The sequence below is a fragment of the Zeus faber genome (assembly GCF_960531495.2).
Source record: "Zeus faber genome assembly, chromosome: 9".
Classification (NCBI taxonomy): domain Eukaryota; kingdom Metazoa; phylum Chordata; class Actinopteri; order Zeiformes; family Zeidae; genus Zeus; species Zeus faber.
Window position 1 is genome coordinate 19,582,350 of NC_137197.1, and position 55,192 is coordinate 19,637,541.

General features: G+C 44.9%; 4 protein-coding genes across 5 annotated transcripts in view; all 4 read right to left on the reverse strand.

Moving 5' to 3' along the window:
- Positions 1-244: 244 nt before the first annotated feature.
- Positions 245-5,033, reverse strand: map6b (microtubule-associated protein 6b; the record flags this gene model as incomplete). The annotated part of the gene is made up of 3 exons (XM_080007503.1): positions 245-469; positions 2,312-2,528; positions 4,348-5,033. The coding sequence occupies 3 exons, from the start codon at positions 5,031-5,033 to the stop codon at positions 245-247; spliced, it is 1,128 nt and encodes a 375-aa protein (XP_079863629.1).
- A 1,478-nt stretch (positions 5,034-6,511) lies between these two features.
- On the reverse strand, positions 6,512-10,346 carry thap12b (THAP domain containing 12b). Its single transcript, XM_080007423.1, has 5 exons — positions 10,100-10,346; positions 9,429-9,549; positions 9,214-9,321; positions 9,031-9,067; positions 6,512-8,898 (listed from the first exon to the last, which is right to left on the reverse strand). Exons 1-5 carry the CDS (start codon positions 10,186-10,188, stop codon positions 6,986-6,988), a joined length of 2,268 nt encoding a protein of 755 aa, XP_079863549.1. The 5' UTR covers positions 10,189-10,346; the 3' UTR covers positions 6,512-6,985.
- Positions 10,347-12,069: 1,723 nt separating this feature from the next.
- On the reverse strand, positions 12,070-25,942 carry dyrk1ab (dual-specificity tyrosine-(Y)-phosphorylation regulated kinase 1A, b). Of its 2 annotated transcripts, XM_080006894.1 has the most exons (12): positions 25,210-25,942; positions 23,261-23,327; positions 21,344-21,540; positions 20,996-21,088; positions 20,665-20,853; positions 20,424-20,571; positions 20,044-20,330; positions 19,767-19,913; positions 19,314-19,454; positions 18,910-19,213; positions 17,673-17,797; positions 12,070-16,034 (listed from the first exon to the last, which is right to left on the reverse strand). In XM_080006894.1, exons 2-12 carry the CDS (start codon positions 23,268-23,270, stop codon positions 15,447-15,449), a joined length of 2,229 nt encoding a protein of 742 aa, XP_079863020.1. In that variant the 5' UTR covers positions 23,271-23,327; positions 25,210-25,942; the 3' UTR covers positions 12,070-15,446. The 2 variants fall into 2 exon arrangements, with proteins under 2 accessions (XP_079863020.1, XP_079863021.1); XM_080006895.1 differs by lacking the exon at positions 23,261-23,327.
- Positions 25,943-42,564: 16,622 nt separating this feature from the next.
- Positions 42,565-55,192, reverse strand: part of LOC307234817 (CD166 antigen homolog A-like) — a 29,751-nt gene continuing 17,123 nt past the window's right edge. The window contains exons 2-15 of the mRNA XM_080006680.1: positions 54,991-55,097; positions 54,314-54,530; positions 54,133-54,197; positions 53,250-53,337; positions 51,521-51,694; positions 50,544-50,668; positions 49,849-49,981; positions 49,041-49,156; positions 48,822-48,948; positions 48,557-48,678; positions 45,955-46,087; positions 45,358-45,387; positions 44,844-44,955; positions 42,565-44,557 (exon numbers count right to left, since the gene is read on the reverse strand). Coding sequence (XP_079862806.1) covers positions 44,455-44,557; positions 44,844-44,955; positions 45,358-45,387; positions 45,955-46,087; positions 48,557-48,678; positions 48,822-48,948; positions 49,041-49,156; positions 49,849-49,981; positions 50,544-50,668; positions 51,521-51,694; positions 53,250-53,337; positions 54,133-54,197; positions 54,314-54,530; positions 54,991-55,097 — 1,652 coding nt within the window. The 3' untranslated portion in view covers positions 42,565-44,454. The remainder of the gene's footprint in view (positions 44,558-44,843; positions 44,956-45,357; positions 45,388-45,954; positions 46,088-48,556; positions 48,679-48,821; positions 48,949-49,040; positions 49,157-49,848; positions 49,982-50,543; positions 50,669-51,520; positions 51,695-53,249; positions 53,338-54,132; positions 54,198-54,313; positions 54,531-54,990; positions 55,098-55,192) is intronic.

Here is a 55,192-nt window from a genome sequence, read left to right on the forward strand (position 1 = left end):
GCGCACATATGCACACACACACACACACACGCACACACACACAACCAGTTTGTGAGAAAATGCATAAGTTAATAAGAAAGGCTCTAAAGGCTCCTGCGTGTGGAGGAAACAAATGCTGCAAACCAACAGGTCGGGAGATATTAAACGGAGAGGGAGAATAAAACCGATGAAGAAGAAGAAGAAGGAGGGAACGAAAGGTGTGTGAGCCGCCAGGAGGCGGAGGCGGAGCTGGAGGTGGCTCTTCTCACTGGTTGGCCTCGGCCAGTCTGTTGCTGATCTCTTTGCTCTTCTTGGTGACGCTTCCCGCCGCCTTGGGCTCCACGCCGCTCACCGCCGCCGCCGCCGCCGCCGCCTTCTTCTTCCCCGCCTGGACGCCAGCAACCTGCTTCTCTTTGGATTTCTTCATCATTCTGCTCGTCGTCGTGGTCGCCGTCTTTTTGGGTTTGGAGCGGGGAGCCGGCTTGTCTGCCTGGGGGACAACAGAGGAGCGGGTAGAACGATTCGGCTGCGTCTCGGGAAGTGTAAATGCACAGTACGATGCAGCTCATTCAGTCATGCAGTACATACCCCTCTATCCTGTTATTTAGAAAGTAAAATGAACCCGCAAATGTCACTGTAAAGTGACGTTTGCTTTATGTGGTTAGTGCGATGAAAACCAAAAATAAGTAAAAGATAAAACCTGAAGTGCATCCGTGCCTTGTTTTTATAGTGGTGGTTGGTGCAGTTTTACACTTAAAAACATATTTCCTAAAAAAAAAAAAAAAAAAAAGCCCAACACTCCAGTTTTACAGTCTACACTGATAAGTGACATCATACAGCATAAATGAATAACTATGTTTATACTGCCCTATACTTTTTCTGATTATTTTGTTCGTGTTTAAGTTGATTGCATATAGCATCATTTTTCTATTTTTCAGATATTATTTTAAGTTTATTGTATATTGCCAATTTTTTTTTTTAAATCTTAATACATATCTATCTTATTATTATTTATTTATTGTTTTGATGTGTGCTGCTGTAACACCACAATCTATCTATCTATCATCCATCCATCCATCCATCACAGGTGCTAAACAAAGGTAAGGGTAAATATTTCATTGTCATTTTCCGTTATGTGTTCATGGCGTGGGGGCATTCTGATTTTTCTTTGTTTTTCTTCCCCACTCATCCTTCCATCCATTCAGATCGATGCATTCATCCACCCGTTGATCCACCGAGAGACCAATAAGCCTTGTCATCTTTAAATCATGAAGCCCAACAGAGGGAAGAAGCCATGTGGGAAGGTGAGGTGGACAAATGGTGAAGATGCGTCTGGCTTTTTGGGAGAAAGGACTGGAACTTAGTGACTCCTGGTTAAGATTTTTGTTAGTAGTTCAGTCTGTGTGTGTGTGTGTGTGTGTGTGTGTGTGCGTGCGTGCGTGCGTGTGTGTATGTATGCCACTCTAAGTCTTCATGCCTTCCAGAAAAAGTAGACAACACACCTGACTACAGCAGATTTAGAACAGAGCTGCTCTCAGTCTCTGAGAAGTCCTACGAGAGTGAGAGAGGGAGTGGCCATATGAACACAGCATGCCCACACACACATACACACACACACACACGCACACGCACACACGCACACACACACACACACACACACACACGCACACGCACACGCAAGCACGCACACGCACACACGCACACACACGCAAGCAAGCACAGACACACAGACACAGACAGACACAGACACACACACACACACACACACACACACACACACACACACACACACACACACACACACACACACACAATGAAGCTATTAGCGTTGGCATGCACGCGGAGAGAGGAGACACTAGGCTAAGAATATTTACAAGATGGGGCAAAAAAAGATCATTCAACCGCCATTTCAATTCTTGGTTCTTTCGGGATTCAAACTCTCGACTGACTTGTCACATGGGTTTCCGTAAAATCTTTCAAAGTAAATAGGTTTGCGTACTGCAAACAGTTGTTGAGGCTAGCAAATACCCATTACACATATTATACTTCGAGTGACCGGAGAGCCATGTAAACCACCAGTGTCTTCCTCCAATGGAAACTCCGCCTTGATTATTTAAATGGTAATAGCTATTGAAGTGGCGCAGTGACTCGCCAGCATGGGAAACCGCTCAAGTGGGAAAACTGAGCGTAAACAGCGATGGTTGATGAATCGATATCAAATCTATAAGCCTGAGGCCGACCTCGCGTCGTAACGGCGTGGAAGAGATGTCATGGTATCTGTATTTATTCATATCTTATGCACTATGCACCCGGGGGGAAGGTCCGCCCTCACCTTGGGGGGCTCCTTGCCGGGCTCGTTGTACAGGCTGCGTATCCTCCGGCGCTCCAGGAGCTTGTTGTCCGTGGGCAGCGGCTTGGCCTGCTCCCCCTTGAAGGTGGCGCTGTAGCTGGTTTCCAGGCTGCCCTCCTCCTCCACGGGGGGTTTGTACTTGGACGGGGCCTTGATGGCCTTAGTGGGCTTCACGTCTTTATACGCCTTGAACTCATTCCTGAGAACGAGGGGAAAGGGAAAATAATAATAGTAATAATAATAATAAAAATAATAATAATAATAATAATAATAATAATAATAATAATAATAATAATAATAATAATAATGATAATAATAATAATAATGATAATAATAATAATAATCAAATGGCAAACAAAACACACTTGAGTAAATGTTTGGTATCAAATAAGAGCAATTGCAAATTAAATTGCAATTGTTATTGTAAAGTGTCACTTTAGGTTTTGTCCCATAATAATAAACTTACGGTGAATCAATCCTTATTGTCAATAAGCAAGAATTTGAATTTGAACAATAATAATTGATTTGTATGGGTTTATGTCATTTGATGGTGACAGCACACTTACAGTAAAGAAACATTTAATGACATGAATAAAAGCAGGGAATCAACAAAAAAAAGTGTCTATTCAAGTTTGATTTCGTCGCTTAAGATAATTAATGGAAATTTCATCAAATACACCACCAGGCATAAATTCAACTTCAGTTAATTCTCAGTCCAACCAGACCCCTAAAGCAGCAGACACTCACTGATCATCCCTCTCATACTGTCACTCTACATGTTCCCTTTATGCTGCACTATATGCGTTTATATTGTATACTGACTTCTTTCGGGATTAATACAACTATTATTTGTCATCCATCCCATGAGTTTTATTTATGATCTTATGGTGGTGAGGATCCTCCTAAAATATAAGTAAAGGCCGGTGATTGACGTGAACAAGGCCTTGGCGTCCGGCCAAGCTTCTATTCCAGTTATTTTGGTGTTTGTGTTGTATTTTATCCAGTGGTCCTGTTGTCGACTGACGTGTTGTTCGATGTATTGCGCGCGTCCAGTGTTTGTGAGGAACCCGCCGACGGGGGAGGGGGTTTCGAATCAACCCCGGGTCGGTCGACTCAGCGCGTTCCTTTCTGAGTTCCGCTGCTGTGAACAACAGACGTGCGTTGTTCGAATCCCGTCCCCCAAATTCGACCTTTTGCTCCTATAGAGGTCACAGGACTACGGGGTCCGTTCGGAAATCAGAACCTTGATCTGATCGTTATAGAACCGCCGGGGAGGCCTGTTCCGCCGGCCGGCACGTGCCTATCAGCGCTCCGAGTTTTCTCCGACGTGCACCATTGATCTGGTGGTTCTGTCGGGGAACGTGAAGTGGGAGAAATCAATAACGGACTCGGGCCCATTTACGCATGACAACATAATTCTGTTTGCAAGATCACCAAGGACCCCGGCGACACAACAAATAGCTAATGAAGACAGTTGGGAGGAAATGGGTTTTTAATTGAATGATGATCGATCACCGCGACCAGTGAAGGCCAAGCGGTCCAGGCTGACTCGGCTGATTGACACCGTCCATAATTCTATTAGAAGAAAATGTGCAGTTCGTTCCTGCAACATAATTCTGTTTGGCCCATCATGTCTGCCGTTGTCTATACTATTCAATGTGGAAATCCATAAGACGGTCTGTGTCAGTGGATTACACTATTAAGTCCCAGAATCCCCTCTTCGGTTAATTCCTTCTTCCGATCGATTGATTTATTTTTGTCGCTCGGTCACTTGAGGTGATGGGGAAATGTTTTCATCATTGAATGCTTGTTTCTCAGGAAGTGGCATTTTAAAAACCCATCAAATGATTATTATTTTTTTTTTTTATTTAACAAAATAATCTTGCGGATTACCACTTTAAACAACCGCCATTATGTTCCCATATGCATTGAATGGCTGTTTGAGGAGATGAAATCAATATTTGCTGCAAGTGGCCTGTCAGACATGGAGGCCTGGAGCCCTCTCCATCAGCACTGACCTGTAGCTGCTTCCAGTGGACACCACCTCCTTGATCTGCCTGTTCAGAGCGTCCGCCGCCGCTCGGCCCTTCCTCTCCGCGCTGCCGTGCTCTGCGGGCGGCTGCTCCTCCGGCTCCTTCTCCCTGCTTTTCCTCTCCGCGGACCTCTCCTTCTTCACCGACTCCTTCTCTTGGACCTTCTCCTCGATCTCGCTCTTCTCCACGCCGCTCGGGGCCTCTGCGGCCTTGGGGATCCAGGGGTGGTCGCCCTTCTTGGGGATGGGCCAGGGCTTGTAGTCCTTCTGGTACTGGGTCTCCGTGTCGAACGGCGCCGCGGAGGGCTGGTACTCGTTCCTGGGCTTGTAGCTCTGTTCGGGCCGCACCTTCCACACCTTGAAGTCCTGGCGCGTCACGGACGCGGATCCCTCGTCTTTGGCCGGCGCCGCTGCGCCACGCGGCGGCGGCGGCCCGGGCGGTGCCTCCGCCTCCGGCTCTGGCTGATGCTGCGTTTCCATGGCGACGGGCCCGGCCCTCCTCTTCTGCTGCCGGGCCTGGGGCGGGTGGCGGTGATGGGGAGGAAGGTGCTGCGCGTCCGTCTCGACATCGGAGTACTTCGCGAAAACCAGCGGCACCGCGATGTCCGCCTTGTCCAGCTCGCTCCAGAAGCGGTTGATGCAGCACGCACGGGTGATGCACGGCCACGCCATGACGGACGGAGGGATGGATGGATGGATGGAGAGTGGGTGGGCGGGTGGGCGGGTGGGGGAAGAAACGTAACAATACGCTGCAGGGCTCGGGCGTGTGACCGAACGCCGCCTAAATCCCTAACGGAAGCTCCCTGAAAAACAAAAAAAACCTTTATCCGGAGACCTTGAAGACGCTCCTCCGCGCGGATCCCTCTGCGACCTGATCTCTGTTCAAGAACCTGACGATCAGATCATTCTCTCGGCTCCCGGGGGGGAGGGGTTCGCTCGGCACGGATCCTACCACCCGAGCTCAGCGGACTCGGGGTTCTGCTGGTGTGGAGCACATTGTCTGCTGCTGCTGCTGCTGCTGCTGCTGCTGCATCGGAGCGACCCCACCCACACGGAGCTGCTGGTTCCTCTGCACTGGGACCCGCTATCACCTGAGTGTGGCCGGGAAGGAGGGGACTAACTTAACCCCTTGCTCTCCGCCAGCTCCCACTGCGCCGGAGGAGCTGATGGAGGAGGGAAAAGCCCCAATTCCATGAAATACACCCAGTCAAACGAAATAGTTCCGCAGGGCTCGAGGATGGGGGATGATAATGAAGAGTTTATAAAGAAAGGAAAATATCCCTGTTTTCTTAGATACATGAAAGGAGGTTTTTGTTTTTTTGTCTTTTCTTCCTGATTTTTTTTTGTCTGTGATGTACACGAATGAATGAGACATGGGCAAATAAAAATTATAATATCATATGTTCAAATTTAAATTTTGGGCCAAACATGCAGGCAATATCCCTGTAAAATCCAGCAAAGAATGCAAAACTTTAAGGTAATTAACATTATGCACACTCATTCTTCATATTAGTATGTGTATTTGTATTAGATATATACTATACATATCAAATTTAGTCATTGTGTATACAGTGGCTCAGAGTTTCATGATCAAATCCTCCTTCAACTTAAATGTGTATGAACCATTAATAAAAACAAATACATATTTTATTTCTTGGAGGGGCGGAGTCCTCAGCCAAAGCATAGTCTCTCAAGGAGACCTTGCCCCAAAAACATTGGGAGACCCTGTTATACACTTAATGTTATACAGTGTAACCCAAATTGGGATCTTTGTCTTCAGTCACTTATAGTACGGCAATGTACAACATATTCCCTGAGTCTGTTATGCGCACTGTTCTCTGGAGTTGTCTCTGCTGCTTTGGGTTTTCTGATCTTATTGGAACAATAATGGAAGCTGCTGCTGTACCTGATGTGAAGGAGCTCCTTCCACTCTCATGGTGCATTTAGCCTTAAATACAAACGTGAGAGACTCAACATTGCAGCTGTTTGCTGAGCATCTGCTGTTTCATAAACCATTGACTTAAATAGTGGAAATCCCCTCAATATCGGCAACTCTAACAAACTATCAGACATTTTTTATTTTGCCATAATTATTTATTATCAAGAAATGTATGGAACAAACGATATTTATCTTACAAAATGGGGCTAGAAATTGCCTATAGTCATTATTACACACAGGCTAAAGTATCTACATAAACTCTTTTCCAAAGAGTGAATAAGAGCCAGGGGTTAATTTCAGTTTTATAGAAAGCGTACGCTGGTTTCACTTCAGCACAAACTGTGAAGCAAAACCATTTTAAATCTATGAAATGCCATTGATCTCTCTTCCCCATCAAATTTTGATGACAATTTTATTTCAGGATCAACCACAATAATGAACCAGCTTTTATTTTGTAGAGGGGGATAGCGGGGTTGATGGCTTTCCTTGCATGGCAGCTAACTGAAAAAAAGAAAAATGCCTCTTTAACATTCCATCAAAACCTCCCAGAGACTAAAGGTAATCGGATCAAACATTATGGAACAGTAAATGTTACACATGGTGGGGCTACATTACTGAGCTACACACATCTTCCATTTTCCCAATTCACCGAAAGCCGTCTGGAATCAAAAGTCTGAATTTACTCTCATGTCGCCGTCACCGGCGTCGTCGTGTCCTCAGCCGTAGGCTCTGCGTCAGCCTCGGCTTCGTTCTCGTCCTCGGCGTACAGTCTGCAGTATTTATCCACCATGACGTCCAGGTCGTGCTTCACATGGGCGTTCATATTGAGCACCGCCAGGCTCTGGCTCCGGTGCCGGACCGGCGTGCTGTCCAGGTAGGACCGCAGCCGCTCGCTCGCCGACTCGGACGTGTTGTCCTCGAACTTGAGCACGGGCAGCGTGGAGAGCACCTTGAGGAAGGAGTTCACGTTGGGGAAGAACTTGACGTCCGGAAGCTGGAGAGTCTCGTGGATGGTGGCGGGCAGACACACCTCTTTGCCTCGGTGCTTCCATTTGATTCTCCAGCAGTGCAGCTCTGCCGGGAGCGTGTCCGGATTGGGGAGGTCGTTGCAGTAGACCTCTGCGTGGTTCTCCTCGGAGGTGTTGAACTTCATTTGGCCCATCACGGCGGGGACCAGCGACAGGCACTTGAGAGCTTTCATGTTTGTGTCGGAGAACATGTCCTCCACCTCCTGGATGATGCCGTGCATGACAGGGATCGTCACGTACTCTTTGAAGTACGCCTCCACTTGGATTTCCCCCATGTCGGCCGCCCGCTGCTTCCGGAGGAAGAGCCTCGGCACCGCCACCGGAACGTGCATCGCAGACGCCAAGCTGACGGCCTCTTCGAACCAGAACTCGTGGTAAACGTCTATGTTATCGACGACCTCGTTCAGCGAATGCAGAACGGCAGTTAAGCTGTTGGCGGCAAAGAAGACATCGAGCGTCTCCCCTTGGAGATTTCTGCCAAAGGCTCTGGTATAAGTGAGGGCGTTCTTTAATATGACGAGGGTCACGATGATTTCAAAGTCAGCCAGAATCTCAGCGATGGAGTGCGCAGTCGCACTGACGCCGTCGGTAAACCTCCCCCCTTCATTATATCTCACGTTGTCCATGCAGAGCACGATGGACTCCAGCAGATCTACCATCAAATCAAAGACGTTGTGCTGCCCGGTCCAGCGCGTACAGCCGACTTCTTTCAGTGCGCTCTCCTTCTCCTCCTTCCCCTCGAAGTAAGCGGCGATGGCGCTCTCCAGCTCACTCCGGGTTGAGGCTTTTCGAAAGAAAACATCGATTTTCCTCAGGGTTTCCATGACGATCTGGACGTTGGGAAAGGGCAGGGTGTTGGCCAGGTGGACGTTCAGCGCGATGCTCGAGCAAGGCAGGTGGAGCGCCAGGGGATACTTCTCCATCAACATCACCGCCACCGCTTTCATTTTGGTGGTGGAGGTCCCGGTGGCCTTGTGCGCCTGTCCGCGGCAGTCTTCCATGCTGAGCCCCCAGCGGTCTGTCAGCTGGTCCTCCAGCTTCTCCACCAGGGCGACCTCCTCGGCATCAAACGGCAGGAAGTCCAAAAACTCTTCTCGCAGGATGTTGCGCTGATCCACGAAGCGCAGAAACAGAGGCAGGTGCTTCTCCGCGGAGAATTCGACCAGGTCGCCCGTGATGAGAGAGAAGAAACGGCTCTCCCTCACTTCCATGAGGATCTCCTCTCTCACGGTGCTCTCGCAGACATCCAGGAGCTGGGTCTGCTGCGCCGCCGACAGGAACTCTGCATTCACCGCCGTGCTCTCAAAGCGTTTCCTCAAGGCCTCGTCCCCTGCGTTCATGCGGTACTGCAGAAGGGCCTGGAGGTTGCTGCAGTCCAGTTCGTCCTCTGGCGCTTTGTCGCTCGGCTGCGGGATGTTCTGCTTTCCCAGTAAGACGACAACCTCGAACAAAGACCGCAGGTAATCACGAAACTCTCTCTCCTCCGCAGAGAGCTGAGGTTCGCCCTTCGTGCCGCTGTCTTCGACTGTCGTATCCTGTTTGGAAATCAGCTGTTGTATAGAAGATGCCACTGAAGGGAAGAGACAGAATACAAAACAAAATACATCAACCCATTTACCCGATCGATCATGTTCAGGGAGACGGGGACAAATTAAAAACATATCCAAGTTAAAAAAACAAAAAACACTTTCAGTTTACTTACATCTTCTTTCCTTTATCTTCCTTATATCCTCATCGGTCTGAAAAACAAGTGGTTGTTGCTTTGTTAGTTAGAATTATTAGTATTATTTTTGTTATATTATTATTAGAAAATGAATGGAAAAATGCACTTGCATTTATTTATTCATTTTCTAATCAAAAGCTAAGAACGGATGCAATTTCATACCAGCTCTTTAATCCGCTTGCGATGTCGAGTGTGAGGATTTTTCAGGTGGCTCGTCAAGTCAAAAATGGTGGGAATGGCTGTGTCTTTTAATACTGTCCTGTAAGGGCTCTAAAAAGGCAAAGGAAAATAAAATTAATTGTCCTGCACAAAACACTTATTTTTCAACGCTGCCCACTTATATGTTAGTGATCATTGCAATTGTGTTAACTACTTACTGTTTTGCACACCATTGCTGGGTCGAAGTGTTTGGCACACAACCTGTAGTGCTTGTTCAGCTGGTCTGATGTTTTGGCCTCTAGATCTGCTCTGCGACAGTTTTCCACCCAAATTCGGCATCTACCGAACACAACACATGACAACTGTACACCGCTGGCAGCGCTGCAGGAAGACTTGAATCTTGAAACCAGTAGCGACAATAAGTCAGAATCACCAATCGGCAACTCCATTTGGGCTGTCGCGAGACTTTAATATTAGAGTAATGAAACAATCCGCCCCTGCCCAGCCAAAGTGGATCAATGCAATTTAGGTGGCAAAGTGTAATTAAAATGTATAAATTCCACTCAAAATAAACAAACAATCGAACAGAACAGCAGCTCCGCGTTCATCAGAACAGGCTCCGGCTTTGCCCTGAGAGTGGAGGCTGTTAGCAGACCATAATAACACGCGCAGTGTGTGTGACGCTTTAGGGATTAACGCTGTGCCGTGGGATTGTGTCGTTGTGGTGACACGGCGGAAAATACGTTTGGGAAACACGCGGCACGATGCTGCACGACAATATGATGTACGCTGCACTGCCCCGTGGGTGACTGCACTGCCGGCGCTGCTGTGTTCATCCGGGGAGCCATCGGGTTGTGCGGAGGGTTCCCTCCCCGCCTGGGTGTCTTACCGCTCCGGGTCCTTGGGAAAGCGGAAGAACGCCAGGTCGGACTGCGTGCTCTTCCTGGTGCAGTTCGGAGCCGCGCAAAAATTGGGCATGGCGCAAACTCACTGGGGGATAGAGTTAGCTTGGCCGGCTAGCATTAGCGGTAGCATCAGATAAATATACTTTATCCGAGGCTTCGGCGCTTGTCTGGGGGGCGTCGGCGGTTCGTGTTCGCGCCAAGGGTCGCGGCGCCGCGTTCGCTGCTGGGGACGTTTTTAAACGGCTCCACGGTTCGTTCGGGAGCGGATTCAAAACAGCGGCGCTTCCGCTGGCGCGGGACCTCCGGGGCGGGACTTCCGGCGGACGGGGCAGCGGGAGGGAGCCGGCGCACCACCGCCGCCTGTCGGTCAGGGTGAGATCACACCTCCACCGAGGGGGGGGGGGGGCGGCGCGCTCACAGTGTTTGTTTGTTTGTTTTGTTTGTTTGTTTGTTTGTTTACGAATGACTCATCGAATGACGATCGAAACGGTGACCGAACTGTATAGTCGAAGCGACTTTCCTGAACGTCACTTTTCTTTACGGTTTTAAACATCCAGCCGCATTCTCTCCAGCGTCTCCGCTCCCAGCGCAATCCGAATGCACAAGAGAGCGCTGTTTTGCACATGAGGGTCTTTTATTATTCCCCGCGGTTCAAACCATTAACTCGTCGCCTTCTCTGCATATTTCTGTCCCGTGGGTCGTCACGATTGGATGTGACGCGATCACCTTCCACAGTTTACTATAATTGGAATCTCCGTTCTATCACGTGGCTCGTTGGTCTAGGGGTATGATTCTCGCTTAGGGTGCGAGAGGTCCCGGGTTCAAATCCCGGACGAGCCCTTGCGTTTTAGTGGCTTACGGGAGTATTTCAATCAATTGAACCCAGCCCGTGTCGACCAATCACCCAAACTTAAGCTTTAATTAAACCAGAATTCAACCAGATTTTACCTGGATGTCGCGTAGACTTTACCTGGATGTCGCGTTTTTTCGTTTGTCGTCAGTACAAGGTTAACAGACTTGTTTCAGCCCCCGGCAGGTGACGTTGCCCTGACTTGGGGTCGGGAACCTTTATCCTTGAACATCGTCGTCACGATGTTTTTGTTTATTTTTTCATGAGAACTGCGCTCCCCGCGTGGACGCCCCGGGCCACCTTTGACCCCCAGAGGAGGACAGGCCTGTATGCCGCACGCACGCACACAGCCATGAGAGGGCCGACACACCGGCACAAGAAGAGGCCCCACCCGGAGAGCCACCGTGCATTGGTCAACTTGCATATCGTGTGCTTGGGTGTAATAATATCAATGGAAATGTGGACGAAAGTGGACAAAAAAAAAAAAAAGCAAAAACCTCTGAAATGTCCGGTTGAAGTTTGCAATGACAGTCACTGACATGATGGTTTGAAATAATCACTCTCACGGGGGTTCAAATATCAACCGAGTTGCGCTTCGGGTCACGGGAGGCAGCGCCGCCCGGTGCCGCATGGCGGTGGGGGCCGGGCCCGCCGCGGGGGGAGGTGCATCCGCGGACCGAGCGAGGAGCCGGAGCCGGAGCCGGAGCCGACGGTCCCGCGCGTCTCCGCCTCCCAAGCCACTTACCACCAAAAAAAAAAAAAAAAAAAGGAGGCGGCGCGGGCTCGTCCGGGATTTGAACCCGGGACCTCTCGCACCCGAAGCGAGAATCATACCCCTAGACCAACGAGCCACGACAGCGTTACGGCCGCCGTGAGCGCATATAGCAGCGGCCCGGGCAGGGCGCAGCCGGACCCGGGCTCGGCCGCCTGCGCAACTCCACAGCTGCACGTTGAGCTCATGTTAAAAAGCAGAAGAGCGACACCGCCGCCGCCGCAGCACCGGGAGAGGCGCGTTTGCAGGAAACGTACATTTCGGTGGCCAAAAAGAAAAAGAACCAAAAAAATCAAACAAAAAAAAAATCAAAATAAAGACACGCAGAACGATTCAATTAACTTCTTTTTATATATCATACATAAGACTGTCTTAATATAATACAAAGGGCATTGTCATAAACACAGCAAAGTCTTGACTAGATCTTACAATCTGTGGATACATGGACTTATCCTTTCCCCCATGCTGTTCAATTCTATAGTGCATGTTGCATGTACAAAAAGTGATAAAATGTGAAATAAAATTTAAAAAAAAATTAAAATAAAAAAATAAAAAATAAAATGGAAAAGGAAAAATATTCAAATTAAAATCAGAGGATTCAGACTTTTGTTTGGGTGTAAGATATAATGTTAACAAGTATACTGATCTGTGTAAAACCCACAAACTAAACAGGCTTATGAAAAATGGAACTTTTTTTTTTTTTTTTCCAACCATGTGCTTCTCATATAACCAAAAAGTAAAGTTTGTGATGTACATGCACTTACAATATACCCTGTGAACATTAAGGTTTGAAGATCTAGCTTTCCCTGTTTGATTCAAACCCTACCTCATAATGTTGTCCTGATGTAGTCAAGTACCTCTGCCAAAAGGCAAGGTTTTGCCACTAAGAAAACAGGAAATCCTGCCCACTGAATGGTCACCAGATTGACAAACATAATCAACATACCAGCAGGAGCAAGGTAGTGAGTTCTATACTTCCTTTATTAAAAAAATATAAATATATACATAAATTCTATTTGAACTATTAAAAAGGGGCTGCATTTCATGACAACTGCTCTAAATAAGAGGTCAATCAGCATGATCTGAAATAGGCGCACACTTACGAGTCACTGCAGTCAATTTTTTTTTCAGTCTTTATTTTGGAATGTTTAGTACCAGTATGAGTGCCAGAAATCCAACCATTGGCAAATTCTGAATGTCTCAAATTCTACGGGGTATGAAAAATAATTTGCAAGTAACCTTGACACCCAGATAAAACCCCAATCAAGTTATAGGTAGCTTTACATTTCTATTGTGGAAATACCAAGTATGATTTGTCCATGACGGTCTCTCCTCTAAATTGACTCTAGAATCACCTTTGCCCCGCCCTCCACTTACAAGGCTGCCGTGGGCAGGTTTTCTAATTCCAAAATTGATAAAAATGAGCAACAGAAAAAGAAAGCACTTTAAATTCCCTGATATAAAAAAAAAAAAAAAAGAAAAAAAGAAAAAAAAAAAAAAGAAAAAAAAAAAAAGAAAATTCAAAATATTCTGGTTCTCGACTGTAAATGATCTGAGAGGACATGCATGTCTGCCTAAGCAAAGCATGAGATCGTGGGCTGATGGGCACCGCTTCCCTTTAAATAGGACAAACAATCACAGGGACCTGGCCCTGCCGCGCTGGAGCAAGACCATTTCAAACTAATTCTGATCTCCCACAATTACCCTTACTCTGCCAGAACGACGACGTGGCGTCTTGATTCGTGGCGGAACGTAGCAAGTTGACCAAATGATGTATGAAAGGCAGCAAAACCCTTTGAAATAGTATGATGGGGGGCAAAAGAAAAAACGACGACACAAATAGAACGCATTAGTCTCTGTTTTTTTTTTTGCTTTTTTTTTTTCGTCTTTTTTTTTTTTCCTTATTTTTTTTTTTTTACTTTCTTTTTTTTTTTTGCTTTTTTTTTTTTTTTTTTTTTTTTTTTTAAACCATCAGCTTCTATACTGCTACTCCGGAGCCTGCAGAGTAACTACCAAATTTTCTAACATACCAAAGTTTTTAAAAGACTCCCAAAATAATCTACCAATTAATATGGAAACAGTTTTGGTAAAACGTTGCAAACAAATCTGATCAGAATACACAATAGCCAACGGTCTCAACAACGGTCTCCAGTTTTGCTAAAGTAATATATTGCAGCTGTTTTGTATTGACGTTAAAATAAGATCTTGATAAACTTTGCGTCAAAAGTGGTGAACTGCTACATTATTGGTTACAGACACCTATATGCTATAAAACAACTGCTTTGGTATAAAAACATATCCAAAGGGAAAATAAATTCTTGTAAAATTCACAGCATAATTTGAGGAGAAAAAAGGCAGTCACGTAACTTTTTTTTTTTTTTTCTTCAGTTTCCATGTTTTTGGATGGAGAGACTTTTGTGCAGGTGGTTCTGATGAGGAACTACATGCAAAAGGGGGAGGAAAAAAAATTAATAACAAAAAAGCAAAAGGGTAGACTCTGGAATCGATAGTTCTTTCCACTGCAAAATCCTTAACCAGTGAATAACATTTTTCAAGGAAGTAATGTTTGGAGGTTGTTGTGTACAATAAGACCCTGTTATGTGGGGCCCTGCTGAAGAAGAAATCTTAGTAGAGAAAGGCCTCAAATTACCATTCTTATTTACCTTTTTAATGTTGTATTAATTTTCCTTAAAGAATTAAGGGCTGTCTAGAGAGAAAAATAGAGAAAAGCCATCTTAATTCAAATAATATGTCCAGCTCCAACCCATTCCCAGTCCATGAGTCATAAGGCCAAAGGTTTGTCTAAGAACCAGCCGTTGACCGTCTTCCTCTCACGGGGCCCCGATCCTCTCGTCGCGCCGAGCCCGCCCGCCCACCTGCCGCCGCTCTCGTCTGTGCCGGGGGTGGGGCCCCCCCGGTGGCGGCATCCGGGGCCACGCGCCGGGCGGGGGTGGGGGGGTGGGGGCCTCCGGGCCGTAGGGGTATGGCGCCTCCCTATGCACCCCGCGGGAGGGGGGGGGGGGGGGGTGGGAGTCTGCGCTCCACCCGGCCAGCACACGATAGAGGAACTCCGCTGTGACGTGCTCCCCTTTTTACAGAGTTACACAACACCAAGCAACACCGTGAAATATCACCGCAAACACTTCCCCTCGTCAAGCTACAAGGATTTACAAGCAGCTCCTTAGGTTAAATTTCCATTAAAAAATAAAAATAAAAAAAATAAAAAAAAGAGGGCAAAACAACAACCGGCGGAACAATAATGTCAGACGTTCCCGCCGCTTAAACCGAAAAGAGGACGTCGAGCATTTCATCGCTGACAGCTACCTGTGAGCCGGCTTCGAGCTTCACTCTGAAACGCTCCCCAGGAGATCTTTGCCACATAATACCGTTACGGTGACTTACTTGGTGGTTACATGGAAATCGGTGAAATGGTAAGATGGATGTCGCGATCTTACTATGGTTATTCTGCGATATTACGTTGTGCCTAATGATTGCAAAAGAAAGACTGATGTAAATTACATATATACTTCTTAACAAAAGGGTTTTTTTTTTCTCTGCAGTAGCGGTTCAGTGATATCTCCCTTCTGACGTGAGCAGCTTTGTTCTCGACACACCTCGCAGTAAAAAACACCACCTTAAAAACGACGCACGGGGGGGAGGGAGGTGGAGGGGAGGGAGAAAAAAAACACACGGCCGAGTGTCAGCGCAGTCACGAGCTGGCCATGGAGCTCTGCTGCACACACACCCCAGTCATGGGAGACTCCTCTCGGTCCATGCCCTGCCTCATGCCCAGGTGGCCCTCCGCCAGGTAGTGGGCGGGCCCCGTGTTCGTGCCCATGGGGAACGCGGGGTGTGCCGCCATGCCGGTCTCCTGGCGCGGGTTCGAGAAGGCGCCCAGCCCCATGCTCAGCCCGCCGTTCTGACCAAAGTCCAGGGCGCCGGCGGGCAAGTGGCGGAGCTGGTAGGCCTGGTTGCCATGGTTCCCAGTGGAAGAGGACGATGTGGAGGAAGAGGAGGCAGAGGAAGACAGGGAGGTCATGGACAGGTGGCCATGCACCACCTCCATGGAGTCCTGCGTCGAGGAGCTGTGTGTTGGGGAGGTGTAGTGGCGCGGGCGCGGCCGGGTGGCCATCATCTGCCCGTGGTGGTGGTGAGGGTGCGAGTGGGGGTGCAGGGCCTTGGGGTGCTGGGGGGGGACGTGGAAGGTGGTCTCCTGAACCGGATGGGTCTCTCCGGTGACCGACTCCGGTACGACGCCACCGCCCCACACCAATGGAGGAGGGTAGGGCTGCCTCACCTGCACACACACCAGGAAAAGAGCAAAAGTTAGTTATAGAACTTTTTTTTTTTTTTTTACAATTTGAGTTACTCTTCATGTCTGATGACGAAGCAGCACAGTGAAGCCTCCTGTAAGTACAGTCAACATCTTTCCATCAATAAGTGTGACATTACAGCCAGCAAACCACTATGTACAAAAAGTTTTGTCAGGGATTTTGTTTCATAACTAAGTCATAACATAACTCCATTCCCTTCTATCCACTGCACAAAAACACGCTAACGCCCGCGAGCACCCGGCTTTTGTCTTTAGTGGGAAAGGTTGCACCCGGCATTCAGTCCCGGGACAAATGACCCTGCAATAGTCACAATGTTTTTTTTGTTTTTTTTTGTTTATTAAATCGGCCCCAGCTCCGATCGGCAGCGATGGAAACTTGACATCCGGGTTGACGGCCGCATTTTTGCCCCTTTACCGGCACGATGTGACGCGCGTCGAAGTTACGGACGGTGGTGCATAAATAGACAAGAATATCCGTGTAACCTTCCATCATTTCATATTCGATTTAGAATCCAAAATGAGGAGTTATTGCCCCCACCCTAATGCGGGACAATGAAATGTTTAGAGTGTGGGGGGGCTGCTTCAACCACCCCGCTGCCGGAGGGAAACCCCAAACTCCCCGCGGGGCTCTGAGCCACTCCGGCACCGCCCCAAGCCGGTCTCTGAACTGGAGGAGCATCTCCGCCCCCCACCACCAAAAGACCGGCCCGATGAGCGTGCACCGTGCGTCAGGCGCTGCTGGCGCAGACATGAATTCTTTCAACTGTTTCTACTGCTCCCCACCGTCGCACACCCACCACCCCGCCCCATCCCCCAATCAGACTGAAACCATGACACGCCCCTTTTCCAGCGTGTTTCTGACGTTGTGACACCAGAAAAAAAAGGCATACTCATTCACGGGCAATGGGAATTTTTAGCGGGTTTACACACCTTTAAAAAAATAAAAATAAAATTTAAAAAAAACCTGCGTATAAACGCTAATTTTGGTGTAAAAACAGTAAAAGTAAAACATTTAAATCCATTACAAGCTTCAGAACCAACAGTGTTTCATATAAGAATCTAAATCATAACCTGACCATTTCTTAGATTTTTTTTCACTGAAAATAAAATAACCCAAATGACATTCCTTGAACTGTTCATCAACCATGGACATCACCTTTTCATTTTAAATCAAAATATAAAATGAAATTATAGTACAAATCTTTATGAGCTATGGCACTTCTTGCCCTGGTTGTGAATAACTGACAAGGGTTCTGGTAGAATGATGGAAACACAAAATGCAGTCTATACACTAGTAATTACAAATACTGAAAATAACCAGAAAGCCAAAATCACAAGGTTGGATTACATCCTTCACTTTTTAAACATTTCTCCTGAAACCCAAAATATAACCTTATATTTGACTTGCCTTGTTTAAACATTTAATGTACCTTTTTTGTGCCTTGGGATATCATGTAAAAACATCACAGGAAGGGTATCACGCAAAAAAAAGTGACGTATCATGATTCAGACATGATTGCAAAACAAAACGAAATGCATCCAAGAACTGAAAATGTGTATTTACACCTGTATCCTTATGATGCATGGAGGCAGCTGACTGACCTGTGGGCAGAGGCTGTCTCCATCGATGGCGGGCATGGCCGTGCCAAAGTGTCCTCCACTGTGCAAGTGGTGATGGGTGGGGTCTGACCTCGCTCTGCCACTGGTGCTTGTCCCAGATGACCCTCCTTCAGGAGGAAACACGAGCACAGCTTTAATAAACTTACAGAAACAACAACAACGACGACGACAACGTCAAAGCACTTGTGTATGAGGCAAATAACCCGCCGATAGACCTTTGTGAGGTACAAGACTAATCTGAATGAAGGACAAAGTTGAACAGCCTGAGAACATGGTACACCATCTTCTAGTGTCAGAGCAGCACCTTGAATATTTATCTAAACTTAAATACTTCAGGTTACAAACATGGTAATCTGAGGGGTGCACTTAAGTGCATTGCATTAAACGTCTGAACTGCTCTTCATAGTTGAGGGTTATGGTTTAGTACTTTACACAGTCACAGTCAGTAACAGTCACAGTCAGTAACACAGTCACAATCAATTCACAAGGACATGATCGGCCCCGTTACCATAGCGACAGTTAAACCCATAGCATCAAGCTTCGTACAACTCATTTGGCTGTATAAAACTACAAATGACTGACAAGAGCACTCAATAACATGACCAGAGAAGAGATCAAAAAGACAGAAAACATTGCCTTTGGCTCCGGTGAAGGAGCACCAACTGTAACTCCACTCCAGCAATTAAGACCTATAGAACTTAAAGATCTAAAACTTAATTGAACTCTGAGGATATGGTCACTTTCCAATAAGGCTGGTCGATTATGACAATATCAAAGATCACAATATTGCACGGACACCCCAATATCAATCCTTAAGACTATATTTTAGGGATGACAATTGGTGCTTTTGTAAGAAAACAATGCATTTTTAGGAAACAATCTTATGATCCAGCAGCTAGAGGCGTTGATGTGAACAGCTAGAGCAGTTTATGAAGTTTGGAAAATGACATAACTTAACTGTAACGCAGCCTTAAATACAACCTTTAGCCATGTCGCGGTATTAGGATAATCAGAATCTTTAGTCTCATATCGTGTCACGTCAGTATATAACCCAGCCCTACTTTCCAATCAACTTTGTCCCTGGAATGTTTTTTTATGCAGCTCACATAAGGTGAAGCCACGTATCAGTAAAAGCTTTAGGCAAAAGCCAATATGTTTCAAGCGCCAATGTCAATTTCCACAAGTTCTCAAAATCTGGAGTGGGTATCGCTAGTTTTACCTGAGCTGGAGGAGGTGCTGGACGTGGTTCCTGAAGACTGGGACTGCTCCAGCGCGGGGCTGGTGGACACGCTGCTGCTCGTGTTGGTCCCCTCGTCCGCAGTCTTCTTGAAGAAGCTGTGCTGCAGGGCGTAGTACGGCTGGATGCGACTCTTGGGGTCGTAGTCCAGCATCCGCAGGATCAGGTCCTTGAACTTCAAGTAGTCGGCGACGGCGTGGCCGGACTCCCCCGCACGCCGGCCGCCTGGACCCCCCGCCTCCACACCCAGGATGGAGTGGAGCTTCCGTGAGGCTGGAGGCTTATACTGATCAAGAGCGGAGGGTGGGGGTTAGTGTGGATTCACCTTTATGATTCAGATAATAATTTTACTATTAAGCTATACTAAATACTAAAATTAAGCTTACCCTTTTGCCATCTTTGGTCTTCTTAACACTCCAAGTACCATCGGATAGCTTCTCAAAGAACTTTCTGGCTTTCGGAGCTAGGTCCATTATGTGGTTGGGGGGGATGCCGAGAACTTCGACAATTTTGTTCATTTGATCCACCTGACAAACAATCAGAAGCACAATAGAGATTTGTGTATTGTCTTTGGAACTCAAAGTGAACTGAAATTGACGGTAAAAGAAGAGATGTGATATCATTAGTTGTTCTCGAACTGCGTGAGCTACAAAGTTGTGTTAAAATAAAAAACGAATAGGCATACAAAATGCCAGATACTTTGTCATCTTTCTGTGTCGACTTTTTTCTAGTGTGTATAATCAGTTCCCGCACCACTGATGTCCTTACAAACCACAGAGCACAACAAGCTTAACAAAATTCAATCGGTGTTTGTTTTGAGTGTGTTGCTGAAGCCAGACCTCGTTGGCTCCGCTGAAGAGCGGCTCCCCCGTGTGCATCTCCACCAGGATGCAGCCCAGGGACCACATGTCGATCGCCAGGTCGTAGGGCATTCCCAGCAGCACCTCTGGGGAGCGGTAGAAGCGACTCTGGATGTACTGGTATATCTATAAAACAAAACAAAAACAAACCCGACAAAATATAAATAAATAAACGAACCAGACTCCACATTACAGTTACCAACATTTGTTAGTGACAGAAAAGGAGCATTGACAGCAGAAAATGAGGACCATTTACCCTCTGCCCCAGCTGGCACGAGCTGCCGAAGTCCACTATCTTGATGGCGCTCCTCTTGGGGTTGCACAGCAGGATGTTCTCAGGTTTCAGGTCACAGTGGATGATGCTGAGCTCGGGCGTGGCCAGGAAGAGCAGCGCCGTGCACAGCTGCTGGGCGAACTTCCGGGTGAGATTGAGAGAGACGCCGCGGAAGTTGGTGTTGCGCAGTAGGTCGTACAGATTGTATGAAAGCATCTCGAAGACGAGGCAGAGGTGGTTCCGGAACATGAAGTGACGCTTCAGGTGAACTGAGAGACAAAAAAAACCCAGAATGGATCAGAATCACACCTCCATTTCGGCCTGGGAAATGCTTGATGTGTGTCAAATGACAAATGCGTTACCTATGTAGTATTTCATCTCGGTGTCATGTTTGTTCATGAGCTCTAGGAGCCGCACTTCAATCTGGGCTTGATTGAGAAAAGCTTTCTTGTTCTTAATGATTTTAATGGCAACCCATTCTTGCTCTGCACGGTCGTATGCTTTCACAACCTGCACAGGAAAAAAATTTAATCAAATAAAATCAAAAACCATGAGAAATTCAAGAAACTAAGAGAAAATTTGTTTTAATGTGTTCTTAAGCACCTGTCCAAAAGACCCTTTTCCTATCAAGGAATCAATCTCATAACGGTCCATCCATTTCTCCCCATTTTTGACAATGTAGTCGTAATTATCATCGTCATAGCCATCGTTGAAGACCTTCCTCTCTTTCTTGTGACTGGAGTCTTCACCCTGACCCTGTTGGTGACGTCGCTTCTTTTTTGCATAATACACCTGTGAAATCACAAAACGGCGAGGAAAAAAATAATAAAAAAAGTCAGCATAATAGTTTGTATAGTCAGTTTTCTGAACTCCAAATGAAATGTCTTTGTTTCAGTCAAAAGGCTAAACAAAACAAAGACTATGTGATACTAACCTCATTGATGTGTTTGTATGTTTTGATAAGGTCAATGGAAAGCTTCCTCAGGGGAGCTGAAGTTGAGTCACGAAAGCACTGGGGCATGTGCCTCTGAGGTATCAGAAAAACAGAAAAATCCCATTCAACATGTGTAATCAATACGCAAAGTGCATGCTGGGACACCTGCTTTTATTGGCTACATTACACATTGGATGACACTAGCATCGTGTTTACTTAATAAATGAAAGGATATATCATGATGAGGTACCTTGACATAAAATGTGATCTCAGAGTATTGTACAACTGGACCGGGGAGGTTTAAACAGCTTGTATATGGGGGAATTGCTTTTAACTTTAATGTTGTACCTGATTGGCAGTGAGCTGTGGGGTCTGGTCGCTGTACGGCAGGACCGTAGCAGATTGGTCAGTGCTTGGCTGGTGGCGGTCACTGTACTGCTGGTGCGTATGGGGCATTGGAGCAGCCATCTGAAGACCAGCAGTGTGGAAAGAAAAAGAGGGCGCAAGCCGGACGGACGAAGGTTTGCATGCTGAAGTCTCTCCTCCTGGAGGAAATTAACATTGTCATGAGTTGCATGTTAACTTAATTCTGCACAACTTTACAAGCTAATGCACAAAGTAGTAAAGGCATCAGCTTTCTGGATGTAGAACAGCTCCGTTACTTGTTCTATACGTGACATCTCTAAGCCAAATACAATGCAACTACCGAAAACAATACAGGCTAGTCTCAGCTAGGCAAAATCTCATAATTTAATATAAGTAATCATTGTTGTCTGACCTATACAATAGTATGATTTCAATTAAAATGTAGTTTAAATGAAGATTTAACGCAAACACACTCTTGCAAATTATGCATTTGAATATAACCATGCTTTATAATATACATTTAATATATATAACATGACTATACTATATAATCATGCTCTTTAACATTTGTAAGCTATTTAGATTCACAAAACAACAACAATCATTTGAACAATTGTATATATTTGAACAATATATGCATTCTTTGTAATAATGATGGCAATAAAATCCAATGTTTCTTGTGAGATCTGCTAAAATAATTACAAATATGCATCAAAGGATGTCCACAGAATAAAAGAAAGATAATACACGTGTAACAACCGTGGCGTGAAAAAGGTGCAAAATAGTGTGCTTAACAGCAAAAAAAAAGGGAGGAAAATGAGCGCCTTCCACACTGTACAGTGAATCATCCTTCACTTTAAGCCAGAAGGAATCAAAAAACTATTAAATAGCATGTTCAGCTATCAGCATCTCTCAGCAGACAACACAGTTCACAGCCACACAGTAACCACTATTCAGAATCCCAGCAACAGCACCTAATTAGCATAGCCTATCAGCACAGAGATACAGCGTGATTTGGCAAGCCCATCAATGCACAGACCAATCACAACGCAGTATGCAAATAGCCTACTTTTGTTGCCAGGGCAGAGCTGCTCCCATTTTCCAATGAGAAAACAAGAAATAAACAAGAAATAAAATTGAACTTTGGCACACTTAGACGCTGCTTTCAACACAAGAGCCTGACAGCAAAATAGCAGCACATCCCAAAAGCTGCACTCCATCCGAGAGCATTAGAAAGCTGACCCAGCTGCCGGGAAGGAAAAATACAGGGCCAGTTGGAGAAATAGGGGACCTAAAATAACCAGGGACCACAGCACAGTGGTTAAGAGAGAAAATAAAAAGACGCTTGTTAATGCTCCCCAAAAATCATCCCAAGCGTGATTTTGTATTATATTACATCAGAATGAAAATACCATATCAGTGAATTAAAACAGGGTGATTTAAAAAAAGTATTAAAATAGGTTTTTTTTTTGTTTTTTGTTTTTTTAATTTGAGCTATCTTTAATTTTAACATCTGATTTTAAGAAATAATTGTTATACATGTTATTTAAAATCTCGGGCATGGATTTTCAAGAAGATACTGAAAATAATATTAAGGTTTGTTTCTGGCCTTCTCAGCTGCAACATCAAAACCATAATGTCACTTAGTCATAGCAGCGTGGGATTTGTTCCAAGACTACAATAATATAGGCAACATAATAATAATAATAACAGTTATTATAATAATAATAATAATAATAATAATAATAATAATAAATGACTGAAGGAAATCAAGGCCCTAAAGACTGTACATATGTGCAATGTATATATATTTAGTATAAATAAGAGATGTTGTCAGAAGCAGTGAGGTTCTAAAGAGGAGGCCCGGTCCCCCTACAGGGTACAGACTGAGCCGCTAACCTGGATGCATCTTCTGTACAATCTCATATCATCCTGGGAGGAGAGTCCAGCAGCAAACCACAACCCACTACAAAAAAAAAAAAAAAAAAAAAAAAAAAACACATCGTTACCACCGGGAAATTTACTTTATAGTCATTTCAATTTAGCTCAAACAATACAGGGTTAGGACTCCATAAAAAGGAAAATGAAGCAGCTTTTAAATATAAAACACATTTCAATCTTTGGATGTATTTCAGAAATTCTTAATAATGTTTTGACTACTTGGAAAACTATTTGACGGCAGTAGAGAGCCTGGAAGAACTCTTTAAACAAACAGTTAAAAACATAAATCACACAACGACCAAGCGTCATCGTTGTGGATTGACTGGATGCCTCCTCTCAGCATGTCCACATCGCCCATTAAGGGTTTAAAAGTAGTCGCTGCCACCTAAAAAAACCTCCAAAACGAGACCGACCAAAGTGAGTGATCGCACGTGATCATCGCTTATCGCAAATAAAAGTTAGTTATAACAACCCTCCGTTTAGAAACGCATTCAAAAGGTTGAACCAAGGGACAAAACTTCCCCCGAAAACAACTGACAACGTGGAGCCCGGCCAAAAAATAAAATAAAAACAACACAGAAATACCCCGAAAAAATGCACTTGTAGCTGAGATCAGCAGCTAAATGTGTAGATGTGCTTTTCAGAACCCAGGGAGGAACAGTTCCTGCTGTGGCACCGGGCCTGTATAGGGTGTAAATATAGCTTCTCTATTATTAGCCATCACGTATCACAAGCATCTCGCGTCTTGACCATCCCCGAAAAGTGCCGTCTCCTTGCACCGCTGACCCCCCCCTCCCTGGCACATCCCCAAAACTAAACTCAACAGAACCCCAAAACTCACCGGAGCCGGGAGCCATGTTCCTCACAGCAACACCGCACTGTACGTACAGTTGCTGGGGTGACGGTGGTGACGGTGGGGATTTTAGGGACATATTTGGCAGCTTTTTATTCCACATATTTAGACTTTAAAGTACAGCATTAGGAGCGTACACTTATAAACTTATATCCTCCTTATAACATAGTGTTTTCCAGCCAGGTGGACACAGTATATGTACAGATTTTACTTGATACATCAAAACTTGCACAATCTGCTTTATTTTTTTTTCCCGTGTTAATTGTCGATACAGGGTTTTATTAAATATTGTACATTCATTTATTCAAGTTTACTTCATGTTAAGATGAATTGCATATTGCAAAATCCTTCAATTGTTTTTATTTTTAAGGTTTATTGTATAGTCAAATTTTCAATATATATATATTTTTTTAGGTTTATTGTATACTGTCATTTTGTTATTTTTTTTTAGGTTTAACGCATGTTACCAATTCTTCTATTTTTTGGGGGGGTTTTGTTAATTTAAGGTTCACAGCATATAGCAAAGTAATAAAGTACTATTACAGCGTATTGTTTCGATGTGTTGCTTGTAAAGTATCTTCCTATTTTGGGTTTTGAGTGACTCAGATTCCAAGGTAACACCGTGATGACAAGCAGCAGCTCGGCTTAGCTAACCCCAAAACCTTCACCTCCAGACCGAGGGAGCGGATCTCTCCCCGGTCCGGCGTCCAGGGTTTGCTTGGTGACGGTGTGTTTCACCCGGCGGGTTGCGGGGCCCGGCGCAAAGTGGCTATTGGCAAAAAAAAAAATCAGAGACATCCGTCGGCCGTAGGAACGGGACGCGGCCGCAAACGAACCAGTGTTCCTAATCCCACGTACCGTGCGAGGTTAACTCTAACGGTATAACCCCCCCCCCCCCCCCCACACACACACACACACACACACAGCCGCTAGCACCGTTAGCATGGACGCTAACCATAACCCGACGTTAACGTTAGTTAGTTGACCTACTGTATTTTTGTTGACATTAGCCCTTGAAATAATAATATAAATGCATCTTTTCCCAACCACTCACCTGTGATGGCACGATCTTCATTTAAAGTCCAGTAGCCTGCTGTGTGATGAGACAGCTGATCCAGCTTGACTCTCCCTCCCTGCGGCTGGCGGCGAACCTTAAACCCCGATCCCCCTCGTCTTCACCGCTACTTTGCTCTGGAATGACCCGCCGGCCTATTCCACCATGGTTTCCACGGCGTTATAATTCATAAATCACGCCGGTTTACCCAAATCAGCTGATTTCCAGCACCTATCACCCACTAGCTAACCTTAGCAAAGTGGCTAACACTGAGCTAGCTCCGTCGGCTAGCGCTAGCGTTAGCTTTAGCCCCTTTCCTCAAGCCGCCGCTAAATAACCCTTGTAATAATTCAGACGTTTTACGCGTCTTTTACGGTTTCCGCAACGATCATCCAGGCAGACCGGGGCGCCGAGGTGGTCCCGGCGGACACAACGCGCCGTGAAAGCCGCGTCCTTTGCTAATTTTTGGAGAAGAATTTTTCTGTCAGTTTTCACAAAATGGCGCGCCGTCCCGAGCTGCGCAGTGAGCCGGCCCGGCGGAGCGGAGACGCGGACTAAGACTCGGCGCGGCGCCGCCTAATGACCCGCAGCTCCGTTACAGCGCCCGGCTCCGGGTGGTGTTAATCCGCGGCTTGGGACGCGTCTCCTCCGGGTGAGATGTGGAAGCCGTGTCCGGTGACAGCATCGTTCCGGCGGGAACACAACATTTGAAAAGACGGAGCTGCTGGTGGGGGGGAACCCTTCTGACAAAATGGCGATGCTCTGGCTTGTTACCATGGCAACTGTCAATCAAAACCTGGAAGGACCCGGATGTAGCTATGACGAACAAAATCTAACTGTGGCTGCTCACAACTACTCTGCCCTAATATACTGTATTATATATGTATATATATATATAATATTTATATACATAACATATATATGTTATTTATATGGTATAAATATATTGAATATATATATATTAACATATGTTATAAATATGTCATAAATATATTATAAATATATATAGCAAATATAAATAGCATTTTTAAATACATGTTATTTTTATTTATAATGTTATATAATATTTATATATTATTATTTTTTGATTATTAATACTTGCTACTTTCTTCATTACCTTATCATTATCAGTGTCATTTGTTTTGATTTTTGTTATGCTTTACACTTCATTTAATTAAAGTAATAAAATAATTATAGAATATGTCAATATGAAAAATACTAAAAATCAAATAAAATATCGATCTATCTGTCTATCTGTCTATCTGTCTGTCTGTCTGTCTGTCTGTCTGTCTGTCTATCTCTCTATCTATCTGTCTATCTGTCTGTCTGTCTGTCTGTCTGTCTGTCTATCTATCTATCTATCTATCTATCTATCTATCTGTCGGAGTGAGGTTTCCGTTTAAATTTTAAGCCTGTAAAAAAACATTTATTATTGGTTCCATTGAAATAGTTTTATTTGGCACCAACCTGTTTTTTTATGCCTAAAATAAATAAATATTCCACAAAGCTGAAAACTACAGTCGCCCACTCCCTCACCACTGGCTGCACTGGACCAACAAAACAGCATCATTCACCTCATACAACTTCAGTCGCTGACTTCAAGTATGTTTAAACAAGCAGAAAACCGCTTTGGTTCAGTCAAAATATATATATATTTTTGTCTATATTACATAATTGTGCAGCAGGAGTTTAACTCGGGAGTAGTTTTGTGCATCAGCCTGGAGTGACGGCTATTGTTTCAAATGTTTCTATTCCAATACCTTGAATTTTTTTTAAATCCTTTCATCGACACCAAATTTATTTTCAGTACCAGAAGTGCATGGTTCAAGGTCACATATGGCTTTAAAGTAAAAATGTCTCAAAATAGAAAAAAACGAAGTTTTTTTTAACAAAAGAAAATGACATACAATCGGCACATTTAACTAATTAACAATATTTCTAATTATTATAATTAAATTTCACGCTGAAGAAATATACTATATGTATCAAAACTCGGGTGTCAATGAAAATCCATCAAGACCATGAAGGCATCACATTTTGTACCTGGAGTATATGTATATACTGTATGTATATATGAGTATATGTGACACCAGGACCTGCAACATATATTAATGCAACAGAACACATCATCAACTACACAATTTCATTCACTTTAACTGCAAAAATCCAAGGATTATACTCATAAATAAACAATAAAGATAGTCAAATGACGGACACATTGTGGTAGCCAAAGTTCAGTAACACCAAGTTAGGGGTTATATTATGTCCAAAATGTAACAATACTTTGTTTGTTTTATTTCATTTTTGTTTGACATAGTATGACATTTGAAATGCAATGTTTTTTAAAGATCACCTGAAGGATACTGGTACGTGAAAGAGACCAGAAGAAGAAACCAGAGCATCAACATTAAAGTATGTTTTCCTTGTTCAGAGGACGCTTCATAAACTATGGCAATTCAAAGATGAAAGATCGGGGAGTTGAGTACCTATATATACAGTTTAAAAACATCATGATACGACAAGCACCCTTTTGTGAGAGCCAGATCTTTGATTAAGGGGAAAGTTTGAGAGGCCACCGAGGGGCTGTCACCCCAGAGAGGGTCAAAGTCTCCGCTCGAAGACCAGCTCGGCACACAGCACACGGAACGGAGGGTGAAAACAGTGACACACAACCGCACCAGTGGAAACATCCCCTTCCAATGTTTGTGGCTCTGTCTGCGCCGTTCGCCTCGATCCACGTCCTTCCCCGCGGGAAGCAGAGCGCGGCCCGCTGAATATGAAGTTACTGAAAAGAAAATGGTTTATAACTGTACAAAATTCAATTAAAATGCAATTAGTGAGTGAGCTCTAGTCAACTTCCCTTCACTTCACAGACCCAACAAACACTGCACAACCAAACCTGCTCCAGAAATATCAATTTGTCTAATCCCAATCAGCACGGAGACATGCTTGGCGTGGATCAAATGCAATCCTGTAATATTTTGAAATGCAATCCGCACCACATTGTTTTACATTTCCTTTCTTACTGTGATGTCCTATTTTACCTGCTGAGAGAGCAAGGGCACTTGCAAGTCATTGCATTTTAATGTACATTGTATTTTAGAGTGCACATGAGTGAGTGTGTGTGTGTGTGTGTGTGTGTGTGTGTGGGTGTGTGTGTGTGTGTGTGTGTGTGTGTGTGACGGACATATTTAGCTGCAATTTCCTGCTGAAAAACAATCATCTCTTTCTTTTTATTTATTTTATTTGCTCCTACTTTATGTGCAAAAGCAAGCAATGGAAATCAAGAAGAAATCAAGATTATTTTTGTGATAAAAATATTAGACCACCAAGACATTGACACATGCATTGGCTCTATAGATGACCATTATACATTTAGGGTTATATTAGAATGAAATACAACCTCTGTATCCTTTAAGGCTGAACAGTACAACTTTGCACTTTGGCCGGGGCACCCGACTGCTCCCTGTTTGTTTAAACATACTCCAAATCACCTAATAAACGTCAGCCTGTCTCTATACGTTACTCTACACTTTAGATATTGAAACTGTAAACAGACCTTCAACTGAAAGTCTAGCACGCTAGGAGTGCTCGTCCCTCCTCCCGCTTTCAGTCTTGATATTGGTTAAGCTGTAGTTTTCCTCAGGTTCTACCTAACAGCACTTGACCAAACAACAGAGAAATAGTCGAAATTTGACAACAATAAAGAATATTAAACATTAAAGAATTTGTTGATTCCTAAAAAAAAAAATTCGGCATATCGCCTCGCTACCGATTGTATACTTTGCATTTCAGAAGCAATCGTATCAATACCTTTATTGTGACAAATAACTGTCTTCGGCACACGCCACCCAAATGACGTTTCCAGGGCCCTCCGACACAAAGACACAAACGATGGAGTAGACAACACACCCGCTTATTGTGGCGAGTGGGCTTGGTGGAACAAGTCCAGAGCACATGGACAGCGATGACCCGCTGTCCATGTGCTCTGGGCTTGTTCCAAGAAGGGCACCTCTGCTCTGTGTGTGTGTGTGTGTGTGTGTGTGTGTGTGCGCACGTGTGTGTGTGTGTGTGTGTGTGTGTGTGTGTGTGTGTGTGTGTGTGTGTGTGTGTGTGTGTGTGTGTGTGTGTGTGTGTTTGGGGATGCGGGTTTTACCTGTTGCTCGTCGTACTCTAACGAGCAACAGACGTATAGCCCCACTGATCCTGGGCTCCAATTACCTAGAAGAGACCCAGGACAGGTGTGGCTGCTTAAACCGCACCATCCCCACACCACATACCCCTGACACCAAACTGAGGCCAGGGAGAATCCCTGAAAGAAAACGTGCTTGGGTACTAATTTGGTCCAGTTAGCAAAGCAAGCAATGGGCCTCATACTGCAGAGACAGAATGTAGTACAGCCTTGTAGTTGTAACTTTGGAAAATTTGGTAAGGCGAGAGATCAGTGGTTGTTGGCAGATGTTGGTGTCATGATCTCCGCCTTCTTCTACTTTCCCCTCCCTCTCCTTACCTGTCCCATTAGCCCAACTCTATTCCCCTGCGCACACAGCTGTTCCAGATCTGCAATCTTACCCCTATATATGCCTCTCTCACCAGTCACCCAATGCCAGATTGTCTTTGATGCTTGCACCAGACTCTCCAGCGTTCATCGGACTGATTCCCTGCTACCGACTCTGCTTCGCTCCGACCACGTATCCTGCCTGCCACTCCGCCTGTCTTCTGTCTGCACTCCTCGTTATCGAACCTGCCTGTCCCCGACGATGTATCCTGTGCTGCAATTGGGTCCTAACCACACCCGTTACAGTACAATCTGGCCAACAATGGACCCAGCACACAACCCCGAGTTGCAGGCACGCCTGGGAAGGGTGGAGTCATAGCTCCAACACCAGGAGGCTGGTGCCTCCACCTCAGCGGACGTTCAGCTAGCAGCGGCTAGCCAGGAGCAAGGGCTCGCCACGCTAGCTGCCCAGGTCCAGCAGCTCGCCATCGCTCTTGGTCAGTTCATCCCGCCGCCTGCTTCCCCGGACCCACCTGCACCGGCCCAGCCTGGGTACTCCCTGGGGGTTCCAGAAAGCTACGCCGGAGACGCAGACGGCTGTAGTCCTTCATTACGAACTGTTCCATCCTCTTCGCTCTGCAGCCCCACACCTTCGCCTCCGAGGAAGCCAGGGTGGCGTTCACCGTAAATCACCTGACGGGCCACGCTCGGCTATGGGGAACGGCCGAGTGGGAACGACGCACACCAGCCTGCTCCTCCTTCCACGCCTTCACCGCCGAGCTCCGCAAGGTGTTCGGGGTGACATCATTAGGTCCCGATGCTGCTGGTGGTCTCCTGGGTCTCAGTCAAAGGTCCCGCTCCGTGGTCGATTAGGTGATCGACTTCCGCACCCAGGCTCGACTGAGCGAGTGGAACCCATCAGCCCAGATTGACGTGTTCCTGATGGGATTAGCAGAGTACGTGAAGGATGAGCTAGTTTCCCACGACCTGCCCACCTCTCTCGATGGCATTATTGAGCTTGCTTCCCGTATCGACCGACGTATCCAGGCTCGCCAGCGAGAGAGGCGTCAGAGGCAAGTGGAGCGCCGCCCAGCAACCCGTCTTCCAGGTTCCTCCGGGCCGCCAGCTCTTCCGGCCCGTCAAGCCGCAAGTGAGGCCTCTCCCATGCGGGTTGGCCGGTCCAGCCTCACCCCAGAGGAGAAGGAGAGACGCCGGGTGGGGAACCTTTGCCTCTACTGCAGTCTAGCTGGACACTACATTTCCGGGTGTCCGGTAAAAGGGCCGGGCTCGCCAGTGAGGGAGGAGGTCCTGGTGAGCCACACCTCCAAATCCCCCTCCAACCTACGCCCCCTCTGCCAGGGTCGGCTGCTCCTGCCCCAAGGCTCACATTCCCTCGCCATACTTATTGACTCTGGTTCCGACATTAACATCATCGACGATAACCTAGCACGGCAGCTGGGTGTTGGTCGAGTTCTCCTGCCTTCTCCAGTACCTGCCACTGCCCTGGATGGCCGCCTCCTGGGGACAGTCACCCATCAGACAGTGCACATCTGCATGCTCCTGTCCGGCAACCACCACGAGACAATACAGTTCTGCATCCTGCACTCACCTCGTCACCCTCTCCTCCTGGGGTTCGCCTGGCTCCGGCGTCACAACCCACACCTTGACTGGACCACAGGGGCTATTCTGGGATGGAGTCCTGCATGCCATCAGGTCTGCCTGAAGCAAGCCGCCGCACCTTAGCCACCCAACAGCTCCAGCTCCACACCCGACATGTTGGGGGTCCCGCCGAGTACCTCGACTTCAGGGAGGTCTTCAGCAAGGCCAAGGCGACATCCCTTCCCCCGCACATGCCGGTCGATATTGCCATCAAACTCCAGCCCGGCTCCACCCCCCCCAGAGGCCGCCTGTACTCCCTGTCCGCCCCGGAGAGAGAGGCCATGGACACCTATATTAACGATGCCCTGGCGGGGGCGGGCTTCTTCTTCATGGAGAAGAAGGACAAGTCGCTTCGCCCCTGTATTGACTATCGCGGTCTCAACGACATTACGGTCAAGAACCGCTATCCCCTGCCCCTCATCTCATCAGCCTTCGAACTCCTGGAGGAGGCCACGGTGTTCACCAAGCTCGACCTACGCAACGTCTACCATCTGGTCCGGGTTCGAGAGGGGGACGAATGGAAGACGGCGTTCAACACTCCCTCCGGTCACTACGAATATCTGGTGATGGCCTTTGGTCTCACCAACGCTCCCGCCGTCTTCCAGGCCCTGGTCAATGACGTGCTCAGGGACATGCTCAACAAATTCGTCTTTGTGTACCTCGACGACATCCTGATCTTCTTCCGATCCCAAGCTGAGCACTACCACCACGTCCAGACGGTCCTGCAGCGCCTCCTGGAGAACTCACTCTTTATGAAGGTGGAGAAGTGTGAGTTTCACGTCCCATCCGTCTCCTTCCTGGGGTACGTCGTAGGGAGGGGGACCATCCAGATGGACTCCACTAAGGTCTCCGCCGTCACCACCTGGCCCGCCCCGGACACCCGCAAACAACTCCAGCGCTTCCTCGGTTTTGCCAACTTCTATCGGAGGTTCATCTGAGGCTACAGCACAGTGGCTGCCCCCCTCACAGCCCTAACTTTCTCCAAGGTGCCGTTTCGGTGGTCCGCTGCTGCCAACGACGCCTTCCTGGCCATGAAGGCACGGTTCACTTCAGCCCCCATTCTGGTATTGCCTGACCCCGAACGGCAGTTCGTGGTTGAAGTGGACGCCTCCGACATGGGAGTCAGAGGTGTTCTGTCCCAGAGAACCACCTCCGACCAGAAGCTTCATCCCTGCGCCTTCTTCTCCAGGCGTTTAACCACGGCCGAGAGGAACTACGACATCGGGAATAGGGCGCTTCTTGCTGTCAAATTGGCCCTGGAGGAGTGGCGACACTGGCTAGAGGGAACCCAGCTGCCGTTCCTGGTGTGGACCGACCACAAGAACCTGGAGTAAATCCAGTCCGCCAGGAGACTGAACTTCCGTCAGGCCCGTTGGGCGCTCTCCCTAACAAGGTTCAATTTCTCCCTCTCCTATCGGCCGGGTTCACACAATTTCAAACCTGACGCCCTGTCCCACCAGTTCCAGGAGGAGGAGGAAGACGCTGCTGACCCTGACACCATTCTACCGTCCTCCCGTCTAGTTGCCACACTCACCTGGGAGGTGGAAGAGAAGGTCAGAGCCACCGCCCTGGACCAACCTGGACCCAGCGCATGTCCGCCCGACTGTCTGTTCATCCTGCCTGACCTCCGGTCCGAGGTTCTCCAGTGGGCCCACAACTCCCGACTCACCTGCCACCGGGGGATCCAGCGGACGAAGGAGGTTTTCCAGCGTCGCTTCTGGTGGCCCTCCCTGGGTGAGGACGTCCGAGGGTTCGTCAATGCCTGCCCCACCTGTAACCAGCACAAACCCTCTCTTCTTGCTCCTGCTGGTCTCCTATACCCACTGCCGGTTCCTCATCGCCCCTGGTCTCACATCTCTGTGGACCGGTCTGCCACCGTCTATCGGCAACACTACCATCCTGACCGTGGTGGACCGGTTTTGCAAGATGGCTCACTTTGTGCCTCTACCGAAGCTCCCGTCGGCCAAGGGCACCGCCAAGCTATTATTGTACCACGTCGTCCGCCTCCATGGCATCCCGATAGATGTTGTATCCGACCGGGGTCCCCAGTTCGCCTCTGTCTTCTGGAGGGAGTTCTGTGCGCTCCTGGGGGCAACCGTCAGCCTCGCTTCAGGGTACCACCCCCAGTCCAACGGCCAAATGACGCGGAAGAACCAGGAGATGGAGACGGCCCTTCGCTGCATGACATCACAACACCAGTCGTCCTGGTCCGAGCAGCTTTTGTGGGTGTAATATGCCCATGAGAAGGAAGCTTCCTGCCCGTCCGTCCAGGCCTTCATTCGCCGCTGCCGCAGGACCTGGACCCGGGTCGGGCCGCCCTCCTCCGAGCCGCTGGCCGCAACGCCTCTGCCGCCAACCGTCGCCGCTCCCAGGCCCCGGAGTACCAGCCGGGCCAGAATGTCTGGCTCTCCACCCGGGACCTCCCCCTGAAGGTGGATTCTAAGAAGCTGGCTCCTCGGTTCATCGGCCCATTCAAGATCGAGAAGGTCGTCAACCCGGTGGCAGTGCGGCTCAAGCTCCCCAGGTCCATGCGCGTCCATCCCACCTTCCACGTGTCCAAGGTCAAGCCAGTCCGGGAGAGTGCTCTGGTCCCCTTGGCGCCTCCCCCGCCTCCTCCACGCTTCATTGACTGGGGTCCTGCCTTCTCTGTCCGCCGTCTCCTACGTTCCCGCCGGCGTGGGAGAGGCCTGCAGTACCTGGTGGATTGGGAGGGTTACGGCCCGGAGGAGAGGTCCTGGGTCCCTGCGAGGCACATTCTGGACCACACCCTCATCAGGAGGTTCCATCAGTGCCATCCTGACCAGCCCTCCAGACCGGGCCAGCCCTCCCGACCGCAGACCCCACCACCTCTCTTGTCTGCATCCTCCAGCGATGTTTCAGAGCAGAGGATCGACCCTGGGGGTCCCTCCTCCGATGAGGACGTGGCCCATTTAGCGGAGGACGAGGAGATGGACAGGGTCTCCAACTACTCCGATGAGGATCATGTGGCCCATTTAGCGGAGGACGTGGAGATGGACGGGGTCTCCGACGAGTACTAGAATCGAACCCCTATATATGCCTCTCTCACCAGTCACCCATTGCCAGATTGTCGTCGATGCTTGCACCAGACTCTCCAGCGTTCTCTGGACTGATTCCCTGCTACCGACTCTGACTCGCTCCGACCACGTATCCTGCCTGCCACTCTGCCTGTCTTCTGTCTGCACTCCTCGTTATCGAAACTGCCTGTCCCCAACGATGTATCCTGCCTGCCCCCTGCCTGTCTTCCGTCTGCTCTACAAATAAAAGACATTACCAAATATCCCTGCCTGTCTTTGTGCTGCAATTGGGTCCTAACCACACCCGTTACAGTTGGCACACATCTTCTGGTTTCACAGACAATTAGAGTATGCCCATTATCTTGAGACGGTGATCTATTCAGAGAAGGAGTGAATTGTGTATTTCATTGAGTTGACAATTCAATTTGAGGATATTATGAAGAAAGCCTTTGAGGAGAAGCATACCTTCAGCCATTGCCCATTATATGTATCCCATTCAAATGTCCTGGCATGGATGCTGCCTGTCCCCTGGGGGAAAAAAAGCAAGTCAGGTAACCACATCATCCACATCATCCACGTCATCACAGAATATTATGACCTTACCCGTACCTTTTGTTTCACCTACGGACAACTGCTACAAGCCTCTTTAGGCTACACTTAGTATTTAAGTTGCTTTGTGGCCATCGGGTAAGGGGGCCTCTAACTTTCCCCTAGGAGATCTTGTTGTGAGATGTTAGAGGAAGATAACCCACTTATGTCGTCATTTATACGGTACAGATCCGAGATAAGCCAAAGAAAATGTTAACTGTGGCACAGGAAAACATAGCATCTGCCCAGCAACACGAGAAGACCTTGTATGACCGGGCATCCAGAGAGAATGAAGAGAATCGATGAAGAACACTTACCTGTACCTTGATCCCTTGCTCTTGATCTTCACCACAAGAACAGCAAACACATGTGAGTCTTTGTGAGCCTTATGTCGTCCAATTGAATAGTTGAATATGAAATTGTGCTGAGTGATAATGCCGCTCTCAGGGGCATGAGTTATGGGATCTCTGAGTGCCTCTTGGTGGCGCTGAAGGAGTAGATCCAATCCGATAGTCTCAACTTGGCATCATCAAGATATCAAAGAGTGAATTGTGCAACCCCATCATGTTGGTACCTAAGAATGATGGCACCAGGCTCCGTATTGATTTCTGCTACTTGAATTCAATCTCCAAATTTGATTCCTATCCAACACCATGTATCAATGCCCTAATTGAGCATCTGGGAAAATCCAAATATTTGTCAGCCATTGACCTTTGCAAAGGCTACTGGCAAGTTCCTTGTCCAAGCAGTCATGTGAGCTGACAGTGATCCAAACTGCTTGGGGATCTATCCCAGTTCATAGTTACACCCTTTGGATTGCACAGTGCTCCTACAACCCTCCAGGGGCTTATGGACTAGCTACTCTGTGGGCTGTCAGATGTTGCCTCTGCTTACTTAAACAACATTAGGGTTTACAGAATGACCTGGGAAGAATATCTGGTACACAATGTTGGTGGCCTCCCAGTGTCTCCAGAAAGTAGGCCTCACCATCAATCCATTAAAGTTTGACTTTGCCAAAGTTCAGACGCAGAATCTTGTTGGGGACGGTGCCATCAAGCCTCAGGTCCAGAAGGTCCAAGTCATCCAATCAAGTCCAATCCCACATACTAGAAAGCAGCTAGTCCTTCCAGGGGCATGTTGATACCACAGTCCTTGTCTTTTAAGGCTGATAGCCTTAAAAAGACACCCAACAGACTTTAAGTAGGGACCTGGTATTGTACTGTAACGATTTTGCTGAACCTTTTTTTTTAGTACAGATTGATGTGTCAGAACATGGTCAAGGGGCTGCACACCTACAGGGCCCACCTGACAACCGTCAACCTCATGCCATTCATCAGTCGGAAGCGGTTCCCCAGAGAGATGCACTACTCAACCGTGGAGAAGCAGTGTCTGGCGGGAAATAGGCCATATATTCTCTGAAGTACCACTTTTTAGGATGCGAATTCACCCTTGAGAATGCACTGATGTGTCTGGAGAGAACAAAAGTCTCCATTAGAGCAGTAACCCGCTGGTATCTCAGCCTGCAGCCCTTCAGATTCTTGTTCCACCAGATCCCAGGCAAAGAAGAACACTGCCGACCTGTCCTGCTTTCCCAGCAAGGTAGAAGAAGGATTATACATACTCACTTACCTCAACTTCTCTGTTTACATATACATACACAATTCATTTGGCAACACAACATGAGTACTTGTATGAAACAACATACAGGTACCTTCATCAGCATTATTGATAAAACGCGGTTGTGATTTGAGTGCACACATACGTTGATGATGATTTATCACGTTGCTGTCAGTTCAGTTTATTGTACTTTATGTTAATATCTCACCCACTTGCATGTCCAACAGGCAAGGGGAGTTGGAAGTTTGGACTGAACACTTATGCTGGGGTTTTTTTCCTTTGTTTTAGTTTAAATCCATACAATAAGTTAAACATTTTGTTTACTTTATTAGAATGATTTCCAAGATATTAATTGAACCAGTTAATAACTTATGTTGATTCTTGTGCAGGGCTGTTACTTTCTGAGATCTTTATAAATTAATTTTACTTTGTTGTTTATTATCGCACGTGGCCAAGCTGCATATACAACCTCTCAATTTCTTACTTGCGTTAGTTGAGTTGAGCTGCTTTTACCAGTTTAATACTATGCTTCATTTTGGGCCGAAGACCAAATAAGATGCATGATTTTTGTTTCACAGTTTTATTACAGTTTTGTCACCCTTTCATGTTTTGGGGTAAATAATTGCACCCTACCTTGGATCCGTCTGGCTTCTTACTCTAAAACAGAACCCAGTTCCTAAACCAACTCTGGTGCCTTGCATTTTTCTGGAGAGATGAGTAAGTAAATGTGTGTTGTTGCCGCCCTTGGCTGCCACTGTCTTCAACCATTGTCGGCATTCGTAGAATGTGCTATTCTTCTGTTTCTCCTTGGCATCCTTCGCAAAGCCAAAGCATTTCCTTCGTACCTCAGCCCCTTCAACTCGGGGACAAGCTCTGTTTGTGCCATCTCCAGCCACGGCGATGTACGATCTCTGCCTCCCGTCATGATAGACACATTTCACTCTTCGTCACTGTGGCGACTGTAATAACTGTAATAACTTGTTGATTGTTTTGTTACTGACGATAATATAAACGTTTGGCGGCGTCATTAATATCAATGTTTTTAACTGAAGCACTCAACTGCTTTCAAGAGCTCATCTGACTTGTTTCATTTGGGCGGAGCCTTGGAAAAAACTCCAAGCTCCTCACGGATATAAAGTATGAGACCCTCATCTTGTCAGACAAAGTCACCCAAGACTACTTTGTTGGAGCTTACACTGGTAAAACGGAGCTCAATGATTCGCTCGATGATTCGCTCAATGATTCATGTTTTTTTGACTCCTGTCTTGTTCCATATTTCACTGTTCAAAGAGAATTACAGATAGTTGACCATTGTCAAACCGAGGGAATGATGTGACAGTAACGGTACTCAACTTTCTGTGTCAGGAACGGGAAAGAGCCTTTGATTATTTTTCTGCCTTTATTGCAACAGTTCGTATTGGCATTCGCTCATCTGATCATTCCGTCCTTTGTAATGTAATATACGTCAAATTATCAGATGGAGGTCGATGGTGACTCCAATGATAGATCCAGTGGAGCAATAATAAGGGATTCATAATAGTATATGATCGATAGCTATCAGATATAACACTAATGTATTACAACCAATGTATTTATGATCACTCAACCAATAATTTCATTAAAAAGTCTGCAATGTCATATATTATTCCATTATGGACAAAATCTTATCATTTCATGTGCAAAATTTTACTTTATGAGCATTACATGAGCATTATAAACAGTGTTTAATTAAGTCATGAGAAGTGATTACATTGTGGAATAGTTTTGTTTTGTCTGAAATTCCCATATTTCAGGGAGTCTCCCATCAAATGAAAAACATAATGTATATGTACATTTGACAACTATTAACACAGCAACTAGTTGTAGTGGTAGCAGGGAGGGAATACAGAATAAAAAGATCCATTGTTTGTTAAAGAACAGCCGCCTCCTCATGTGTGCTGGCTACAGCCATGAATAACTATTTTGCTCGGTTTAAACATATTTTTAGAAGGTGAGAAAACTGGCTAATGTCTGAGTTTCATCCCTCTTCCACTTGCCCCATCCAATCAGATTCCAGTAAATCAAACTCTCTATTTCATTATCATCGCACGAGACCAACTACAAAAGATGTGTCCTTACAATCTGCACATGTTTGATTCTCACGGAATAAAAGGGACAAATGAAGGATCATGATGTCGTTGTGGTCTTACTAATTTCTCCTTCTCACCAGTGACTTGTCAAGCGTTCGCTGGAGGCAGAATTTACTGCAGTCAGAATATTGTGACGCATAAATTCTATATGAATTAAAGGAAAATCAACACATAACCCAATTTAAATGTCTACGTTAACTGTCACCATGGCCTCACAGCAAAGAAGTGAAATAAACCTCGCAGAGAAGGTCTGTATGTTGATTTTTGTCCTTTTACCAGAGGAGGGCAGCAGAAACTTACTTTTTCCTGTTTCGCCACTTGTTCTTTTTTTGCCAGTTGTAGTGGCTCTGATAAACCGCTTGGAGGCTGTAACTTAATGACAAAAAAAAAAGATCATAAATAAATAAAGAATTGATCTACAACTATATATATCTATATCTATATCTATATCTATATAGATATAGATAGATAGATGATAGATGGATAGATAGATAGATAGATAGATAGATAGATAGATAGATAGATAGATAGATAGATAGATAGATAGATAAATACATAGGTAGATAGATAGATAGATTAATTCAAAAGTTGAGTATATATGAATATATGTATGACCATATGTATATGTATGTGACAAATAACCTCTTGAATCTTGATCTTGAATCCTGAATATATACAAATTCTCTCAAGACCAAATAAGATACCCAGGACCTGCAACAATGCAACATATTTATTTTTTCTTTTTAATGCATTTAATGGCGAAAAAAAATAGAGATGTTTTTGAAATCAGCTTGCAATTCATTGCCCAATTCGCAAATGCATATAACTCTGGAACCTCTCAGTTCATTTTCAATTTCCAAGGGCCGTTACCAAAATGTTTCTGGATAGACCGACAACCGATCAGAGCATTGGATGGACCGCCAACCAATCAGAGCATTGGATAGACCTACAACCAATTAGAGCATTGGATAGAGCTACAACCAATCAGAGCATTGGATAGACCGACAACCGATCAGAGCATTGGATGGACCGACAACCAATCAGAGCATTGGATAGACCTACAACCAATCAGAGCATTGGATGGACCGACAACCAATCAGAGCATTGGATGGACCTACAACCAATCAGAGCATTGGATGGACCTACAACCAATCAGAGCATTGGATGGACCTACAACCAATCAGAGCATTTAATGTTAAAGCGTTTAATGCTGTCACAATAGCGGATTGAACCGACCATTCCACGTCAGCGGCAGCCATCTTGGTAAGGTGCTTCAACGTCTCTCCTCTGGATCGTCATCGTATCAACCCGCCCCATATTAGATAAACGGTTGGGGTTGGTCCGACCCTGGCAAAGTCGGGTGGAAACCTGCTTGAATGGGAGGGTGGCCAGACGTACAAATAAAACAGGAGCTGCAGATTGGTCTGGTTCCGAGGCTTTATCCGGACACTTATTCATGTAAACTCAATAAAGTAAAAAAAATTAAATAAAGATGAGCTTAGTGTTCATGTCATGAAGGAATACCTCTCCGTGAGAACACACAACATGGAATTTGATCTGTTGTGTGTGTGTGTGTGTGTGTGTGTGTGTGTGTGTGTGTGTGTGTGTGTGTGTGTATCCCTTCAATATGTCCAATTATGTTCTATTATATATTCATAAATGTATACTATTCTATTGCAAAGTCTATTTTTAAAACCCCTCATCTTAATGTGTTACTGTTGTTTTTTTTGTCTGGCGCTTTCTAAAAACAACTCCAAACAAGTTGATATATGATAATGGAATGTTATTATATATAGGCCAAAAAATAAGTTGACATTCTAGAGGCAAAAACTAAAAAACACAGACTTCACTTTTTGATAAAGAATAATATGTTAGAAAGAATCACCATATTATTGCATTTTGGATTTCTGGATAATGGATTCCTCGTGTTTGACCAGTTCGATGACAACATTGAAACGACTTTATTTAAAAAACATTCAACTCTGTTGCAAATTATCACAATAAAAAATATAGCCGCATTTTTGTTTTTCCTATCTTGGTTTAAAAATTGAAAATCAAGTTTCTAGTTAAAATCGGCATGTCCCTGAAACCGGAAAAAGCCACTCCAATCTCTATGCAGAAAAATTGCGGGAAAATTCACGCACAGGTGTTGCCAACCAACGATGCCACCCACTGGGCCAACAGGGCTCTACATTAAATAAACACTTTGTTTTGGGGAGTGCTGTGTGAGGATTCAAGTTGAGAAATACAAATAATAATAATAATAATAATAATAATAATAATAATAATAATAATAATAATAATAATAATAATAAATATATCTGCAGGCAGCAACACACAGGGTCCAGGGTAGTCGGCCCTTCGTTATAGTTCAATGGAGGAGTGTGCTTTTGTTCTCTGCTCCGGTGTTTTGTGACTCGGTAGTTAATTTGTTCCAGCCTGGTTACAGTGTAATTCTATGATCGGGTGGTGTTTGTGGCTGTGGGTGGGGTTACTTTCTCTGGTGCGTGTCAGTTCTCCTCAGAAGTAAATTTATTTATGACGTTTATTAAGGTGTGCATTGTTTCATACAAATGTCTTCTGGTAAAACTCAGGTTAATAGTAATAAAATAACTAAAACGACTGTATCAGTGCAGGATACACAGATTATTTATTTTGCCACATTCGTCGGATCCATGACATCCATGAAAGTCTGACGTCAGTTACATCTGCACGTACCGCCATCTTGGTGGGGACCTGGTTGTTGATCAATCACCAGACGGCAATGGCATCATGTGACCTGTGTGATCATTTACGCTACACGTGCGTTGCAGAAATGATAAAAAATACAGATTTTTTACCAAATTATTCCACAACAATGGACCGCTCTGGATCAATCTTGGACGAGGGCATGTCGGAACTGCCCCGGATACACATTTTGTTCATCTAATTCGTCAGTGAGTGTGGCGGATCCATCACATCCATTGAATACTGACGTCAGTTTTTCATTAACAATAACAGTAGGGCTCCCATCCGTTCGGGACTGATCCCATAATAATAATGACACACATTGCTTTTCAGGACTTGCCTAAAATACACCATGAAATGTTAAGACAAATTTCTTCAAGGGTTGCTGGGGCTTGCTCGATTTTTATTTTCTAACCAATATTAGTAACATTAAATTGATAACATTTATTCCAGACGGCAGAATAAATAATTTTTTTATTCACAAATAACATAAACAATGTCCTATTTTCATCAACATTAAGAACAGTTTACACTTGTATACACACACACACACACACACACGCACACATGCACACAGCCACCCACATACACTCTTAATCTAGAGGAAAGTATATTATTTAATGTAATCATTACAAATGAATTTGTAATCTAGTTATTAATTCTGTAATCTAGAATTATTATTATCATTATTATTATTATTATTATAGAATTATATAATTATAAGTCAAACTTTCTTATATATATATATATATATATATATATATATATATATATATAGTATATATTATATATATAAAATCATATATCTCCACATCTCATGCATGAAAAATTCATTATCCTGATTATTTCATACAAAACATATTCAGCTTTTAAATCTTCTGCCTATTCATAACCACTACTCTGTTTTATTTTAATTTTAACACATAATAGTTGCGCAATTCCACCTTCCACTCTCAATGAATATAGTGGAAAAGAAAAGAAAAACAGTCTGCGACATCCGAAGTGAAGCTGAAGATGAATATTCTTTAGGGTGACTTTTTGAAATGTACACTTTATTTTAAACAAAAGTACAAAAAACAAATGTCAGACATTTACAATACTTGCATGGCAATGTTAACTTTCTTTGGTCATACATCCAATTTGATAGTTTAACACAATGTAGGAAAGGTACAGCAGCTTGACGTTCCAGGATCTCACGCGTTGAATCTAGCATTCAACCAGACGCTGAGCAGCTGACAGATGACTCTCCCGTGAAGTCTGCAAGTAATTGTTTTTCAACTTATTGACCTAAGACATGAGTTGTGTCACAAATAACCTTGAACAACATAAAACTAACCTTGAATATTCTTGAGTCTAACCTTGAACAATATAAATAGCAAAAAAAAAAAAAAAAAAGAAGGAAAAAAGGAATTACATACTTCACAATGATATCTACACCTGATACATGTCAGATCACTACAGATTCAGTAATAGATGCTAACTCATAACCCTGACGAAAAATTCTTTTTTTTTTTTTTTTTTTTTTAAGGATGGGTCTCTTCCTCATTCTACACAAATTCAACATTAAAACACAAACCCTAGTGCACTTTACAAACTGAAATAATTACAGGTAGATTTTCAAAGGAAGGCAAGTTTTATTATTATAATTATTATTATCATTATTATTTTTTAATTATTATTATTATTATTATTATTATTATTATTATTATGACTATTGTGACAATTTTTAAACAAATTCCCTTTTCTGCTCCGGCGAAATTGCGAGAGAAAAGGGGGGAAAAGGAGAAACAATTCATAAATTTGGGAATTTGTTAAACTCTGGACACATCCCACGATGCACTGGGAGCTGAGCATTTCTCCAAAACAGTAGCCATTGCTAAGCCTGGTAGATTTAAGAAAGAAAAAAAACAAACCAAAAAAAAACTCAACTTCTGTTCTCAACTGCAGTTCAGGGAGTTAAGTTTCAAGACAGGACAAAGAATGAAAAGCTTAAATTCATGGCTCAATTCAATAACTTATTTTTATTATTATTTGTCTTTTTTTTTTCTCAATTTCCAAAATCTACCTGTTTGTGTGATAGAGTGGCAGTAGTGTCAGATCTAAAATGTGACTGAAGAATGAATGGAGTGGGTACAATATTTTTCCTGATACATTGTCAATATGCAAAGACAGATTGGGAAAAAAAATAATAATAATAACAAAAAGGACATAGTGTCACATCGCCGAAAGTTAGCGACACCTCAGGGGCATATTCCATACAAACCCGTAAATCATGTTTGAGTGTCAGCACCGTGCGCCGAGTTTATCTGCATAACTTTCAATTCCATCTCATCTTTCGATGTGTTTTATGTCCGGAGAGTGAAAATGAAATGAAAAATGAATACAGGCGAGCGTGTCGTGAACAATGACGTTAAGCGGGTAGCTATGGCAACCGTTCCTTTAACCCTTCCGTCGCCGCGAGGATCGAAGCGATCGAAACGGCCGCCGGCGTCCTAAACCTCCCCACGTCAAAGGCAACTGGATCAGTAGTAGCAACAAAAGCAAACTTTATTGTATTTACAACAATTCCACGTCCAAATCCCTTCTTTCCGTTCCAAATCAACAACAAAAACAAACGTAACAACAGGCGTGTATCAGTAGTGCAGAAAGCGGTATATGCATGTATCGTACAGTCCCTTCATTTTTTATCAGAGAAGGAGAGATTATCCAAATCCGACGGGGCTTGATCCAAATAGTGTGTGGTGGGCGACCTCGCCCCCCGCCCCCCAAAACGACGGAGGTGAACAAAAATGTGCAAGAGTTCCTTGTATCCACGTTGCCACTAAAGGGGAATGAGCGGCGTCAAGCACCATGGTCGGAATATTCTTTTTCAGAGATTACAATAATCACAGTGTGTGACGCGCCATTGCCCGGAGGATTTTTTTGGGATGTGTGAAATGTGCACTTTGATAATTCTACCTTTTCACATTCTCACTGGATGACTGGGCTTTCTCTACACCTCGGCCTTCTGGCTGTTCTCCTCCGATTTTTCCTCCAGCTTCTTCTCCTCCTCGGAGGATCCGTTCTCTTTTTCGCCCGTCTTCCAGGTTCCTTGCCTTTTTTTTTTTTAAGAATAAGACGTTGTTATTTTGTGCAAATGCTTCATTTTTAGCGTAAAATACACTGTCTGCCATTGGAAATTACTTTCATAGGATATCCTTTTATATTTAGAATTATGTTCATTTCAGCTTTCCAGGTATATTTATCGCATTTTTATTATAAAATTATCTTTTAAGGTTATTTATTATCTTATAAGGTAAGGGTTAGGGATTGTGATAAAAATTAAAAAAACATGTGACTGGGAGAGCCATATGCGGAAAGGTTTTTTTTTGATTTCCTTACTTTGATTTCTTCATGTACACCCAGTAGGCGACGCCTATGACCACGGTAGCAACGACAAGGCCGACCACGACTCCAACCACCAACTTAGTTTGATCGTTATCATCCGACTGGTCTGTAAAGAGGGGAAAAAAGAGAAAAAAGAAAGATTAGAAAAGAGGGTTAAATGCAAACAAGGCAACCCTGTTAACGCGTCATTATTGGCGGTGAAAAGGTGCTGCATTGATGAATGGACAGAGCCATGCTGTAAATGGTTATGTTTTAAATAGTTATTCAAGGCACATGGTCAGAAATGTTCATTTATGGCTGGGTTTTTTTTGTCAGGATTTTGTCAGGATGCTGGTAGCTCCGTTCCTCCCCCTGTGTGAGGACAACTCTTATACCAGCAGAAAATGACTAATTCTGATTCTAAAATGGGGCTTACTTTTTAAAGAATATCGTGTATTTTCCATTGTCCCCACTCAAGCCCACCCCCTCTTTTTCCCTCATTACAGGCAAGAAAACGTCTACGACTTACCTCGTTTATCCACTCTCACCTCCTCAAATACTGAAATCAGATATAAAATAATATTAACGTCCAAACGAAACGACAAAGTTGGTGGCCAACAAAAAAAAAAAAAAAAAAAAAAAAGGGAAAATCGTCTGACACGCTACGTGTCTAAACAATGTACACACTAGTTGTCCATGCAGATCGAATAGATCAATAAATCAAAATAAATCAACTCAGAAAAGAGAAAGGATGGAGACCAGCATCCCGACATACACAGAAAAAAGTGAAAGGAGGGCGGCGAAAAACGTTTGCGTCTCAAACACCGGATGAAAAAACGAGAACAAGATGGACAGAGACGTCGTTCTATTTGTGCTGGAATAGTGAGGAGCGGGACCCGCCGCCGAGTCGAGTGCATGCACGGAGCGGTGTGTCACTTGAAGGAGCAGCTGTTTGGGCGGTGGAGAGTGGACGGTCATGCAGAAGGCGAGTTACCGAGCGGAGAGCGAGAGAGCGAGAGAGAGAGAGAGAGAGAAAACCAAATCCACGATGGAGGGCGAGGAAGGTGGGACAGAGGAGGGTGGTGGGGGGCGTGGTCCCCGCTCCCTGCTCCCGCTCCGTACTTACAGGAGGAGACGTTGATGAGGCTGCTGACCTGGCCCAGCTCGTTGGACACCATGCACGACACGCTGAGGTTGGCGGTCGGCACCACGGTGATCCTGTGGCTGATCCTCCCGTTGGTGAAGGGGCTCTCCTCCAGCTGGGGGGTGGGAGAGGCGTTAAGCCGCTTTACACCGAATCCGACAAACGACACTGCGACCAGAAGCGACGTCGGTCACGATTTTTTGTTATTGGAATTGGGCTTAAAATTAAGTAAATAAGTCACGTATATAGAACAATGACGTTATTAACGTTAACGTGGGAGGTCACCATATTCACTATGAATACATCTCTTTTTATCGAAGTGATGTACAGTACATTTTACAGGATATATGTTTTCTTTTTTTTGGTTCACACGTTGCAAACAAGTAAGCTCAGCGAACTACTCGCTGATGTTCCGGAAAAAAAAGAAAAACGATCTCCCATTTTCCCTGACGTATTTTCTGATGCGAAACCTGGATGCGGTTCATTCGACGGCCAACGCGGTGTGAAGCGGGCCTCATAATTGATGCGTTAAATTCAACGCTCAAATCGCCTTTTAAATTCATGATCTGAGCCCTCTGCTTCTATTTCATCCGCCGAGGCACTTTGTAAACTGGGCTTTAAAAGGTGCTACATAAATAAAGCTATTATTGTTAATTTTATTATAAATAAATAAAGAGAAACACTTTTAAATCAAACCATTAAGTCAGTATTGCGCCGTATTCCTGCTTCCTCTAACTCGTCTCCACAGAAAGAGGGAACATTGAGTGAAACCCTCGACTACACTTCATCCAAAATTGTTCCAACCCCTGCACTGGGGTCTATCCAGAGGTGGGGCTGTACTACCAACACCCAGCACTAGGGGGTGGTGTGGGACCGACAGACTGAGGCTGCAGCTCCTGGGACAAAGACACTGCCCCCACCACACCCACCCCAACCACCCCACCCGGAGGAAAAGCCCAGACACAAAGACTACCTGCTACACCCTGTCTCCATCCTTTGAACACGCAGGACTGTGCGTCTGCGCTGTCAAAAACACATTTCCGATTTCACATTGAAGGTTTGTGTTTACAACCTCCGTGCACTGGCACTCCAGTGTGGAATCGGGCGATGGAGTGGGAATAAACTTTTAAGTAACCTGTTAATTTATCACCAATCTAATGTTATTGAAATAGTTTTTTGCTATTTGTGCATATTACAGACAGTGATAATACACAGCATTGAGATGATTGTAAGTTGATGTATCAATGTCTTTGTAACAATGCACGTTGCGGTGGACACGCCCATATGAATTCAATAGGCTGCAACATCATCCTCATCGTGCAGCTATGCAAGTTCCAAACAGGTGCAACACGAAAAGCAGAGGATCTGTCGCCGCTCAACGCACCGACCAAACGATCCCAAAATAAACAAAGGGGTATTCAACGGATCCACAGCTGGTCTTCCGCTCAATGGTCTCCCAATTCAATGCAAAATCAAGTAAAACAAAGAAGGGAAGATGCGTGTCCCCCCCGTAATGACTTCACAGGGACCCCTGGTTTCCTGTCGCCCGGGCAACGGGTGAAACGAGTCGGAATGGGCTTCCTTCCTTCCTTCCTTCCTTCCGTCCTCGGGTCACACCCTTACACCTGTCGTACGTGTTTTAAGTTCCAGCGCTTCGGATAGAAACCCGCTGCAAACCGCCGAGCTAAACAAACCACGAGAGGCAAATCTGTGACAACCGAGTGATCGTTTGCATCCAAAAATAATCCATGCTTTGAACAGTACCTTTTGAACAGTACATACAGTGTATTTCCTGTTTTTACTTTTATTCTCTTATTCTACCACAATGCCACTGCTATTTTTTGGCCAATTAACTCCAATTCACATTTTTCTATGGATGGTGTATGTATGTGATGTATATCCTCACATACATGAAATATTAAATATGAATTATTCATGATTCATTATTATCTTTGTCACAATCTGATAACTGAGGATCTATTCTTAGGTTACATCTGAAGAGAGTTTTGATATATCTACTCATTTCGTCCTTAATAACTCTTTTTCTTGGCGACGTCCGTGGGGAAAGTAGAATTAAGGATCAGAGCAATTCAATCACATATCAAATATTTAAAAATCTGTTGTTTTTTTTTTGTCCATCGTCAGAGTTTATTGTCGCAGCCTATTTTTTCCCATTTTCATTTATTGTATTTTCTTCTTCTTCATTTCTTCTGTTTCTGTTTGTTTTGTTGGATATTGTTTCGATTTTTTCTCCCTTCCCATCAGTATGGGCAGTGGGAGGGAATGGGGTGATAGTCTGATATTGATTTAAAGCCCTTGTGTAGTAACTCTGATTCGAAATGACCTTGAATATTGATAAAAATATTATATATAATATATACTGTATATTATTGGTAATATATATAAAAACACAAAAATAATAAAATGATAATAACAACGTAAATGAATAAATAATAATGAAAAATAAAAGAATAATAATGAAAATATCAATAATAGAAATAAAAAATAAAAATGACGGAAAATATAAAAAATGATAAAAAAAACAAACAAAAAAAACTTTAAAGTACTAGATAACGATGCGTACCGAGGTTCCGTTGATGCTCCATGTGACCTGGGGTTTTGGGTATCCCTCGGCCTCGCAGATCAGGACTTTGTGCTGCCCGTCCTCGCCGCGCCGCTTGCTCAGCTTGGTGATGACCGGAGATCCTGCGGGAACATTTACCGTCTCTTCAACCACGCCCGTTCGGAAACAGTTATTCGACCTGTTCATATCATATATGGCGGCGATGGGGCTCCCTCCCACATCCCGTCGCTTTTCACGTCTACGTCCACGTCAGCGCATTTCTTACCGTGAACGGCGAGCTCAAAAGAGGCTTTTTGGCTGAGAGGCCCCATGGACACTTCGCACTCATAGCGACCGGAGTCCGAGAAGGTCAGGTTGTTGAATTTCGGCTGCTTCTCTAATTTGACGTTATCCTAAAAGAAATAGATAAAAAAAAAGATATATTAGATTTAATATAAATAATACATTTATATTGGAGTATTCGGCGTCTGGTGCTGATTCCTACCTTGGTCCAGGACACCTTGGCTTCTTCGGAGGCGTCGATCTGCAAATCCACGGCCAGGCTCTCGCCGGCGCTCTTTTTTGAGACTTTTTCGGAGGGAGTCAAAGTCACGTCCAGGTCTGAAAGAGAGGACGGCGGCGCTCACAAGACCGTCCAAAAGCCCTGACAATGTGTCGCGTAATCAAAACGACCCGAACTCCCTCAAAAAATAGCCCTGAGCTGACTTGAAAGCTGAGGTTATTGAGGTTGATAGAGTTGACAGAAAACACAAAGAAATCAACTTATTTGGACATTTTCATACACGGGGAATTAGTCGTGATTTGGATGGGTACGTTGCTGCACAGACAATTAGCATAAAAAAGAGTAACAGTCTTCAAAAAAGCAAATACAAACTAAATATTAATTGAAATGTACATATGCAAAAAATATACAAAAAATTGACAAATAAAAAATAAAATAGCCAAATTTACAACAGCCAGACTGACATAGTCTAAAAAACTATTTATGTAAAAACCTCCAAATAAAAGAAACACAGAAATACTGAAATATAGGAAAAGAAATGAAGAAAAAAAGACAATAAATGACAAACATTGCCAAATATACAAAAATATACAAGATATACAAAAAGCGATTTTCAGCACAGCATCAGTTAGATTCAGTTAAATGAAATAGAGGCAGAGTGACACATCTCCATCAAGACTTAGTGTTTTCACTTCGGCCACAGAACAGCACCACAGAGCCACCGACGATAAACAGATGAGGAGTCTATGATGACAGTTGTTTTTTTTTTTACTTTATAAATTACACTTACAGCTGACGGTGACGTTGGCGGAGGCCTCCATCCCGGAGGCGTCCACCAGGGAGCACTTGTATTCTCCGGTGGCGTCGCGCGTGACGTCGCTTATGGTGTACGAGTCCGAGTTCTCCACCTTCACCACCTCCCCCTTTGAAGGCACGGACAAAGAATATTCTGAGATCACCGGTTCGACTGCGCCCGAAATTTACCGGGTGTCGAGCGAAAAGTCGGAGCGTGGAGAAAAAGGTGGGCGTCGCACACATGTTTGAAAATGTCGACTTTGCTGCAAAAAACACAGATAAGTTGCATGCGACTGCCATCTCGCGGGCAGGAACATCTAATACAAGACATTTGTTTAATTTGCATGGAGGTCAAGAGGCCATGTGGCGGCCATTTTGTCAGGACTTTCAGAACTCTTTTGACGATTTTGCACAGCGAGTCGTCCAAGGAATCGAACGTAGTTGGTTCGATGGGAACAACAACAACAATAATAATAATAATAATAATAATAATAATAATGACAATAAAAAAATATATATATACATATATAATAATAATAATAATAATAATAATAATAATAATAATAATAATAATAATAATAATGACAATAATAAAAAAAGATATATACATATATAATAATAATAATAATAATAATAATAATAATAATAATAATAATAATAATAATAATAATAATAAAGACTTCTTTTTACCTTAACGTGGAAGTTGAAGCTGGTCGGAGCCGGGCTGCCATCGGCGACGCACTTCAGAGTGACGTTATCCCCTTCGACCAGAGGACCCTGGTGAATAACCCTTAGAGCGATGTTCTCCGTGGGGTCTGCAGAGAAGACGGTGGAACAATGGAGCGGTGGAGTGAGGGAAAAAGAAGGGAAAAGGATTTTTTTTTGAAAGAAGAGGATTTAGGGTAGAGGGGGTGGAGAGCGGAGCCCAGAGGGGAAATGGCCCCAGGCAAAGCCAAGCAAAGCAGAAGCATGGATAAAACATTGTTTTAATGAAAGCACAATTAAAAACATAGGGCTGAAGTGAATTCTGTTGAAGACCTTTTGAAGAGGAATTTCAATGAACTTTAAGGCAGATTTTTGGATAAATAATTTCTCTCTTATTCAATAAAGTATGAAGCGAAGTACAATATATTTGGTACCGGGCAGAGGTAAGTACCAGGTAGAAACAGGGCGGGGGTGGAACTACACAATTCTATGAAATGTTCTTGTAACAGTCAGGTGGAAAGTTAAGTAATTGGGAAGTGGAATAAATCTGACCATTGCTTTCTTCCGAGTTAATGACACCGATTTTAGAAGGGCAGAAGGGTATCGTCTTAGGTTCATCTACAACAGGTGAGTATGAAGGTAAATATGAGGGTTTTATAACATCAGACACGTTAACGCTGATGCGGACCAACTTGACTAATTTTGACTAAAAATAAATATATGCATTAATAAAATCAGACCAACCGCTGTTCACGTCATCAACTCAAATTGAAGACGTTTCTTTTAGACTATTCCTAAGGCCCAGCTGAGAGTGTCCATTTCATCAGCCGCCGAGTCACGCTATGTTTTGTCTTTGGGGGCTGCGGGGACAAAGCAGCGCGGTGGAAAACAACGTTCCCCTCCCTCTTTTTTTCGGAGGGTGGGGGTGGGGGCGGGAGGGGCGGCTGTGTGCGGGTACTTACAGGTGATTTTGAAGGTGACGGGAGGGGACACTTGTTCGGGGCCCACGGCGGGGTGAGTGCCGCAGGTGAACTGGGCGCCCAGATCCCCTTTCTCGGCAGAGTACTGCAGCGTGGAGACGGTGGTGGAGAGGCCGGTAATGGGTTCCACCTGCACCGAGGCATGGATAACAACCCCTAGGAGGAGTAGGAGGAGGAGGAGGAAGGAGGAGGGCGAGGAGGAGGAAGAGGACGATGGAGGTGGTAGGAGGAGGAGGAGGAGCGAGGAGGAGGAGGAGGAGGAGGAGGAGGAAGGGGGAGGTAAGAGGAGGGGGAGGAGGAGGACGAGGGGAGGAGTACGGAGGAGGAGGGAGAAGGAGGAGGAGGAAGGGGGAGGTAAGAGGAGGAGGAAGAGGAGGAAGGAGGTGGTAGGAGGAGGATGAGGAGTACGGAGGAGGAGGAGGAGGAGGAGGAGGAGGAAGGAGAAGGATGAGGAGTACGGAGGAGGAGGAGGAGGAGGAAGGGGGAGGTAAGAGTAGAAGGACGAAGGGGGAGGTAAGAGGTGGAGGAGGTGGAGGAGGAGGTGGAGGAGGAAGGAGAAAAAAAATAAAAATCAACAACCGGTTTCACAGGGAAACATGGAAACAATGGCGGCGACAAGCCGACGTGAGAGGACTGGTGAATAAATCCCTGGAACTCCACGGCAGAACCCAGTGACACACCCCAAGGTGGAAACAAATACAAATCCCTCCGTCCTCTCACGGCCACGCCCATCAGACAACAACAATATATTGTTAACGTCTTAGGTTCAGTCCACTTGGCAACTTCCATCATCTTCTAGTTTAGTGTTTTTGTTTATGTACCACAACAACTTTCCTTGTTCATTTTCATTGGTTTTTGTCACTTTTTAGCTTTATATTTATTGTTTATCAACTTGTTTATGGAATATTGCTATATTTATGTTTTACTTTACAGTTGATTGTTAGGGTTATTATTGGGTGTTAGGTTAATTGTTAATTGCATGTTCGTATATTGTATATTGAATAATAGATTTTTTACCTTGGATTTTAGGTTTATGCTTCATTCTGTTTTACTGATTAAAGACTTTCCATTATCACCCTGCCATGTTTGTATTGTGTGCAGTTAAATGTCAGTTTTATTCACTTTTTTCCCATTTTGCCACTTTTCCTTATCGTATTTGTATTTTCATAATTTAATTCTATTGTTTGTTATTTTTTTGCCTATTGTTTTTAATGTGAGCTGCTGCGGCATGAATAAAGTATCTCTATCTATCTATCTATCTATCTATCTATCTATCTATCTATCTATCTATCTATCTATCTATCTATCTATCTATCTATCTATCTATCTATCTATCTGTCTGTGTGTCTGTCAGTCTGTCTATCTATCTGTCCGTCTGTCTGTCTATCTATCTATCTATCTATCTATCTATCTATCTATCGATCTATCTATCTAGCTTTCTATCTGTCTGGCTCTCTGTCTGTCTGTCTATCTATCTATCTGTCTGTCTATCTATCTATCTATCTATCTATCTATCTATCTATCTATCTATCTATCTATCTATCTATCTATCTATCTATCTATCTATCTATCTATCTATCTATCTATCTATCTATCTATCTATCTATCTATCTATCTATCTATCTATCTTTCTGTCTGTCTGTCTGTCTGTCTGTCTGTCTGTCTGTCTGTCTGTCTGTCTGTCTGTCTATGTATCTATCCAGACACACACCTTTTCCATCCTCCACCAGAAGTTTCTTGTTCTTGTACCAGCTGATGTTTGCAGCCGGGCTGGCGGCTCTGGCGCTGCACTGCCCGACCTGCCGAAAACCAAAAAAAAAGGACAGCAATTAAAAAGCAGCAATGCAATGTTTTTGAGATGGCACAAAGCCAATTTCTAGGATTTGAAAAAAGCCAAACAGAGAGAAAAACCCGGAGTTAGAGATGAAGTGTGAAAGGGTTCAGATTTCTGTGGTTTATTTTCAGACGTGGACTCGAGGCTTCATCCTTTGGGGGATTGATGGGGGTGGTGGGGGTGGTGTATTACGTTGGCTTTTATTCCCAGAAAAATGGGTTATTTTAGCTCTGGGCTGGAGCCTCTTCATTGGTCACACATGTACACGCAAATTGAGTTTTATATTATGGCTCCTCGGGAGTTTCTAAACAGCGGTGTTTGCTGAGTGTATTGCAGATATATATATATATTAGGAGAACCACTGTTCTAACCATTCCAGTATAAAATTGTAATATTTCTTTTTAATTGGCCAAATCAGTACTTTTTAGTGCCTCACCAGCAAATGACGACGCTGGTTTATTTTGCGAGCAATAGAGCGTGAAATGCCCAAAGCATTTCTAAAGCCTCCCTCTGATCCTTTGGGTCTTTTAATTGCAGCGGGGGGTGGGGCGGGTGGGGAGGAGGGTGGGGTTTCTGCTGCTTATTAATTCATGAGAATCACTTCAAAGAACTCATCACTCCTGTAGCACCTTCTCTGCTGCGCCTCCGGATAGGGTCGCTCAGCGGAGGACCCCCCCCCCCCACCCCCCCGGTAGTTAACTAACTACTTAAAATTGCGTACAGTAGGTATAAGCAATGTACATCGTCCGAAAAACCCCACCTTCATGGGTTTGCCGATCTCCAGCTCTTCGGCTTTTTCGGAGATTTCCAGATCTGACGGAGCCTCTGCAAAAAACAACAAACAAAAAAAAAAACAACAACAAAAATTGTGTGTTTCAGTAAACGATCCGTTATCGATATGGAGCGAACTGGACCCCTGTGGCGGGCGCGCCGGCACTCACTGTGGATCACGACGTTGACGGGGTACTCGGAGAGCGTGTTGGCGGCCACCACCATGCAGGTGAAGGTCTTCTGGTCGGCCAGCGAGGCGGCGGACAGCAGCAGGCTGTAGTTCTCCGCCATGCTCACGCGCCCCTTGTAGGCGTCGGTGGCGATGACGGTGGCGTTCTGGTCCTTCTGCTTCACCAACAGGTCTCCGGTGAGGCCCTCCGCTTTGTTCTGGGGGGAGAGAAGGGCCGTCCCGTCACATTTCGGCCGCCAAAACGAACGCGCGCCGTTTTTTTTTTTTGGTCGGGGCGCCGCGCGATTCGCCAAGGATTCGTTGCCAGTGAGTCTTTCGAATGACGTGAGGAGCCGTTCGCCCCGCGGATCGATAACCGCAGCCGGACATGCAGGCTGAACTGAGACTCGAAAAATGAAGGAATGACTGGGGATTAAACTGATGTGGAAAATGGGCGTGGTTCATATTGAATGTGACCGATTTCGACTTTGCATTCTGCCTAAATTAAATCATTTTCACAGGATAGATATGAGTCCTGCGAGAATTCCATTCACAGCTCAGAGCCGAGCCGACTCTTCCGAAAATGTAACTCGTCTTTTTTTGCACGGAATGTCCACAAAGAGCTCAACTTTCTGTTGCTCGTTCTTCAGCTTTGTCGGGGAGTCGCCCAAAACTTACATATTTCCATTTGGTGAGGAAGACCTCTTTGGGCATGGCGGATCCATTGTTGCACGGCACCTCCACGGTTTCCCCGAATATCCCGACGACGCTGTCCAAACCACTCGCTGGGAGAAGGAACAGACGGGGGAAAAGACAATTCAATTAGGTTTCCGCTGGAACCGCGGACGAGCTAAAACAGAACAGGAAGGCATCGAAAGCA

What these genes read in the sequence shown, in the direction of transcription:
- dyrk1ab (XM_080006894.1), bottom strand. An exon ending in GAAAAGGGTCTTTTGGACAG is followed by an intron (nt 20,572 to 20,664) that starts GTGCTTAAGAAC and finishes TTTCCTGTGCAG; the next exon opens with GTTGTGAAAGCATACGACCG. An exon ending in AGACCAAAGATGGCAAAAGG is followed by an intron (nt 19,214 to 19,313) that starts GTAAGCTTAATT and finishes GCTCTTGATCAG; the next exon opens with TATAAGCCTCCAGCCTCACG.
- thap12b (XM_080007423.1), bottom strand. Translation starts at nt 10,188, where the DNA reads ATGCCCAATTTTTGCGCGGCTCCGAACTGCACCAGGAAGAGCACGCAG. An exon ending in TTTCCCAAGGACCCGGAGCG is followed by an intron (nt 9,550 to 10,099) that starts GTAAGACACCCA and finishes TGTGTTCGGTAG; the next exon opens with ATGCCGAATTTGGGTGGAAA. An exon ending in GCAAGCGGATTAAAGAGCTG is followed by an intron (nt 9,068 to 9,213) that starts GTATGAAATTGC and finishes CTTGTTTTTCAG; the next exon opens with ACCGATGAGGATATAAGGAA.